The following is a 72,089-nucleotide window of genomic DNA, read 5'->3' as shown; positions in this document are numbered from 1 at the left end:
CCCTGTCTCCAGCAGGTGTACGAAGCTGGGCACAAGAAGCAGGGAACGGGACAAGGCCTGCATTGTCCACCTGCTTCCTGCAGTGGATACACAGCCCCAGCCTTGAAGGCCCCTCAACCCAGAAGTCTCGGCACTCAGCTTCATCCAGTGCAACCAGACCTTGAGACACAGGTGCCCAGATCCCAGCGTCCCCTCTGCAGGGGCCTCCATCCCATCTCCTAGAAACCTCTCCAGGTCTGCGAGGCCCGGCCGCCTGATGCTTTTCTCCAGAGGTCAGTGCAGCATGGGGGCGCTCTTCCAAGCTTCTGGGATCTGATAACCCCGATCTATTTCTTTTGCCTCTCCAACAAAGAGAAAAGCACCCCTTAATGTTCCTCCTTTGTCTTGTAAGCCCTTGGTGCCTCTTTAATCCCCTGTATTCAATTCTATCCAATAGCTAGCAGAGCTTGTGCTGTCCTGATAATGTATACATACCACGGCTTGTCTTGTTTCCCACACCATATAGTGAAAGTTATTCCATAGTAATACAGATTCTCCTTGTTCATTTCTTTAAAAAATGTGTTTTTTTGTTTTTGTCAGTCGTGGGGCTTGAACTCTGGGCCTAGGCGCTGTCCCTGAGCTCCTCACATCAAAGTGAGCGCTTTACCACTTGAGCCACAACACCACTTCCCATTTTCTGGTGGGTAATTGGACTCTCCTGCCTGGGCTGGCTTTGGACTGTGATCCTCAGATCTCAGCCTCCTTAGTAGCTAGGATGACAGGCCTGAGCCACCGGCTCCCGGCAAAAAAGTTTTCTTTTTAAATCAGCATATATTAGTTGCCCAAGATGGGGGACGTTCATCGTGACATTTCCTTTCTTAAAACAATTTCAACAGGCTTCTGTTTCATACACTCATTTATCCTCCCCATCTACCCTCTCCACTCCTTCTGGTACCTCTTCCCACCCCTGCACCAGCCTGCTTTGCTCTCCTGTCATTCATCTTTTCGGCATGTCTATGTCACTTGTACCCAGGGTTTTCACCTTGGCATTTTGCTCGTGCATACATTATATTCTCTCCACGATCCATGCTTAGTCTGGCTTCCTTTTCTAGGATGAGGGAGTGGAGGCCCTCTTCCTTCAGCGAGCATTCGAGATGCTTCAAGATGCTTCTCCTGTTCACTCCTACACTTGATACTGCTCTGAACAGCCCCGAACAGGATCCTCACCCCCTCTTAGACGCATTTCTGTGGGAGGGATTCCTGGGAGAATTGCTCCCCCAAACAACCAGGATTATTAAATTGTCATACCTAGCTACATCACTTTCTGAAGATCTACAGAATGGGATGAAGAATCCCTCATCTGTTCTCTGACTCTCTCCCCCCTTAGCAGAGAGCCCTGTCTGCCCGCCTGCTTCTTTAATGCAGACTCTCAGCCAGGTAATCACTGAGCATTCCACCAGCTTCTTGGGGATCCTTCCAACCAGGATTGTCTAAGTGCTTTGTCCTGGGGCCAAGGCCCCCACCACTAACAAGGGCAGATGGATTTGATCTGCTGTGGTCTTTTGTTGTGGCCATGGGTCTCAGTGTCTGGGGACAAGGCTATTGTTGGAGTTATACGAGACTGAACCTTGCCTCCCAGCCCCCAACCTGTGAATCTGACCTTACTTGGAAATGAGAGCGTTTCAGAGGTAATACAATTGTAATGAGATCATTCTAGAGTCTGGTAGGCCCCAGTCCATGATTGGGTTCCTCTCCAGACACAGAGGAAGATGATGACATGGACACAGAGACAGGGATGCTGCCGGAAGCCAAGAAATACCAGCAAGAGTGGCCAGTCACCCCCAGGGCCTCCCGGGGAGCACAGCCTTGCTGACACTTTGAGTTTAGATTTCAGGCTCCAGAAGTGTGTGAGAGCAGGCATCTTTTATTTCAAGTCACTCGGGACTTAACGATTTCTCGTGGTAGTCCTGAGAAGCGAATGCACAAGGTTGGGGACGAAGGAAGGGAAGTCCCTTTGAGGGCAACCTGACTCAGGTTATAGGACAGAGATGTGGTTGGGATGGAAGAGATGGAATTTATGATGGTCTTTTTCTTGGTCGGTCGTGGGGCTTGAACTCTGGGCTTGGGCGCTGTCCTTGCGCTCTTCAGCTCAAGGCGAGCACCACTTCTGGTTTTTTAGTGGTTTAGTGGAGATAAGAGTCTCAGGATTTTCCTGCCTGGGCTGGCTTTGAACCATGGTCCTCAGATCTCAGCCTCCTGAGTAGCTAGGATGACAGGTGTGAGCCACTGGTGCCCACTTATGAGGGTCTTTCTTCCTACCTCCTCACCACTCCCTAAAACATTTATTCTGATTTGCAGATTTCTCCCACCTTCCCTGTCAACCTCCACACCTAGACAAGACAGAGATGTGGTCTCCTGCAGCTTCATCCTGGGCCTCCTCCTGCAGAAATCCTCAGGCTCACCGCGGGGAAGAGGAGTCAAGGCAGGGATGTAGACTAGAATAGAGGTGGGCATGCTCCTGAAGGGATGCAGAGATTTCAGGAGCAAGAAGGGTTTTGGGGTGAGACTGAGGAAAGCCAAGGGGGACACTGCTGGACACTGGTGTGTCAGGAGCAAGGAGGAGAGATGTGGTGTGAGGATTGCTGTACCTCATGCATTGCTCGGAAGGCACCACTTGCTTCAGCTTACGTTGGTGAGGGGCTGGTACCTCCTTGCACACAGAACTGGACGTGGCCAGGCCCGTGCGCACTGGCTTGGGTGGAGGCCACAGAAAGAAAGGATGATGTCTTCTCTGATGAGGGGCAGTGGCCAGGTTTCTATAGGAGCTCCCGGAAAGTGATCAGGTGGTGACATCTGCAGTCATTGTCCATCTTCACTCAGCTGATCCTGGTCAGGGGTGTCGGGGGGAATGAGGAGCCTGAAGAGAGGAGGTGGGGGGTGTGAAAGGAGAGAATGAGAAGTCTGAAGAGAGGAGGTGACCAAAGGAGCCAGGGCAGAAAAGGCCGGACAAAGAAATGAACCTGACTGCGTGAATCCCGCCTCTGGAAGACACCAGGGACATGGGACATACGGGACACTGATATTAAAATCTTGCTTCTCCTGCTGCCCGGCACTCACGTCAGCCTACACCCGAGTCTCCCCCTGAAGGCACAGATGCGGGGGTGGGCGTGGGGGAAACGGAGTCTGGAGTCCGCAGACCAGCTCTCCAGCGTCCCACCAGCGGCCTGGTGGTGGTAAGGCTCCTCCCAGAGGTTTCAGCAAATCTCATTGATTCTAGGCTTGGTGGTGTCACTCCGTAGTTACTCATTTTCACACAACTGCATGGTTTGCCCCCCCCCCCGCCCCTCCCCAGCCTGCCAACCCCAGCTCCCCTCTCTGCACCTCCCCCCACCCCTCCCCAGCCTGCCTACCCCAGCTCCCCTCTCTGCCCCCTCCCCGATGTTGGACCATCTCACCCCCCACACCCACACCCACGAGTGAGATCACACACAGGATCGGCCTTCTGTGTCTGTGACTTCCTTGTGTGGTTACACACGAGATTTCCCTTCAGTGTTTGTTTTTTAATCGTAATTATAAAGGTGGTGTGCAGAGGGTGACAGTTACATGTGTCAGGTAATGAGCACCTTTGTTTTGGGACAATGCCACCCTTTCCCTTCCTCTCTCCCAGTTTTTCCCTCCTGTCCTCACCCACAGGTTGCACAGTTCATTTTCAACCGGTGAGTACCACTGCTGCATGAGATTTCCTCTGTTTTTTAAGGTTGAAGAAGATCTCCTTGTATGTGTCCAGCACATCTCCTTCATGCCTCCTTTTCTTCTTAACAGACATTTGTGTCGTTTCTGTCTTGACTGTTAATGTGACTTGAATGTTAATGTTGTCTATGAATGCAGACTATAGACACAAGCTTTGTCATAGTGTCCATATATACCCAGAAGTGTATGCTGCGATGAAATGACAAACTCCTAATTATTTTTTCCATCAGTACTGGGGTCTGAATTCAAGGCCTGGCCACTGACTCTTAGGTTTTTGTTTTTTGTTTTTTTGTTTTCCCAAGCCTGAGGCTCTACTGTTTGAGCCACAGCACAACTCTACTTCTGGACTCTACTTCTCATGAACTTTCCTGCCATGGCTGGCCTTGAACCACAATTCTCAGATCTCAGCTTCCAGAATAACTAAGATTACAGGCCTGAGCCACTGGTGCCCAGCTTCTACTCCTAATATTTGGGGTTCTACTCCTAATATTGGTTTTCTCAGTGGCTATAGCAGTATTCATTCCTGCCAGCAGCCTGCCTCTGTATCCTTTGCTCTCCATCTTGCCAGCACCTGCTCCTTGTTGCTCATTGGAGGAAGGCTACCCCAGTGGTCCTGGGGTTTGGTTCAGCGGGGTTTGATTTGCATCCACTTGATTGTAGCCCTGAGCACTTTCCCAAATGCTTCTTGTCCCTTCTGTATCTTCTGTGGAGAATGCCTATTCATTTTTAAAAATCAGAATATTTGTGTTTAAGTTGCTGAGCTTCTTAGGTCTTCATATAATCCCCCATTCTGTAGGATGTCTCTCCACTCTGTTGTTCTTTCCTTTGCTCTTTGGAAGCCTGGTAGGTTCACCGATGGCCAAGTAGTCCAGGAGGCCACATGAGGACAGAGGCCAGCTAGACAGAGGCCTGGAGGCCTGGAGGCCATTCCTTGGAAGGTCAAGAGAAGCGCATCCAAAGGGCTCACCTGGAGACCCGTGGTGGATGTGGGGCACAGGCCCATTGCGGGAGGGACCAGCATTAGGATGGTGCACCTGCTTGGGGTGTGCATGGTGGCTTTGTTGGCCCCAAACACCTAGCAGTGGGGTGTAATGGTGAGCTGATGGAATCCCAGGGGCCTTGGAGCAGGAAGGCCAGTGAAGGTCAGGGCCTCAGCTCAGGAGATGGGGAACTAACAGAACAGGGCGCAGCCCCCAGGACAAAGAAGCACACTGTCATGGATGCAGGAGACTCTGAGTGAAGCAGGCGGGAAGGGTCTGCTGACCCCCATCCCCTCGGCCAGGCCTGGGTCTGCTGACCCTCAACCCCTTGGCCAGGCCTGGGTCTGCTGGCCCCCAGACCTCCAGCCAGGCCCAAGTCTGTTGACCCCTAACCCCTCGGCCAGGCCTGGGTCTGCTGACCCCCAGCCCCTGGGCCAGGCCTGGGTCTGCTGACCCTCAGCCTCTTGGCCAGGCCTGGGTCTGCTGACCCCCAACCCCTTGGCCAAGCCTGGGTCTGCTGGCCCCCAGACCCCCAGCCAGGCCCAGGTCTGCTGACCCTCAACCCCTCGGCCAGGCCAGGATCTGCTGACCCCCAACCCCCAGCCAGGCCCGGGTCTGCTGACCTCTAACCCCTCAGCCAGGCCAGGGTCTGCTGGTCCCCAGACCCCCAGCCAGGCCGGGGTCCTGGGCCAGCAAGTGCCAGCTGGGCTTGTCCTCAGCGGTTCCGGAGAATGAGAGGTATGTGTGTGTGTGGTGGGGGGGGGGGGCGCTCCATTCCTCCCTCACCGCGGGCTGCCCTCATCTGATTCCCCAGGCCTTCTCGCCCGCAGTCTCCTCCACCACCTGTCTCTTCTTGGGTGATTTTTACAAGCACTGCATTGAGGCTCTTGTTTCTTGGTCATAAACGTCTTCATCCAAGAACAAGGCCCCGCTCCTGGTTCCCCCTTGGTATACGTACAGATAAAACTGTGGGTGATAGGATGAAGGAATGTGTGGGGAGAGGCAGAGTCTGTGTGGCCTGGGCTGGGACACAGGTGCCTAGGACCTCGCTCAGAGCGCCAGAGCTTGGCCATTGCATGTCCTGGGGACGGTCTATCCCCTTGGAAAGACCCCTGACCCCGACCCCTGACAGTTCCAGCCACTTCCCCCGAGGGAGACAGCAGAGATCCCACAAGGCCTGGGCCTACCCTGGTAGTGGGCACCCTGTGTTCTGCACCCTGAGGGTACCTTGAGGCTGAGTAAGAAACCCGGAAGACCTTATCAGTTATCTCAGCCCTGGCATTGTCTCTGGAGCCCCCTGGTGGCTAGCCCCACAAAGCAACCAAAGACTCCTAGTACCAGGGGTCTAGAAGCAGCCTGCAGAAGGCTCCACAGTGGAAGGCCAGCTCTGCGGGATTCTGTGCAAGAGTGAAGGAAACAGAAAGTGATGGAATCTGGACCTTGGGTCCCAGTATGACAGGCTGTGGTATCACTTAATCTGGATTTTGGTGTGACTTCCTCCCAGAAGTGCTGTCCCATATTGGATGGAAGCCAGCCCTGGCAAAATGCCTCATGCAACTTGTTTTATACCCTAACATTCTCTGTGACCTTCCAGTCAGAATAACTAAGATGCCCATTGGTCAGTCTCACTAAGATGCTCATTGGCCAGTCTCATTAGGGAAAATGCCCATTGGTCACTCTCATTAGGGAAAATGCCCATTGGTCAGTCTCATTCCCAACAGTGCCAGGCCTCCCAGCATGCAGCCACCATGTTTGAGGCTGACCAGTGAAGTCTATGGATAACTGACATGGAATGCAAATTAGGTGCCCATTCATTGTGTTTAGAGCATTTCCATTTAAATTGATAATCAAGCTGGATCTACTGGCAGATGTGGAAATCAACATGTACATAAATCACTTGGAACACTGCAAAGCTCTGTGGAAGACAGAGCAGTCTGCAGTCTGACTCAACAGAGAAATGCAATGTCTTCAAGGTGCAGAATGGATGAATGAGTCAAGAAAATATGGCATATACACGCACCACACACACACAAACATACACACATTGGAATTTTACTCCCCCATCAGAAAGAAAAATATCATATCATTTGCAAGGAAATGGAAGGACCTGGAAAAAAGCCAGTTAAGTGAAGTAAGTCAAGCAGAGAGACAAAGGATGAATGATTTCTCACATGTGGAAGCTAGAGTTAATCCATAAATATATAAATACAAACTTTGGGGTGGTAACCAGGTATATACCAAGTATATTAACTAAGATATGGTAGTTTCAAGGACAGAACTCCAACAGTACAATTCCTTAACTCACTGTTCAACAAAATAAATGCCAGGAATTTGGAACTCGAAGTGTGAGGGTATATAGTCAAGGGGAGGGAGTAGACAAATGAAAAGAGGAAGGGGGAGAAATCAAGTCATAAAGCTCAAGGCATATTCTACAAAATTAAGAAAATCAGGGAAGAGGTGGGGTTGGAAGGGACAGGGAGAATGATATAAGGGTGACGATCAAGGTGCATTGCATTCCTGTTCTGGTTGGCTGAATGGCAGCTCCTTTGTACAACTGCCTAAAGATAAAAACTAAAAGAAAAGATGCAGAAAATGCCCTTCCTCCTCCCTCCAAGCATCCTGTGGCTGAACTCCCAGAAAGCTCTGGGCCAGCTCTTTCAAATGCATCTCTCAGAACACAAAAGCAAAAATTCTTTAGGAGATGCTTATTAATAGTGTTATGCACATACACACACACACACACACACACACACACACACACACATGCACAGAGTGAGGTAAATCAGAGAAATATGCTCATCCCCCTTTGGGAGAATCCAATACCTACTGGAGCACTCAGTATTCTAGATAGTTCTTCAAGGCAAGCCAACTCACCTGGCTTGGTTTGATGTGACACTGCCAGGAAGCAACAAGTCAGGGAAGACTGAGTTTGGGCAAAACACCCTTTCTGTCTGGGTCCCTCACACAGCCACTCCATAGCCAAGTGCACGTGCCATTACCCATTGAATTGCTCATCCATTCACGGAAGGCAACGCCCACACAAGTCAGTAGGGAAACAAATCACAGTTTCTCCTCTTTAAGCTGACACCCCATTCCAAACAGCAACTGCCTGGCTGCTTCCCATCTGCTGTCTGTTAGAGACCGAAGCCTCGGCAGACGGAGAAGCCAACCGGCTCAGCCAAACCTCTACCTACCCTGCTGATTGACAGCTGACACCATCTCTCTCCCGTGGCCCCCATGACCTGGCCTGGCTCCAGTGCCTCCTCGCAGGTCACCTGTGTGCGGCACTTCCGGCCTTTCCATCATCCTTCCGTTTTGGAGGTTTGAGGGCCGTGTAGTCTCTGTTCCAACTCAGATCTGCCCTGGAAAGCAACCAGGGCACTACGCAAAAGAAGGAGCATGAATGAGTTCCAATAAAACTTTATCTACAAAAGCAGACAGGGCCCTGTGAGCGGAGGTTTGCCCACTGTAATCTGTGCCCTTGTCCATCGTGAAGAGCATTCAAATCTCTCCCATGACTCTTTCATGTGTAGCTCGAGAAAGCATCCTCTATTTCCCTTGTCCATCATGAAGGTCAGAGATCAAACAATGGGTATCAGCCCTTCAGACCACTGGCCCCAGCGCCCTGCAGAAAGGTTTATATGAAATGCTTTAGAGTGGCTGAGAAAGAAGCAACCAGGCTTTGGCTTCTGCGGTAGTAGCATCTTGAATTGTTGGGTTTGCCAGTGCCATGGTTTGTGGTCTTTCCTCCCACATCTGGGGTCAGAGCCTGAGTTCCTGGGGGCAGGGGCAGCCAGGTTGGTGGGGGGCGGGCCCCGTGGGAGGCTTTTCAGTGAACAGATGGGATTCTGATGGAAGGGCTAATGCCTGTCTTATGGAAACAGGTTGGCTAATACGAGGCTTGAGTCCCAGCCCCGGGCTCTCTCACATGCTCACTTGTCCTGGAGTTTTCCCACCTTGCGAGGATGAAATATAAGGTCCTCCGCACCAGGTGCAGTGACCCAGTCCTGGATGTGGGAGCCTCAAAACCGTGAGCGAAAGCTGAAGCTCTTAATTACCCTTAACCTAGCAAGAGACAGGTGCACAGCGAGCCACAGCGCACAGACCAGGACACCCAGTCACGTGGCTGCCCTCCGCAGTGGCCAGGCTCAAGGCCAGTGTGCATAAAGATGGATTCTCTCCATCAAAACCGTTAGCATTTAATGTACCCGTTGTTCAGTGACCGGAGAGAAGCATGGCTTTGTCACAAAGCTTGCTGGTGACATTCATCTTGTCATGGAGTCTTGCCACTGGACAGGATTCTTTCTCCTGGTCTCTGCTGGGTTAGTAGATATGCTCAACCACATGGTGTGTGTGTGTGTGTGTGTGTGTGTGTGTGTGTGTGTGTGTGTGTGTGTGTGTGTGTGTGTGTGTGTGTGTGTGTGTGTGTGTGTGTGTGTGTGTGTGTGTGTGTGTGTTAATAGGTGACTTAGGGACAGCCTCCGGCCCGCTCCGGCCATCCTTACATAAGGAGCAGGGGCTGCCCGTTGTGGCATTTATTTTCAAATCCCGCAGAGACTTCCCGGTGATTCCAAGAGCAGCAAAGATGACATGTTTGAAAACATTCAGGGATTTCCAGGCATGTTGGGGATGGCGGGAAATGGGTCTCAGTGGAACTGAAGGACTCATGCCTGGCCTTTCAGCTCAATGTGAGCATCTGAGACGTGGCTTTTGGGCCTGGAATTCTGATCCAGAAGCCAAAAGGCGCCAAAGACAGCTCAAGAAGCAGGATTCCCAACAAAGCCACGCAGCGTTGACAAGGGCTTTTTCATTTAGCCGGGTGCCCTGCCCCCTGGTGGAGAGGAGGGGAAGCGCGTGGAGAGAGCTGGGTTGGCTCGGAAGCTCTCTGGGGCTGCAAGGGGGTTGGGGGTGGTGGTGGGGGGCTGGCAGAGAGGGCTGGCAGATTGTAATGCATTTTAACACGTGGTTGGCAGGAAGCGATGGGAATGCAAATGAGCTCGCAACGCAAAGTGTTTTAAACACATAGTCTAAAGAATGCATAATGTTTCCACGGACTGATTTTGGACTAAATACTACTGTACTCAGGGTGTTAGCAATACAGTTTACACACGTGTACACACACATACATAAAGTGCTATGCAGTAATTATGACTAGAGCTGGAAATACTCTTGGAATATATTGGGATGGTGCCTTCTTTCCTTCCTTCCTTCAGAAGGAAAAGACTGACTTACCACCCCTGCCCCCAGAAAGAGACAGCGTTAACACCTGTGTTTCTACCTTTATGCAGGTAACCACAGATCAACGGTCTCCAAAGAACACAGGCATGTTAAGACTGTGTTGGTGTCTAGTCGTGAAGCTGCAGGTAAAGCTGGGACATAGGCCTGAGCTTCAATAAAACCTTCCCACGTGTCTCTGTTGGTGCATCCCAGGTCCAAAGCAGCAGGACTCAGGACTTGGGACCAGGCCGCAGGTGTGGGCATTGTCTATGTAGCAGTGTGAAGGGGAGGGGCAGGGGCCAGCCCCATTTCTGCAGGGAGCACCCAGAGCCCCTGGGCTGGAGCGATGCTGAGGCTGGTGTGTGCCGGCTGGAAGCTCAGTGCACTGAGCGGAGGTGGGCAGCTGCTCTCGTGGGGCAGAGGGAGGTGGCTTCTCGCTGCCCTTGCCCACCCTCCTTGGACTCCACTGTAGTCACAGAGACACGTAAGTGAATGCATCCTTGGAGCTGGTGTCAGACGGCTCTTGCACTAAAGCCTCCAAGGGGATTTGGTTGAGACCTGCCCATTCCTCACCCCCACAATATGGGGAGCTCTTGGGCCAGAGCTCTGAGGCCCCCACTTCGGCTCTAACTGACATGACATCTGGATCTTGGGGTCCATAGTGGGTCAGATCCAGGACCCCTTCAGATACAGCTATCAGATGGTCGAGTTGCTTCTAAAAGGAGTGTGGGATTTGCCTAGAGCTCACACCCATCCTCCTGCTATCTCTGTCATCTCTACCGCACCTCGTGCAATGTCCCGAAACTTCAAAAGTAGTTATATGTATTATTTAGGGAATCACGACAAGAGAAAGACTGGGTTTCGGCACAGATTCATTTTCCCCCCATATCCTTGATTCTCAGTTGGGTGGATCCACGGGTGTAGACACAGAGGCTGTGGTACTTCTACACTGCAATTCAAAGTCATCTATTTTTTCCTGATACAGGGAGGAATATCAGAAACACTGCCATCACTGTCTAAACCTCCAACATAATGAAAGCAAAAAGATACAGAGGGAATTTTCTATCTCTGAACAATGACATGAGTTTTATCTCTTTTTAACAGGATTATGAGGACCAGCTAAGTCGCATGAAGGCCCTAGAGGTCCTGGTGGGAAGGCCGGGAGAGACATGGGAGATAAACGTCATTAGTGGGGAAAAGGAGAGGGAGAGTTAATCTGGTGTTAAGGTCAAAGATAACAAAGGAGGAGGCTACAATGCTTGATAAGAAATGCACTCATTATCTTGCCCATGTAATTGTAACCCCTCTGTACAGTATTTTCACACACAAAAAAGAAAAAAAAAAGATAACACACAAGAGGGCAAAGTCCTCCTCTTTTCTTGTGAAACCAGTCGTAACAAATTCCTTGATCTGGACACACCCTCCAGAGTGGGGCCTTCACACTCCGCAGAATCTCCAGGAGGGGCTTCACACTGCCCCAGAGGGGCTTCACATTGCATCCCTGATCAGGGAAGAACAAATAAGATCCTTTGTCATAAGGCTAAGCTCTGGACTCTAGTATTTTTTATGGTGCAGTTGCTTAATTGTGACACTAGAGGGAGACCTGGCACACAACATAACCATAATGGAGACAGAAGGGGGGCTGGGGAGAGGGAGGTGATAAATAAATATGACAGTTCCCTGAAGGGAGAATTTCAATTGCGTACAGGTCAAATGACCCTGTGCAGCTCAGACCACGCGGGTTGAAAGGAAACAGGGCAGACACACGGCGCAGGGCTGCAGCTTCTCCTGGGCCTTTTCCGGTACATTTGGGGTTTCAAATCCCATCCACGAGCCAGGCCTGGGACTCACACACTTCCTACCCACCCACACCCGCGCTTCTAGGCCCGGACATGACGCAGCCCCCTGCGCACCTCCCGGGACCCCAGACTCACCGGGTGAAGCCCCACCCTGGTCACATTCCTGGAGCGTCTCTTCTCCAGCCTCTCCATCTGTTCCTTCAACACTGCGGCTTCCACCTGGGGTCCTCCCCCCCCCCGGGGGCTCATCGGTCAGCACCTACCTCCCCAAGCACCGCCTCCTGCCCCTCCCAAGTCCAGTACAGTACCAGGCAGCTCCCCTTGTAGGCTGGTCACGTGTGGCTACTCATGCAGAGCGCACACATGCATGTTCACACACGGGCATGCTCACACCTGACCCCTCGTCCACCTTCAGCATGCAAGCTGAATGGCACACTTGAGCGCTTCCCTTCACTCTCACCGTCCAGCTCTGTAAATCAGCCCAGCACAGGCACAGGCCGGGCCTGGAGTCCTGCACAGGAGAATCTGTCCTCGAGGTCTGTGTATTTGTGCGCATGCATGTGTGCAGTTTATAACACTGTGCACATGAGCGTGTGTGACCTATAACAGTGTGTATACTCGTGTGTGTGATTTACAACTTCTCATGCATGCATGTGAGTCACAACTGCATGCATGTGTTTTATACTTGTTCATGTGTGTGTTTTATACATGGATGTGTGTGATATCTAGCTGCGTATTTGTACTGTATAATGGTGTGTGTTTTTTAAGTATGCATGTGTGTGTGATTTATAGCTGTGCATTCACGTATAGGATTTACAACTGTGTGCATGTGTATAACACATAGTCATGTGTGTGTGTGTCTGTGTGATTGTGTAAGGCCCGTGTCTGTTGGCTCTGGAACAGGAGGCTTCGCTCACCAGCGGCTCCCTACGCAGAGCGAGGTGCTGCAGAGAATTGGTACGCAGCGTTCCTGGGATACACGTGAAAGAAGAGCTCCCCCCCCAGTGACCACTCTGCCAGGCAAGACTCCAGAGGGTGCCCGCAGGGGGAGGAGGTGCCATTTTATGTGAAATCGCTTCTAGCTGAGCAGGGATCTGTCCAAGCCTGAGAACCCCAGTTCCCCCGGCAATGGAAAACATGTCCTTACTATACTATGCTGGGTGGGGAAGTCTGTGGGTATCCTGTATCCAATTAACCAGCAAGAAGTCAGGGCTGGCTCAGTGGTAGAGCACTTGCCTTGCAAGCATGAGGCTCTGGGGTTGATTCCTCAGCACTACATAAGCAGAAAAAGCCAGAAGTGACGCTGTGGCTCAAGTGGTAGAGCGCTAGCCTTGAGCTGAAGAGCTGAAGGACAGCGCCCAGGCCCAGAGTTCAAGCCCCACAACTGGCAAAAAAAAAAAAAAAGAAGTTGGAAGTGGAGCTTACGTTGTAGAGCGCGAGCCTTGAGTGAAAAAGCTAAGTGATTGTGCCCAGGCCCTGAGTTCAAGCCCCAGTACCAGTCCAGAAAAAAAGGGGGGGCATCAGACTGTTCCCACTTTTGCTACATTTCCTAGTTTCAGCTTTAGACACAGGAATGGCAAAAGGGTTCAGAGGACAATGCTGGGTGCCCAGTAGTTTCAACCTTGTGCTAATGGGAGGGAGGGAAGGCACCTGCCCACCCAGTGCCCTTTGGCCAGCACCAAAGGACAGCGGCTGTCCTTCACCACACAGCCCTGGCAGCGACGCCCCCCGAACTCCACCCTCCTTCCCCCCACCCTGTCTAAGTCACAGATCCCTGGGGATCCCAGGGAGCTGTGCTGGTGTCACACGGTCACGGTTATTAATAGAGTCGTCGCTGTGACCAGGGGAGGGAGAAGAGAGCAGCCAAGCCACACGGTTTCACAATTCCTGCATCAGCCATGGGGAGATGAGAAGCATCTGGAATTGTTCTTGGACTCTCTGCATGTACGCACCCCACCTTGAGGTCTGCCAACAGCCCCCCGGAGAGGGAGCTGGCACAGAGACCCGGGTGGAGGCCTCCACGCGCTCAGCCCGGCCTGCGGGCAGACCGTGGCCTGGGTGGGGGGGGGGCTGGAGTCCTCTCAGCATTCTACCATCTTGTAATGCTTTGGCCCTTTCTCCCACCAAGGAGGATGACGTAAAACACTTTGGGCTTCCTGTTTGACAAAAGCTGCTCTGATACAGGAAGGCAAACCTTTATACGATGCCATGCCTGTGGGCTTCATCCTCTCCTCTCACATAAACATTTCCCGTGCTGCATCATCCACCTGGGACGTCTCCTGAGTGATGGAGGCTCTGTCCCCCCGCAATGCCCTTTGGGCAGTGGTGGAGTCTTTAAGAGGTGTAGCCTAACGGGAGGGGTTTAGGTAATTGGGGGCATGGCCTTGGGTCAGGGGGGTGAAGCCTTGGCTTGCTCCTCCCTCTCTCCCTTCCTGATAATGAGGTGAGCGGTTTTGCTCTACACACTGCCTTGCTCCTGTTCTTCTGGATGAGTTTGCGTCTTCTAGAGCTTGACCTGACTGGGATCATGTACTGTGGCCTTTGATGGCTTCCTCTGGTTTGACGTAAGTATTCTGAGAGGCACCAACATCCTGAGTGGCCGTCGTTGTGCTTGAGTTACTGAGGAGGATTGTGTCATGCAGCTGACCACAGTCGCTGCCAACCAAACCCAGCTGCTGTGGAGAGCAGGGCGGAAGCCCTCGTGGGAGCCTGCGCCTTCTCTCCTGGGGAATACCTATGCGTCGAATGGAGAGGCCGTGCTGGATGTTTTAGGCAATCGCCGAGCTGTGCCGGGAGGGCTTGCGGCTTCTCCCATTCCCTCCGGCAGCGTGTGTCCACAGCCCCACAGACGCCATCTCACCGCAGCCACCCTGACGGAGATGCGACTGGTACCCATCTGCAGCCCTCAGATGGGACTTGAACTCAGAGCCTGTGCCAACTTGTCAGGTCCTCTACCCCTTGGGTCAGGCCCCCAGTCCTTTCTACTTTCAACTGGGGTCTCCTTTATTGCCCAAGCTAACCTGGATTACAAGCCTCCCATTGACCCTTCACAAACAGCTCGGGGCAGGCGTGCACTACCATGCCTCGCTTTTTAACTGGTTGAGATGAGACTTCACCTCATCTTCTCCTCATGATCTCAGCCTCCTGAATGGTTAGAACAAGGTGTGACAGGCCTGAGCTACTGCGCCCCACTTCCCCAAATGCCTTCAGTGCACACTTGGTTGGCTCTGCAGATCTAGAATTGGCTGATACAGAGGGCTGACCGTATGCCAGAGCTGCGATTTGGACCGTGGAACTGGGTGGGGTGCAATGACCCAGAGGCTGGAGAGCATCCAGGCATGCTCTGTGAGGCGAAGGGCCGTAATCCTGTCCTCTCGTGCATGCAAGAGAGCCCAAGTGTTCGGTCCCCTTGTATGGCAGCTCTTTCTTCTCCAGGACGGAAGGGACATGCAGGCACAGTAGGCCTGCTCTGGGGGCTGGGGCTGCTTTCCAGTTGCAGGCTGGGAGCTGCCCTGAGCTCTGGAGGATACAAGCTCATCTCCTGAGTCGCGGCATCTAGCTGCGGCACCCCAAGCGGGGAGCCCAGGGAAGAGGAGGTGACGTGCTCTCTGTCACATGCACACACAACTGCAAAATACTCCAGAAACCACATGCTTCCAGAGAAAGCCACAGAGGTAGCAGATGGGTGGATGTGTCCCTAGAAAGATACAGAAACAGATTAAAAAATGGAGGATTTTAAAGGTGAGTTTAGGGTCCTCAGCCAGTTAAAGAAGCAGCAGCCGGTGTGAACAAGAGCTATGAGACAGCAACAGAAGGCAATGCGGAGAATGATTTCAACATGGATTAAAATGTCCATCTCAAGATTTGCAAGAGAATTCTGGTTATTAAAATAAAAGCCCGATTAAGCATGATAAGCAGTGAGCTGGAAAAATATTTGGTGAGGGAATTGAAGATTTGTCTGACCTAAGAAAACTCACGAAAACACAGCGAGAGACCCAGAGATAGAAAGAGAATTAATAAATAAATAAAAACAGACGTAAAGATGCAGAGAAGCAGAAGCAGTCGAGAAGATGGGTCAGTAGAACAAAGAAGTCATGGCTAAATGTGGTAAGGACCAATTCTTTCCAGAAGAGAAGGAAAAAATGAGTTGCTCGGACTAAAAGGGTAAATTGAGAGCCATATCAGATAAATATACTGAGGAAGCCCATACCTGTGTTTCCATGGAACCACAGATCAAGATGATAAATACAAACTGCCAGAAAGAAAAGACACACATACTCCAGTGGCTCATGACTGTAATCCCAACTACTCAGGAGCCTGAGATCTGAGGATCACAGTTCAAAGCCAGCCCAGGCAGAGAAGTCCATGAGACTCTTATCTCCAATTAACCACAAAAAGCCAGACATGGTGCTGTGGCTCAAGCACCCAGGCCCAGAGTACAAGCCCCAGGATTGGCAAAAAGCAGAATAAAGAACAAAACAAAATTAAACCTCAAAAACTAAGGAATGGAGCCTAGGCTCTAAGTTCAAGCCATAGTATCACCAGTATCAGCACACACACACACACACACACACACACACACACACACACACACGGAAAAGACATTTTCTGCTAAGAAATTGCTAGAGGACAGAGAGCAGAGTCTTTACCCCAACAAGAAGCCAGCCAGCCTGGGTCTCAGTGGGGAGAGAGAGGAAGATGGTTTTCTGCGCCACATGGCAACACCTCGCATGTGCTGTAGAAATGCCATAGCAGAATAAGAAGAGACCAGACCCTAGCCACGTGATAGACAAGAAGGCAGAATTTGGGCAGACACCACAAAAGTTCTTGATTTTGATCGGGGTGGTAAAGTCAATGTTATTCACACTGACCTATGCCCTGTGTGATCGTGACAAAGACGTGTGTTGAAGACTGTCTGCATCCAATGTAGGTTTTGGTTTTAGGAGAACAGGGCCTTGGAGTGCAGATTTCCCAGTGTGACTTCTGCTAGATAATGAGTCTTTCTATGCTGACTTCCTTATTGAAAAGCGTTGAATTGGATGTGCCTGCCCTTTCCTTTAGGCCATGCCAAGACTGAGTCTGTAATCACATTCATTTCACACAAAGCAATAAACATTCAATTAAAGCCCACAGCACATGAGATGCAAAATCCACCCGTGGGCAAACTCACAAAGCTGACATAAAAGCCCACCCTGGATTACTGGTTTACCAGAACAGCAAATGACAGTTGTTATCGATTCACAGGAGGGCTCTCTGGACATTCCAAATGCAAAAAGAGGAGCTGGCCTAGAAGTATAGAAATGGTTTTTTTTGGGGGGTGGGGGTGGGGAGGAGTAAAGAGTTTAAGCAACATTCAAATTAATGGCAAGATTCAGAGGAGTGCCACGGGTGATACAATGGACTTGTGTTCTGTGCCGCTGAACGTGTTTACAGCCCCGTGTGAACGATGGATGGGAACCACAGAACAAAAGTGCTTTTCTGAAAACGAATAGTCTAAAATGGAAGGCAATGCTTCAGATACAAAGACCAGGCCAGCAACCCTGTTCATCTGAATGCTTTGCTGTCTGTAATTCTGCTCTTACTTAAGATAAGCTAACACAGAGGAAAAAACCACCCAGCATTGGTGAGCGGCTGCTGTTTTCTCTTCCTCTGTCTCTTTCTTGTCTGAGTCTTTTGTCTCACAACACAGACAATTACAAGGGCGTTCAGGGAGTGGATCAATCACGGCCACCTCTAAAGGTGAGGTTTGCAGCTACAGAAATGAACAACGGAGTCAATTCTCCATATAGCGTCTATTTATTACAAGGGCAGTAGGGTTGGAGGATGCAATTCAAATTCAGTGTAAAATTAGGGTTTCCTTTCCCATTCAGTAATGCAGGCACCATTGCATGGGACATAGCCCAGGACCACTGCATGAGACACAGCCCAGGACTGCTGCATGGGACACAGCCCAGGACTGCTGCATGGGACACAGCCCAGGTCAATGCATGGGACACAGCCCGGGACCACTGCATGGGACACAGCCAAGGACCACTGCATGGAACACAGCCCAGACTGCTGCATGGGACACAGCCCAGGATCAATGCACAGGACATGGCCCAGGACCGCTGCATGGAACACAGCCCAGGTCAATCCACAGGATATGGCCCAGGACCACTGCACCGGACACAGCCCAGGGTACCTGCAAAAGGGAAAATCACACCGGATCTGCCACTCCCCACCCCCTTCCTGTCAATAAAGCTCAAAGCCTTCCACTGATCCTGCAAGCAAATTTGTGTTGAGGCTCCCACTAGCCTCCCTAGATGCTTCCGGTCTCTTCTCTGACCTTCAGCTCTGAGATTCTAGTGACTTGATGTAAGTTTGGAAGAACTGCGAGTTCGTATTGTGTCTCATTGTCTAGCTTGTTGGCCTCCTCTGCGTGTGTGTGTGTGTGTGTGTGCGTGTGTGTGTGCGTGTGTGCGTGCGTGTGCGCGTGTGTGCACGCGCGCGTGTGTGTGCGAGTGTGTGTGCGTGCGTGTGTGTGTAAACCTAGGTTCTAGTCTCACTGCCCCCAAGAGTAGCTGATTGAAAGGAAAAGTGGGGGTGAAGCTGGATCAGGGAGATCAGCTCGGCTGGCACCACCAGCATACGGGAAATTGACCCTGGGAATGGAGTGAGCGCTCGGGCGCGTGGTCCGGCTGGGGACGGACACCCAGGTGGCTGCTGCTGCTCCTCTCCCGCGTGACCTCAGCACACCGGCATGGTGCCCGCTGGGCCTCATGGGTGAACACGCTCCCTGCCCCCTGCCCGCAGACACACATTTCCTGTGTCACCCATGGAGGAGCTCTGAGAGTGGGGTGTCTGGGGAAGGGGATAGGTCTTCCTGACAGACCTGCGTCTCTCTGGTCAGGCTCCTCCAAGCCTGGCCCGCGCCATCTGTGCGTCTATGCAAGCGTCACCTCCGCTGGGCCTCCCAGACCCCGGCCCATCCTGCAGTGAGGATCTGGATGGACTCAAGATCCCAGAAGATGCCACATGCACTCCACATCCAGTTCCCACTGAGACCCAGAGCCCCCACCCTCCCTCCATCGCAAGACCTGCCTTGAGCTGCACTCTGGGGATCCTCATTTTCATGCCGCTCCATTCACACACAGCGAGGTGCTGTTCCCCGGGTCCATCGCTTCCCCAGGTCCCCAACCTCATCGTATGGACACTCTGCCTGAGGGACATTTTCAGGCAGCTGGCATCCACCATGTCCCCACCCCGGCCTGCCCAGCCACCTCTGTTGGCATATCAGAAGCAAACATCCGAGCTCAGCCACTCTTCCTGTCTTTTGTGTGAGGGTAAGTGTACTAAAATCTTCCCACCTCCCTTCTATACACGGAGGAACCTGCAGAAACAGAGACATGACCGATTTGCTGAGAGAGACAGAGACACAGAGAATGCTTGAGGACTTCCTGCGATGGTTTTCTCCTGTCCCCCCTGCTCAGCCTAATAGTACATTCTGGAAATGACAGTTAGCCTGCAGAACTCTGGCGGGTGACAGGAAGGAGGCAACTTGGACAGAAACCCAGGAAGGAAAGAAGCAGCCCAGGGCAGGGAGGCTCTGCACTGCCCTGGCAGAGGCGCAGAGGTGGTGGCCAGGCCCCAGGCCGGGCGCTTCCCCTCCCCCACCCCCCACGCCGGCCACCGCAGGTGCAGGTCACCTCGGCTGTGCCCCAAGAGGGGCCGGTGCTTCCTCACACCTCTGATAGCGAGACCCTAACTTAAAAACAACACACAAACACAAAGAGCTGGAGGTGTGGCTCAAGTGGGAGAGAGCTTGCTCAGCTAGCCTGAGGCCCTGCAATCCGTCTCCAGCACCACCAAGAAACCCATGCACCGTTGGAAGGACTTCAGAGCAAAGACAACACAGGACAGAACAGGTGAGCTTGAGAAGCCCGTGGAATTCACCCGCTCTGCGGCACTCATTCGGAAACTAGAGAGAGAACAAGGCATCAGGGAGCTGACGTTCCTATTACCAGAGTCCAGAAGGGGGGAGAGAGAGAGAGAGAGAGAGAGAGAGAGAGAGAGAGAGAGAGAGAGAGAGAGAGAGAGAGAGAGACAGAGAGAGAGAGACAGAGACAGAGACAGAGACAGAGACAGAGACAGAGACAGAGACAGAGACAGAGAGACAGAGAGACAGAGAGACAGAGAGAGACAGAGAGACAGAGAGACAGAGAGAGAGACAGAGAGAGGGACAGAGAGAGGGACAGAGAGAGGGACAGAGAGAGGGACAGAGAGAGGGGGGGAAGGAAGAAAGAAACCAAGAAGAATGAAAGGTAGAAGAAAGTGAAGGAAGGAAGGAAGGAAGGAAGGAAGGAAGGAAGGAAGGAAGGAAGGAAGGAAAGAAGGAAGAGAGGGAGGAAGGGAGGAAGGGAGGGAGGGAGGGAGGAAGGGAGGGGAAGGGAGGGAGGAAGGGGAAGGAAGGGAAAGCTAAATGGGCATTCAAATAAAAAAATGCTTGAAACGTCCCCAGACTGGCAAAATGCTCAACACTGCAGCCTCTGGAAGCTGAGGAATACCATCCCCCGTCCCCCCCTCCCCGGCTAGATCTGAAGAAAGTCATGACAACATATATCATAATTAGACTTCTGAAAAACTAAAGACAAAGAGAAAGTCTTGAAAGTAGCCAAAGGTAAACGGCACGCAGGCGGGGCACGGCATCCATCCAAACGCCGGGTTTCACGGCATCCAAACTCCGGGTTTCTCATGGGCACAGGCTCCAATTCCATTCCATTCCAACAGCAAGAAACCGTCAGCTATGCGTCCCACCTGACAGACCTATCATTCAGGAGTGTCGAGGAAAGAAAACCTCTTTCGGACAGAGGAAATTGAAAGAATTTGTCACCAGTAGACCTGCCTTTAGGCAGTAACGAAAGGAAGTTCATCAGGTGAGAAGAAAACAGTCAAGGAAAGGCTTGAAGACAGGAGGAGCCATAGAAAGAGCAAAAATATAGGTTCCTTCAGCGGACTGTCTCTTCCTCATGAGTATTCTATAAACCACTTGGACAATTAATCAAATACTGCTATACAATATTAATATGTAATATTACGGTTGTATCAGGTGATACAAATGTAAAATGGAGAAGGCCAAGGAAGGTCCTGGAAGTGAGCCTTCTACACTTAATCCAAAACGTTAAAATGCTGGTGTCAGGAAATCATGACATGCCCTGTACTGTCACTGTCATGACTAAATCAGCTGTCATGGAAACTGTCTACAGGAGCTGGGCATGTGGCTCACATCTATACCCTTAGCTACTCAGGAGACTGAGAGCCAAAGCATTACAGTTTAAAGCCAGCTCGAGCAGGAAAGTCTGCAAGATTTTTCTTTTGCTTTTTTTGTCGGTCATGGGGCTTGAGCTATGGGCCTGGGCGCTGTCCCTCAGCTCATCAGCTCAAGGCTAGCACTCTACCATTTGAGCTGCAGTGCCACTTCCAGTTTTCTGGTGGTTCGCTGGAGATAAGAATCTCATGGCCTTTCCTGCCTGGGCTGGCTTTGTACTGTGATCCTCAGATCTCAGTCTCCTTAGTAGCTAGGATGACAGGTGTGAGCCACCAGTGCCCAGCAAGACTTCATTTCTAATTAGCCAACACAAAGGAGGGCTGGAGTCATGGCTCAGGTGATAAAGTGCCAGCTGAGCAAGTTTGAGACCCTTAGTTCAAACCTAGTACCAGTAAAACAAACAAACAAGCAGCACAGGTGTATAAAAATATACACTTAAACATCATTATAAATAAGTCAAGATGAAATCCTAAGACATGTTAATATAATCCACAGAAAAGCAAGAAAAGAGAAATTAAATAGGGACAAGAGACATTAAATAATAAAATGATAGACTCAATCATGATCATATCAATAATTATGATCTCAAGATTTATCCTACATGAAAATGATCCAAATAACCATATCAATAATAATCCTATCAATAATTATTTTACACGAAAATGACTCAAAGTTTCAACCAACAAAGACTGGCCCAGTGAATTAATAAAAGAGATTACTGTAAAAATACACAAAAAGGCAGAGGCCATCGGAATCATTTAAACAAACAGAAATATAATTGGAGAGATGGCTCACCTCAATTTGAAGTGCTAGTCACACAGTCACAGAGGTCCTGTGTCCATAGAGGAAGAGGACAGAAGACTAAGCAGTGGACCGGCACAAGTACGCCGATCGCCTCGGATAAGTCACAAAAGAACTCAGTTGAGACTGACAGACATGTCAACAGGTGGTGTTGGAGCAGTTGTACATCTATACTCTGAGAAATGAACCCTGACCTAAATCTTATTTCATATATTAAAAGTTAACTCAAATGTACTTTAGACTTCAAGGCAAAATTTAAAATGTAAAACTCTAAGCAAAAAGTCAGCTAGTGGAAGGATAAAGGGTGAACAAATGCAGCTGTGCTACTCACTGGACACTATGTTGAAAATGAACTACAAAATTTGTGGGTAGTTCCTGGACCCGGTGGCTCACGCCTGTAATCCTAGCTACTAAGGAGGCTGAGATCTGAGGATCGAGGTTCAAAGCCAGCCTGGGCAGGAAAGTCTGTGAGACTCTTTTTTTCTTGCCGTTTATGGGGCCTGATCTCTGGGTCTGGGTGCTGTCTCTCAGCTCTTCAGCTCAAGGCTAGCGCTCTACCACTTGAGCCACAGTGCCACTTCTGGGTTTTTCTGCTTATGTGGTGCTGAGGAATCAAACGCAGGGCCTCCTCCATGCAAGGCAAGCACTCTACCACTGAGCCACCTTCCCAGCCCAAGTGAGACTCTTATCTACAATAAACCACCAGAAAACCAGAAGTTTTAATCTGTGGCTTAAGTGGTAGAATGCTCACTTTTGGCTAAAGAGTACTGGGACAGCTCCCAGGCCGAGTTCAAGCCCCATAACCGACCAAACAAAACAAAAACAAAATAAAACTTTTAGATGGGAATGGGAGGGAAAAACTGGGAAAGAGCAAAGAAAAGGGTGAAAATGATGAAAAAGAAACGTACTCTTTACTTGGTTTATGTAACTATAATTCCTTGTACATCACTCTTAAAATAAATTTTTTAGCAGGGTGCCAGTGGTTCACGCCTGTCATCTAGCTACTTAGGAGGCTGAGATCTGAGGATCAAGGTTCAAAGCCAGCCAGGGCAGGAAAGTCCATGAGACTCTTATCTACAATAAATCACTCAAAAACTGGAAGTGGAGCTATGGTTCAAGTGGTAGAGTGCTAGCCTTGAGCTGAAGAGCTGAAGGACAGCGCCCAGGCCCAGGGTTCAAGCCCCACAACCAAAAAAAAAATTTTTTTAAAGCCTGGGACAGTGCCCAGGCCCCAAATTCCAACTCTCGCACTGGCACTGGCACAAAACAAAAACCCCCCAAATTTAAATTTTTCTTGTAGATACCCTTCACAACATGCTGGAATTTGAGGGCTCCCAGGTCGCCTCCCCCCATCTCTAAACTAAAACAGTCAGATGATCTGGCTTGTGTCTGATTCCTTCTGTGCTACCGGGGGGGGGGGGGAACCTCAGTACCCAGTGGAAGGTGCCAGCCTTCCCGGGGAGAGGCGGGTACTGAATTGGGGCATGCAGATACAACTGAGCTTGTGCATCAAGCACAAGTACTGCTTGTGCCTAAGGAGGGACTTCTGAGGCTTTGTTTTTCTTTCTGTTATGTGGTCTTGTTTTTCACTCTCTCCTGATCTGTCCTGAGAGATGCTTGCTATTTTCATGCTCCCTTGAACCACCTGGCATAGAGTGAGGAATCTGAAAATGCCAGGGTCCGCTGCTGCTGCTGATAGGAGGCAGTCGGTAAGTTCCACTTATTAAGAGGTGTGCTGTGCTCCTCTGGCCTATTCAGAAGCTTTGGGAATCTTGCTTCACTGTCTGTTTTCATTACAAACCCCCTTCTTAGAGTCAGAGAAATTGCAGCTCATTATCTTGCCTAATTTGCATGCTCACCAATTACATACCTCCAGACAAAAACACATTTGCATGCTCACCAATTATATACCTCCACACGGAACACGAGATCCAAACATTTAGCAGCACACAACCACTTAAGTCTGGGATAAGGCATTTTCCCTTGCTCTCATCACCAAGGGGTTTCTCTCTTGTGCCCAGACCAGAGCAGAGAGCAAATGGGTGTTGGAAAACAGAGGTAGAGGATGTTTTATTTTTTGGGGGGGGGTGAGGAGGAGCTGTGTCACCCCTAAAGCTTCCAACCAGGGAGTAGGCATTTAGACAAAGGAATTAAAAACCTCCCCCCATTTGTGGGAAACCTTACCTAAGGTTTTTATTTATTTATTTATTTTTTTTTTTTTTTTCTTGTCGGTCGTGGGGCTTGAACTCTGGGCCTGGGAGCTGTCCCTCAGCTCTTCAGCTCAAGGCGAGCGCTCTACCACTTGAGCTACAGCACCACTTCCGGTTTTCTGGTGGTTTATTGGAGATAGGAGTCTCACAGTCTCTCCTGCCCGGGCTGGCTTTGAACCGCGATCCTCAGATCTCAGCCTCCTGAGTAGCTAGGATTACAGGCGTGAGCCACCAGCGCCCGGCAGGTTTTTATTTTTTAATCAGCATATATCAGTTGTACCAAGGAATCTCATTGTGATATTCCCATACAAGCACCTCAGTATGTCTTTCTCAGTTTCCTTTCCTGCTTTTTAATATATATTAACAGCTTTTCTGCTTCTATTTTCAGTCGGAAGCTGGACCCCTATCTCTCACCCTTGCAAAAAAAAGAATTAATTCAAAGACCTTAATCTAAGACAGGGAACTTTGACAAGGCTACAGGGAAATCAAATAAAGATGCAGGCACAGGTGATGTCTTTCTGATTAGGTCCTCAACAGCTCAGGAAATAACAAGAATTGACAAATGGGACTGAATCCAATTAAAAAGCTTCAGCATACCAAAGACACAATGACCAGAATCAAGAAGCAGTGAGGTGTTTTTTTCTTTCTCACTAGCAGTACCCTTGTTCCTATGCCTCTCATGTGGAAGATTCTAGGACTCCAAGAGGAAGGGATGCTTGGTTGCTTCAGCCCCAGGTATTACAGGGGAAAGAGGTTTGTACTCCTGGAAAGCCCAGGGTATTACCTCCTCCTCCCAGGCCTACACAGCTCCAGCCCCCCCACCTCACCCAAATCGACTGCTTTTGTGGGCCCCTTTTCCTTCTGCCCACCAGGGGTAGCCAGTCTCCAGTGCTGGTCATGCACACATCACCCCCTGCAGGCTGCTGCCGCCCTGGGACATGAACATGAAATTACCTATCATCACGGTCACTTGTGCCGGTGGTTTCCCATCCCCCCCTGGTGCCGCAGGATATCCTGGCAGCTCTTCATTCACCAGCACAGATGCCCCTGGGCATCCCATGAGGTTGCGTCCCATTAAACAAGTGGAAAATCAATATGCCTTGTCTAGCAAATGCCCAGATGCTCAGCACCCTGGCCTCTTGCTGTGGTCGGCCCCACGGCCAGACCACAGAAGGCCAGCCAGAAAAGGAGGCCTCTTAAAGGTCAAGGTGTGAATCGGTACCCCCGGCAAGGTGAAATTCTTCCTTCCCGTGTGCAGGAAGTGCTGAAAGGGGACACTGGATTCTGAGAGCTATGAACTGGCCGCCTAAAGCAATGGGGATTGGCTGGCACAGTTCAGGAGGCGGGAAGGATCAGCAGGATTGGTTCTTACCAGGTGCTCCTGCGGGGGGGGGAGGGGAAGGGGGGGTTGGGGGAGTTGGGGGGAGGGCTGTGCCATGCCTCTCTCCAGATGCCAGGGGTGATGGCCACCCTTGGCATTGGCTGGCATCGGTGGACATTATCATTCCAATCTGTGTCTCTATTGTCATGCAGCCTTCTAGCACCTTCTCTGTGTCCAATGTTCTTCCTTCTTCTCAGGACACCGGCCCTTGGGATAGGCTGTATCCTAATTCATTATGTCCTCATCCACGGAGAACTCATCTCCACACGATCTGACTGCAAATTCCCAATTTCCAGAAGAGGCTCCTAATTCGGGAACTGAACCTGGCTGTGCAGGGGACTGAATTCTATCTGCTACCACAGGTGTCAAAGCACTTCGTGGATTTTACTTTTCTCTTAAAGAAATCATTATCCAGCTCCTATTCTTATTTAGTTGGCTAGTGAGTTAGTTAGTTAGCTAGTAGTGACACAGGCTTGAATTCAAGGCCTGGGCACTGTCTCTTAGGATTTTTTTTGGTCGAGGCTGGCCCTCTACCATTTGAGCCATGCCTCCACTTCTGGCCTTTTGGTGGTTCATTGGAGATAAGAGTCATACAGATTTTCCTCCCTACACTAGCTTTGCACTGAGATCCTCAGATCTCAGTCTCCTGAGTGTCGAGGATGATATGGGTACTGCAAGCAGATGATTTGCCTTCTGCTTCTGTGGAGGGGAGACCTTTGCATGTATAAGTCCCCAACTTCTCCCCTGCGCCATCGCCGCACCCACTCGCATCTCACAGGGGCCTCCCCGAGTTCCCGTCACTGTCCTTCCTCGACTTTTCTTGCGACTGCTGCACAGCTCTCCTGAAAGCTGACGCAGTACCTGGGTTAAAATCCCCCGAGGCACCGGCTGCCTCCAGAAGCCCTCTTCCTCTAGAAACTGCAGACACAGCGCCCCTCTTCCCACAAAGGGACCCCTGTGTCAGCTTCCCAAGGCCGTCAGAAGTCACTCTGCCACTTGGCCATGAGATAGGTCACTTGAAGGTCAAAGCACGTTTCTAGTAGATGCTAGAACTGCTTGTTCTTGAAGAAGCCCGGCCACTCCCTGTTGGCCAGGCTTACCAACACCTCATGCACTTGGACTGTTTCTAAAGGAACCTCTCACACACACTCTTGGGGTTCGAGGTTCCCAAGCTGCTCATTTGTCTGTCCTCATTTCCTAAGCATTTGGGCTGCTGTGAAGGAAATCTGTGTGCGATTGCCAGCAGCCTCTCTGGATTCCAGGGTCTGTGGATCATCCTGGGAGCAGAAAGGACCCCTTCCGTCCCGACTGCCTGTGGGGTCAGAGGCCACACGGAAGGGGAGGTGTCGCAGGTGGGGAAGGGACCAGGGACAAAGGAGCCTGAACATGGGTCACTGTGGTTTTCATGTGAATCAGGTGCCCAGGGCCAGCTGCAGCTCACTGAGCTTGACACTTCCTCTAGAAATCATTCTAGAATGTATTACGAAGGAACAATGAATGAATCTGAAAAGAGAAACCTAGAAAAGAGCTAAACCCTGTTCATCGTCTTCTGAGATGAGGTTTCTGAGAAGGAGAAGAGGTGGCCATGGTTCAGTGAGTTTATCCTGGGGTGCTCTGTGGCACCACCATGCCCAGTGGGACACTTGAATGATGCCAAACGCAGGTCCCAGAGCACACTGCAGCAGAGAGGACGCTGAACCTGTAGAGCCAGGCCAGCTGAGTCTGCTCTGTCTCCCTCAACTTGATGCGCAACTGAAAAGGCAGACAGCAAGCCAGGCAGCAGTATCTGTAACAATCGCAATGGACAGAGAGCTCATGTTTGAATACAGAGTTTACAATGTCAGTAGGAACAGCACTCCTAGAAGTAAACGTGCTCATAATTATCCACCAAAAGAAAAATAGAAGCAATGAGCAAATACGGAAACAGGGTCACATCGTGCCCTGTAATGCAAGCATTCCAAATGAAGGTCCTATGAGATCGCTTTCAGAGTTACTTATTATTATTATCATCACCATCATTGTTATTATTATTTTGTCAGTTGTGGGCTTGACCTCGGGGCCTGGGTGCTGTCCCTGAGCTCTTTTGCTCAAGCTCAGCACTCTACTGCTCCACTTCTGGGTTCCTGGTGGTTTATCAGGAAGGGCTTAGCTTGGGAGGCCTCCAGGGGATTTGCTTCATTATTAATTTTCTACACTGACCCTGTCTGACACTCACAATGAGAAAAATAATGCAAGGAAGAGCAGTGTCTATGTGTCTGGGTGTTCACTGCGAAATACAATTCTGACTCAGAACACACCCCAGGGTCCTGTTGGCTGAAGTCTGAGAAGAATCTGTCCATGACCAGAGCCAGTGTCCCCACCTCAGCCACCAGGTCAGCTGTGCCCAGGGGACAAACGACGACCCGAGAAACTTGCCAGGAAGTCGGAAGTCTAGGACCAGCTACTTGAACGTCAGACGCGCAGACCATGACCAGCCCCAAGCCCTGCTGTGCATCGTCCCGGGAGTCACATGCCATCCTGGGCTGATCTTACGTGTACCGGAGAATGTGTGCCAGTCATACACAAATACTACATCACTCCCTGGGAGGGTCTTGAGCACCTCGTATTCTGACATCCATGGGGTTTGTGCCACCAGTCCTCGTGGATACTGGGGGCCAACAGTTTTCTACAGTTAATTCGGCTGCTTTTTTGTTGTTGTTGTTGGTTGTGAGGTCTGAACTCTGGGCCTGGGCGCTGTCCCTCAGCTCTTCAGCTCAAGGCTAGTGCTCTACCACTTGAGCCACAGCGCCGCTTCTGGCTTTTTCTGCTTATGTGGTGCTGAGGAATCGAACCCAGGGCCTCATGCATACAAGGCAAGTGCTCTACCCCTGAGCCACCTCCCGAGCCCTTCCTTGCTTTCATTTTCATCGTGTCTGCAGGCCAGGCCACAGCACCTGAGCCTCTGAATATCCATACGCGTCCAGGGAGGAGGCACGCATTTCTCAAGGGGCGTTCACCCAAAGGGTTTCCCAGGCATTGCAGTATGTTCTTACATCACAAACCACAGACCTGGATGGTTCAGAAGGCCAGGGAGAAGACATTTCCGGTCACGTGTTCAAGATGTCCGGTGCATGATCCCATCGGACTCTTCTCTGAGGCTATTTATCAGGGAGGCTGAGACCTGCCCTTGGAAGCGCACCACGCTTCGGAGGGGAGTTCATGTGGGCAGGATACAGCTGCACAGGCTCCAGGATGGCCAAGTGGTTATTGAACATGACATGAGCACTCCTGTTGGCATTTCATTGTAATTTGCCGTTAATTTCAAGCGGACGCCAATACCATAGGACACTGTGACAAGCTAATGGCTTCCGGCCCCATGCTGGTGGCAGCTGGAGTGTTTATCTTCCTAGCGGAGGGAGGCGTTGATCCCGTGGCCAGGGGTCAATTACAGAGACTACTGAGTGAATTATGACTCATTTCAAATATGTGTTTGCAGAAACATACTTGGCTTTTTACAGCAACAAGCAGAGTCTGTTGAATGGTGAACATTCTCAATTGTACAAAAAAAAAGAAAAATTACAGTTCAGTAGGGGCCAGTGGAGAGGTCAAGAGCAGTTTTCTGGGGCGTATGTAGGCCACATCAGCTTTGGAATAAGGACACATTCATGAGCCTTAAAAAACAAATGGTTTGATGGTACTGAGGATTGAATTCAGGACTTTGTGTTTGTAGGTAAGTGCTCTACCACTTGAAGCAAGGCCTTGGTTCTTTTTTTTTTTTTTTACACTTTTTTTTTGGTCAGTCATGGGGCTTGAACTCTGGGCCTGGGTGCTGTCCCTCAGCTCTTCAGCTCAAGGCTAGAGCTCTACCACTTGAGCCACAGCGCCACTTCTGGTTTTCTGGTGGTTCACTGGAGATAAGAGTCTTATGGACTTTCCTGCCCAGGCTGTGCTTTGAGCCGCGATCCTCAGCTCTCAGCCTCTTGAGTAGCTAGGATGGCAGGTGTGAGCCACGAGTGCTCAGCTATACTCGATATTTTTAAGATAGGACCTTGCCTTATGCCTGGACTTCCACCCTCCCATGATGCTTCCATGTGTTCCTAGGGATGACAGATGTGTGCTATGTACTGAGTCATTGAACAACCCTGGCAGCTGGGATAACAGGCAGGTGCCACCGCGCCCAGACATCGGTTGAGAAGGAGTGTCACCAAGTTTGATGCCCAGCTGCCCTCAAACAGGATTCTCTGGTCCTTACCTCTCACGACGCAAGGATTACAAGCTGAAGTGACCGCGCCTGCCTCCCATGGTCCTTTTGTCACTGTGAATAGTAAAGGACAGAAAAGAACCAAGGTTAGAGGCGGAATATTTAAAGATGCAGTTCTCGTGCCCCACGCCAGTGGCTCACACCTGTAATCCTAGCTGTGCAGGAGGCTGAGATCTGAGGATCCCAGCTGGAAGCCAGACTGGGCAGGAAAAGTCCATGAGACTTTCATCTTCAATGAGTCACCAAAAAAGCCAGAAGAAGAGCTATGGCTCGAATGGTAGCACGCTAGTCTTGAGGGAAAAAAGGAAAAGAAAAATCCCAGAAACAGTGCCCAGGCTCCAAGTTCAAACCCCAGGACAGGCACACGTGCACACACACACACACACACACACACACACACACACACACACACACACACACACACACACACACACACACACACACACACAGATACAATCCTCAAACATTCACATCTTTCCAAATGAGGCGCTTAACCAAGAGGAAATGTGAAAGACAAAACAAAAGAATAGACATGAACTCAAGATGCCTTAAATTTTAGTTACATGTCTTCTGTTCTAGTAGTATGTGTACAAGAAATTGAAGTATACCACAAAACTAAGGAAAGCAGGGAAGGGATGGGCGGAAGTCAGGTGGGAATGAGGAAGGGGATGATACTAATCACGAGGCTCTGTCCTCAGAGACTGCTTGTCCAATGGCACCTCCTGTGCACAACTACTTAAAGATAATAAAAATTAAAATACAAATGTGCTGGTAAAAAAATACCTTTCTCTTTCAGGGCAGGGCCATCATGTTCACACAACTCACAAACTGATGGCTGGACACTGTTTGTAACCCACAGAGACGCACTAGCACCTCTGGACCCAGCACCGGTCAGGCTTCTTGTGGCCGAGGCTGGACCCAGGCTCTCTGTGTGCTGCGCAAGCGCACTACCCCTGGGCTGTGCCCAGCCCCGGGCTCCCCAGACATGTCCCCATCGGTGGCATTTGCTAATGCTTCTTTGTTGTATTGGCATGTTTGTGATTTTTCTTTGTGTATTCCTTCGTTTCTTTGCATTATTTCCCTTTAGCATTTTGCTGAGGTATCACTGAGGGACACATTGTAGATATTCATGCTGCATAACATAACATTTTGGCTATAGACATACAGTGTGAAACAATTATAATTAGGCTAAATAAAGTATCAGCTGCTAGGGCTTTTTTCCCCCTCCTTTTTAATCGGAACATCTTAAAATCTACTCTCCTGGCAAATTTCAGTACAGCATTATGAACTAGTATCCCCCACTGCACACGAATCTGCAGAATTTATTCATTCACACAACTGAAACTTAGTCCCTTTAGACGGTATCCCTTTTCCCCGACCTGGCCACCGGCAGCCGCCATTCCACTCTCCGCTTCTCTGAACTTGCCTTTCTTTCCAAAGGCTGATGTTGCTTTTAATTTAACCTTTGCATGCCCCACGTGACAGAGAGAGATAGCTGAAATAAAACTACACGTGTGCATCTCCTCTTGTGTCCTTTTATTCACACTTTACACTCTTCTCTCTTCCCATCACCCTCCTTGTGCCAGCAAATCTGCAGCCTTGAGCTAAAGAGAAGGGCTGTGCCAGGATGACAATCACAAACACACAGAACAAATGAAAAGCCATGAGGCTCGCTCTGAGTCACACACCAGAGAAAGTCGAGGCCACGGAGAAGCAGGCGCGACACAGGACGGGTTGGGGTAGCTCTCCCGCCCCCTGCCTGCTGGGCCCCGCAGGAGAGGGCTGGGGAGCCTGGAGGGGTGAACACGGGCCCTGCCTCTGCATGGCCCCAGCAGCTCAGAGTATGTGTGAGGAAGTTAATTCCCAAATTCACATCGTGAAGGTTGCTACACAGATACACACCTGTGCACAGATACACCCACACATCAGCACATGGACACACACACATACACACACACACACACGTGTAACACGTACATCTTCCGTATAATTCTTTTAAGTCTCTGAATTGTCCACACCTCAATCCAATTTCCACTCCTTCTGGAGCCCCTCGTGGGGAAAGGTAGGAAGAAAACTAGGCAGTGGTCGTGCTGTGTCTCATAACTTGCTTCTCCCCTCCATCTCATCTGTGTCTTATGGTAAGAACTCATGGAATGGCGTCCTGCTGGAAATAACGGCACTGGTGTGGGATGAGGGATGAACTCCCAGATCCCTGCTGTCACCCGCAGACCTGAGGGTCACAGAGAGAAAGTGCCTCTGGTTTTTCTCTTCCCATCCATCAGCCAGGACGTGTTCCGTTTCTTAAGCAGGCCAGGCCCTCCTCCATCCATCTCTGAGGCTAGTCTCCGTTGTCCCTGGGCTGAGCACCGCTGGGGACTGGGCTCTTCTCAGGACTGAGTCCTCCCCCCCCCTCCCCCCGGCTGAGCAGACCATGGGTTCGGTTCCTTTCCCAGACTCATGGTGTTTGTCATTTTTGTGCATTAACTACTTGTCTGCTACATAAACTTGTGTGTGAAGATAGTTACAAGTCCCTTTTGACCCTCTTGTCCATACCCCCAATAAGGAAAAGAGATCCTTTGCAGGCCTTACTGTCAGCTGATGATTGAGCACAGAGCCTCAAGCCAGGCCATCATACCTCAGGCCAGATCTTCTCTCCACCACCAGGGGGCTCCCTCCCTCAGCCACTCACACCAGAGGGGTGTGTGTGTGTGTGTGTGTGTGTGTGTGTGTGTGTGTGTGTGTGTGTGTGTGTGTGTGTGTGTGTGTGTGTGTGTGTGTGTGTGTGTGTGTGTGTGTGTGTGTGTGTGTGTGTGTGTGTGTGTGTGTGTGTGTGTGTGTGTGTGCGGCCCAGAGGAAAGAGGGAGAGAGAGAATTTATCTTCCCAAAGACCAGGTATCTCTTAAAGGATTCTTTAAACACTTCAAAATCAGACTCTGTTAAAGTCAGACACTGAGTTCAGTTCAGTCGAGAGTCGGCCGCAGCTGAGGGCTCTGAGTCTGTGTGGAAGCCTGGACAAGGGTTTGATTGCAGGTTACAAGGGGCTGGGCCAGACCAGCTGTGACTGGACAAGACAGTGGCCACTCTGACTAGCCAGGACAGGGGTGTCTGTCATGATGTGGCGTGGACGACACACTACATTGTCTGCGTTGGGACTGTCAATGGAGTGGGTTTGGTCTTGCTTCTTGGCGGCCACAGATGGGCCCTGCCTGAGGCTGGGCTCTATGAAGCTCTTTGTGCTCAGTGGATCACCCAGGGCTGTGGGTGCTGGGTCCATTCCCAGCGTCAGAGCTGCCTTTCTCTTTTTAGTGAAAGCCTACACTGGAGGTACAGCTGTAAAACTGGCTGGGTATGGTCAAGCCCATGGACGCAGCCCATCAGCTCGCTCCCAGGTCCTCCACTGGAAGGAAGCGCAGTCCCTGGGAGAGAAGGCGCCCGAAGGAGAAATGACACCTTTAGTGACACCTTTAGCGCTGGTCTAGGGCTAAGCGTGTGTCAACACAGCAGCTCAGATGCAACCACAGGCTGGGCAGAGAACTCAGGTAGAAGAGAGAAAAGCATGCTTGAAAAAAATGAAACTAAATACAAGCTGCTTAGAAAGACACATAGCATGTATTTCTCAAATTGAGGCATGTCATTGGATTTTCCAAGTGTTTACACTTGCATTTATTTCAGCCATTGGTGAATCTATCAGAATTCATTATAGTATACGTCAGCCAGGCAAAGGTGGCTCACACTTGTAACCCTAGCTACTCAGGAGGCTGAGATCTGAGGATCCTAGAGCTAAGCCAGCTGACAAATCCTGGATACTCTTATTTCCAATTAATCAGCAACAAGGTGGAAATGGAGGTATGGCTCAAGTATATCAGTGCCAGCCCTGAGTGAAAAAGCCCAACCAAAAGCATGAAGCCCTAAGTTCAAGCTCCAATGCCAGCATTAAAAATGAGATAAAATAATAAAAAATAAAATAGCACTTGTCAAAGCATGCATACTATAGTTAGAGCTAAAAGTCAGACATTTAATTTTTTACAAGAGTTTTGAACAAATATGGAAAATGAAACTATTAGTACTGTTTTTGTGTGTCGGTCCTGGGGCTTGAACTGAGGGCATGGGTGCTGTCTTTGAGCTTCTTGTTTATTCAAGGCTGGGGCTCTACCACTTGAGCCACAGCTCTGCTTCTGGCTTTTGGTGTAATTTAGTGGAGATGAGAGTCTTAAAGACTGTTTTGCCCTGCTGACATCGAGCCATGATCCTCATATCTCAGCCTCCTGAGTAGCTAGGATTACAGGCATTTGAGACACTGGCAACCAGCTCATCAGTGATTTTTAAATAGTTCATGTATGCCCATAGAAAAGCACCAAATGTCAGAAAAATGGATGAACACATGATGAAATATGTATAAATTAGGATGTACAGATGACTAGTAAATATTTGGACGAGTGCTTTACTTCTCAACTAACCAAAGAAAATGGAACAATAATAATGCCAAAATTGCCAACAAACAAAATACTGTTCTAAGTACTAATCATGCATGATGTTTATACCCCATGCATGATGTTTATACCCCGAAATTGCCCCATCACTGGGAGAGTAGGAGAGTGTGTTCAGATGAGCTTCCTTTTCTCCTGTCAGTTGAATAATTTGGTAGCAGGCAAGCCCAAGCCTTGCAGATTTTGAGATCTCCTTTGTGAAATCTGCATCAAGAATGTATTTTGAAATGCGAAGTTTTCTGTACAAAGTGGTCTTGGCCGGGGCTGGGAAGGTGGCTCAGTGGTAGAGCGCTTGCCTTGCACGCCTGAGGCCCTGGGTTTGATTCCTCAGCACCACATAAGCAAAAAGAAAAAAGCCGGAAGTGGTGCTGAGGCTCAAGTGGTAGAGCGCTAGCCTTGAGCTGAAGAGTTGAGGGACGGCGCCCAGGCCCAGAGTTCAGGCCCTTTGACTGGACCCCCCCCCAAAGTGGCCTTGGCCAGAATATGTAATAACAGAAGAAAAGTCTGAAATAACTAGATAACAGGAAGAGGTAAAGGGATTCTGAATTTCTGTAAAAATATAATGATACAGATTATATTTCATAGTTTGTCTTGGCTTGGTGGAATCTTTCTCTTTAATAGGTATTTGCTTCACCACAAAGAAAAAAAAAACCAGATTGTATGACTATACTTGACACTGAAGACATTAAGGGCTTTTAATTCACTGTTACTATTTTCTATCTTGAGAGTGATAAAAGTAATATTGTAGGTGTTATATAACACAATAAAAGTAGGCTGATTTAAAGCCTAATGTTTCCTCCCTCCTTCCTTCTCTCCCACTGTGCCTCCCTCCTTTCCACCCTTCTTCCCTTCTCTTTCATTGTTTTTGATGTCCAAAAGGAACAACTGGGGCTTGAACTCAGGGCCCAGATGCTGTCCCTTGGCTTTTATAAGCAAGGCTGGCACTCTCTCGCTGGAGTTATACCTCCACTTGCAGTTTTTTTGCTGTTTAATAGGAAATAAAGAGTCTCCTGGATTTGTCTTTCCCAGACTGGTTTTGAACTGGGATCCTCACAGCTCAGCCTCCTGAATCAGGATTACAGGTATGAGCCACTGGCTGCTGCGAAAGCTTTGCTTTCAAAGGTATTTTTTTTCCTTCAGATTTGAGGCCAGTTTTTGAGCCCTTCCTGTATCAAGCAACTCTGTCTGAATTGCTCTACTCATTCAGAACCATTTAAAAAATAATTACAAGTTAGTCATGGTGGAAAGCAGCTTGCGGGGTTTTTTTTCATTTTCATTCTGACATATGTGTAAATCATTTTTTTTTGAGGAAAAATAATTTGTATTATTGCAGTGCAGAGTGGGTGTCTGTCATGAATGAAAGTCATCATGCCTAACCGAATCTATCTTTTGGTGTTGGCAAAGCACTTAATTTTTCCTCTTCCTCCGCCTCACCAGGCAGCCCGGCCTGGGTGCACTGGGGCTTCAAGTCCCATTATTAATGTCTGCTGTTTACTGATGCCTGCACCTGGCAGTTTTCACAAAATCTCCAAGTGTTCTGCCTTGTTCATTTGGAAGGACTTGGAAAACTGTCATCTAGCCCCATTATTATGGTAATGTTACAGACTGATGTGGCATTTTAGCAACGGCAGGCGAAAGATGGCGACTTGGTGAATCACATAGCATGTGTTTTAAAAAATCATCACCAGCTCTCCTGAGCCGATGGTTGGAGCTGAGTTCCAGGAGCCGCAGGAGGGCCCGGAAGGCTCTGTGGGGACAAACACCTGCTGCTTCCTCTTCCTGTGGTTCCCACGAACCCGCCCCCAGCCCCACAGCAGCCTGGGTACAGGTGCCAGCTCGTAAGACCAGTGCTCACTTCCTGCCTGAAGAATGGAGGGTGACACTGGAAGGCAGGAAGCAGGGCTGGGGCTGCTTTCTTCTCCAAGCAGGCCACCTTTGTAGAAATCAAGTCGGGACAAGTTGGCAGCGACCTGGTAGCGTGGAGACCCTGCAGAGCGTGGTGGCCCCACATTTCAGTGCATTTGCAATCAGGCCAATGAGCCCATTGAGGGAGACAAAACAGTTGTAATTATTAGTTTTCTTATGTGGGGCAGTGTTGGGGTTTGAACTCAGGACCGTGTGCTGCCAAGCTGTATCTCCAGCCTTGTTTTCTTTAAGATAGGGTCCCACTTTGTGCCCAGGCACAGACCCAGATTGTGCTTGTTAGGCTTCCTGTGGTAAATGCACCTGACCACTCTTCTATCCAGAGTGGCCTTAAAACACAATCCTCCCATCTCAGCCTCCCAGACAGCTAGGATGTGTGTGAGGCCCAGCACCAATATTTTTGAAAGGATCTTTTTTTTTTTTAAACAAAAGTTTAGCTAACCGTGGCTTTGGCTTTGGCTGGAATTTCAAGACTGTGTCACATCCTCTTCCTGTTTCTCCTCATTGGACTCAGTGATGTGAGGAAACAGGTAGAGAAATGTGCCAACATGGTGTCTCGTATCAGATGCAGAAAATTAGTCCTCAAAAAAAAGAGAAGAAAAAGACCAAAAAATACAGTTTAAAAAAATAAAATTAATCCTCTTTCAGAGAAGGACGTTGGAGCATCTTTTTTTTTTTTTTTTACAAGTTTGCAAACGCAGATTGGACACCGTGCGTCAGCTTCTCCCATCCTTGGAGTCGAAGCCCAGGAGTCAGAATCGAAGCCCTCTCTCCCTGGAACTGCGGAGGGCCTGGGCCCGGCCTGCACCCGGCGAATCCTGGCTTACTGCTTCTGTGTGCGGCTGACCTGGGAGGTCCTGCAGCCACAGGCCCCTCGCTCCGCTCCTGGGCGGGCTCCATGCTGCCTGCTCTCCACTGGGGCGGCTCAGGTGCCCAGGTCAGGGCTGTCTCTGTGAGGTCACTCATTCCTGGTGTGTCTCCGGAGTCCTGACGGCAGCGTCTCCGTCATCCTGTCCTCCACAGCGGGACAACAGCCCCTGCTCGGTGGGTGAATGACGATCAGGTTGAACTTCAGAGAGGCTCCTCCTGCCCCACTCCTAATGCAAATGGTGGCCGTTCCTGCACCCCCTAAATCTAAGGTTGTAGCCCGAGGTTCTCCGAGCCAGAAGCCCCAGCCTTGGGTTGGTGGTAAGCCTAGGCTGCCAGGTCTGGGAGGGCCCATGGGCTCAGTCAGCCACAGTTGTGAGGCTGTTCCTACAGTCAGATCAGGTCTGGGCTACAGCCATACTCTATGGTGGAAGGGGTTGGGGGGGGGGGAGCAGGGGGTCAGGGAACTCCCGAGGGACCTTCTGGGCTCTGGCCAGAGTGGGCACGGGGAGATAGCTTAGAGAGGAGGAGCCTCCCCTCTTCTGCCTCTCCCGGAGTTCATCTCCCCAATCCCTGCTCTTCTCCCCCGTCCCTCCCTGCCTCCCACAGGAATCCAGGGATGAGTCAGCGAGGGTGACAGTCCAGACAGGGAGGAGTCTGTCCCGGAGACTCTGCCCCGTGCAGCAGTCTCCGAGGCCCCGCGTCCCCTTCCCCCCCCCCTTGCCCCCCATCACCCCAGTCCGCTTCAGGAGCTCCTGCACCCCCTTCTCACTCCAGCAGGCCTCTCGGGCTCTGGCCTTAATTAACATCCTGTCTGTGGTGGTAATTAAATGTCGCCCTGTCCTGAAGACAATCTGAGCTCAAGCCCGGGAAACTGAGCTGCGCCGGCTTCCGCACTGCGCCGGCTTCCGCACGCACACCCAGGCACCCAGGCGGCTCCGTCCACGCACCTGTACCCTCATCCATCCCAGGCCGGCTCCTCCGCCCCCGCCTCTGCCTGTGCTCCAGTGAGAGATCCGGAGGCTGTGTCTCAGCCCCACACCTCAGCTCGCAGCCTGGATTCACCCATCTCCTCCACCATCTCCTCCATCTCTTCCATGCCCTCCATCTCTGTCATCCCCTGTATCGCTTCTATTATCTCTTCCATCTCCTCCATCATCTCCTCCATCCTTGTGGCTCCAACCTCAGCTGAAGATCCCCTCAGTTTCTATTCAACACTGGCCAAAGGGAGCAACACTTTTTTGGTGCTGCTCCTGGAGTTTGAACTCAGGGCCTGGGTGCTGTTCTTTGCCCCCGCCTTTTGTTTGTTGTGGGGCTTGAACTCTGGGCCTGGGCGCTGTCCCTCAGCTCTTCAGCTCAAGGCGAGTGCTCTACCACTTGAGCCACAGCACCACTTCTGGTTTTCTAGTGGTTTATTGGAGATCAGAGTCTCATAGACTTTCCTGCCTGGGCTGGCTTTGAACCATGATCCTCAGATCTCAGCCTGCTGAGTAGCTAGGATTACTGGTGTGAGCCACCAGTACCCAGCTGGGAGTATCATGTTAAAAATAAATTTAAAGCTCTGCCATTCACATGAATCTACAAAAATTACCATCTACTAATTACAAGTCCTTGGAAAATGTGACCGTACCCCTGCTACTGGCTTTGACCTTCTTCCTGGGGTTTCCTAGGGAGAGGTGTCATCTCAGCCCAAACTTTGGGATGGTTGGTACAGCCTGCACTCCTTGGATGTACCTTGGGTACCCCTGGGCCTTTGCTCATGCTGCTGTCTGAATCCAGAACATCTGAACACCTGCCCTGACCAGCTGAGACACCTACTCCTGTCTCCAGTAGGTGAAGGGCCACACTTCGGTGCGGCCCCATCCAGATTTGTGACGACACTCCCTCTCTCCAGACATGGTGATGCTTAAAGCTATGCTTATTAATAACTGAGGGGGGGAGGGAGGAATTCGTAGTCGAAATTACAGAGTATCCAAAACTGAGCAGTGTGAAATCACAGTGAACTCCAGACACTTTCATAGTTAAATTAGTCCTTGGGCTTACATTAGAGCCTTAATGGTTTTTAAGATTCTGAAAACAGAATCTTAAAATAAATGAGTTAATTTAACTTATGAAAAGGAAAAGTACTCAAACTCTAAAAGAAAAAGCAACAAGAATAAAACGACAAATGTAGGAGCAGATGAATATGATGGAAAAAAACCCACAGAAAGAAGCCACAAAACTGAAATCCAATTCACTCAAACGTCTGCAATAACATGGGCCATGAGACCAGGAGAAAGGGGGATGCACAGGGTCCTCCTGAAGGGGACCTGGGGTGGAGCCGACCCTGCCTGACCCTGTGCTCCCAGCAAGACACCCAAGGAGTGAAGCATTCCCTCCCCGCTGGCCTCGGCGTAAACATTACACACGCTTACACTATGAGTTTAGGCCAGTCCTGAATGCTGTTCCTCTGTCCTACATCATATGTTCTCAATGGTGCTCCTATGTCCACATGTGTTCTGTATGGTGTTCCCGTGTCCCACGTCGAATGTTCTGAATGGAGCCCCGTGGGCCACATCATTTAGATTCTATTTAGTCAGAAGGTTACCATACCCATCATCACAGCCCTGGTTCAACCCTGTGAACGCCAGTTCTTGTCCAATCTAAGCGTTCGATATTTATGTTCCTCTACTGCTAATACAGAAAAGTTCTTGAGACCTCCTCTCACCGAAGAAGCCAGGCTTGCTGGAACAATCTGGAACTTCAACAGGAAGCCTAAAGTAAGTGGATCTTGAATCCAGGTCTGTGCCTAGAGAGAAAGCCAAAACTCTATCTAAAAAATACTGGCTCAGCAGTAGAGAGCCAACCTCGCAAGCACAAGGCCCTGAGTTCAAACCTAGGACTGAGCACCACCAAAAGTAATTTTTAAAAAAGGAAGGGAAAGGGGATTTTAAGGACCTATCAGTCAATATTCTCCAAGGGACTCAAGAATTCACCTCTTTTGCTTAGTGGCCAGGGAGAATATTACCCCAGAAGTGGGTTACTGACATAAAGAATGGAGGTAGATATTAAATCCACACTGAGGAGAGAAAACTCAGGCTCATAATGGAAGGAAATCAGATCAGTGAGACTGAAGATGAACTTGAGCCAACCTTACAAGAGCCTGGAGGAAATGAATAAAGGGATTAAAAAGATGAGAAAAATGAGATAATGGAAGGGGCAGACTAAGTGAGAGATCCAACCCAGGAATAGAAGCCGTTTCTGACGGTGAACGCCCTCATGTTAGTGGGGTGCAAGAACCAGCTATGGAGACCCCTTCACCCTGTGTGTGGGCGTGGTCACGGGAGAAAGGGACCACAGCCCGACAGCATCAATGAACAGATGGACTGCAGATCAAGCTGCCGAGCATTCATACTTCCACAAAACAACCAACGAATGCCTTTGAGCTCACCCTTAAAGAAACGGATGTCAGGTCAGCTCTGCTACAGTAAATGCCAAGAGGCAACAAGATGCCGTGGGCCGGGTGGAGGCATGGAGCAGGTCAGGAGCCCCTGGACGTGCTTAGATGCAGTCGGCAGCTCATTTCTCAGCCTCTGGGGCTCTGCAGGGGGGAGCGGAGACCCCAGCCTGCTGCCGAGGCTTGGGACCCACACTGGTACATCTCCTGATGTCCGGTGTCCAGGATGCAATTCCTAAAGTGAGACTCAGAGCCTGACTGGTGCGGCTCCCTGTCCTAGCGTCTGGCCATCCCTGCCCTGATGCTCCTAGCTGATGGCAGCCCCCCCCCATCCACCCCATTTAACATCGTCCTAGGTGCAGAAATCTATTCCCCACTGAGAGAACAGAAGTGAGCCGGTGTGTCACAGGGACCAGGCACACTCACAGTCAGGCTGCCTCTATGTCCTGCAGAGACAAGGCACAAAAATCCCCATCTCCAGTGATTCCCAACGCCTTCCAGAGAGTCCCCCACGGTCGGAGCTCCTCTTTTTAAAGAAATCCTCAGCCCCATCATGGCCTCCAAATCTCGAGTCTGTGGCCTAGAAGGTATGAGTGGTCTGCAAGGAGCCCCAGCTCACTGGATTTCCATCCCGGGCTCCATCCTATCATGAGAATCTCTGTCCTTTCTCTGACTCTGCCAGACTCAAGTCATCTGTCTGGGTTGCTTTGCCCTTCTGGGTTCATCTATGAGGGCAAACCTGGATGACCAGCAACCCGGGGGTGGGGTTTGGGTGTGCCTGCCCAGCCCTCCCCCTCCCCCCACAAGTCCTTCTGATGGACCATGGCGGCTCATCTTCACCATGCTCCATCCCCACAGCGTGGCAAACCTCTTTTTCTCCATTTACAGACGACACCTTTTCACACTGTCATCCTGCATTGCTGTCTTCCTAATTTGAATGTTTCACTTGAAAGGTTTATTTCAGCTATAGAAAAAGCAATTCAGCGTTGGATATAATTAAGCAATGGCCCATTGATTTACGCCACACTGTAAATATGCCTTTCGCTCTCATTTACTCTGTTAGGTCCTAATGAGTTTATCCTTAAATAGATATTTATTGATGTCTTGACAGCACCATTCCAAAGTGCCCCGGGGCTCATCTATATTTAGTCAAATTCAGAGTTGTTATTCATAATTTGGATGCGACCCGAGCGCTGTGTTTCCTGTGTATAAAACAGGATTGATACTGGAGAACAGCACCAGGTTCTGGTTTCCTGAATATTTTAAGTGAAATAGCATTTTTCACGAAGCCAGTCCTTCTCTGAAGTAACACTCATAGTCCCCACGCTCTCCCTTAAGGAATGAACTGCAGCTGCTTTGAATGAAGCCAGAATGCTGGCGAGAAGTGCATTTTCTCCCGTGGAAGAGAGAAAGAAATGTTCATTACCAAGCAGTTCGCACAGCACTGACTTGACAAATGAAGCTAGGGAAAATGACCCTCTCACCAACCTTCCTCCGTCTCTGTTAGAAAAGATGGAAGGGCAAACGGATGTCTCATTTCCGGCTGTCCTATTAGAGTTTCTCTTTATGAGACCCATTCACACTGGGGGCTGCGACTGTCAGGAAGAACAGATGAGGGGAGGGTAAGGAGTGGACAGTCCCCTGCCGCCCGCCTCCCCGCAGCTGCCTTCCGGGGTCCTCTCCTCCTGGTGCGCACTCACCTGTAAGGCTATCAGGTGTGGCAGCCCTACCTGGCCCAGGCTGCCTGTCCAGATGCAGGTGAGGCAGCCCCTGCCCCAGACTCGGGAACTGGAACAAGGTTCCCAGGCCAAGCCAAACCCTTCCCACACCCTGGCCTTTGTGACTGGCTCAAAGGTGGACATGTGACCCAGAAGAGGTGCAGCTGGACCAATCAGATTCAATCCTTGGGTTAGAGTGAGTGGGAAGACTTTTTCTCCATTGGGTAGGTAGATAGCCTGAAGTTGGAACCGTCATTTTTTAGTTTCTTTAAAAAAAAACCCAAAAACTCCTAATGGTAATAATTTATCTCCCTTTCTCTCCTCCCTTTCTCCCTCCCTCCCTCCCTCTCTTCTTTCCTTCCTTCCTTCCTTCCTTCCTTCCTTCCTTCCTTCCTTCCTTCCTTCGTTCCTTCCTTCCTTCCTTCCTTCCTTCCTTCCTTCCTTCCTTCCTTCCTTCCTTCTTCCCTTCCTTCTCTTTTTTGTTCCTGTTCAGTCTGACAGATGTACCAACCATTTTAATGATAGTTTGACTTCATAATGTTCTCATTTTTTATTGGTTTTTGACATTAATGATTTGCCCCCCCCCCTTTTCTTTTCTATTGGCTTTGGGTTTAATTGCTCTTCTTTTTCCTAGTGCTTTTAGTAGAGGTCTAAGTCATTGATAAAGACCCTTGACTTTCAGTACAGGCATTCAGTGCTCCAGAGTTCTCCGCTAAATGTCCTTCATGTTTGGACATGGTTTTCATTTTCATTCACCTCAAAGTATCCTCTCATTTTTTTTCTCTCAACTGTGACAGCAACAAACAGTAGCATCATTTTGTATCCCAATTTCATTTGATGTCATCTATGATTGTTTTACCCAGAAAATTTCCCGAATACCAGAATGAGATCCAGACACGCAGTCAATCAAGCTAGGATGTTTTATTTCTCTGCTCAGAGGCTACTCTCCATCATTCAGGGGACAAAGAGCAGCCCCGAACTCAAATAGCTCAGAAATATAAAGGCAAAAACCACAGAAGCCACTCACAGGTGATCAGTGGTAATTTCACAATCAGCAAGGAAGCAAGTTACAACAACAGAACCAGCAGTCTAGCAGTTGGCAACCATAAGTGACGATTATCATTTCAATAATAAATCAATCAATGTCAAGGTCTCATCCTAAATCTTCCCTGTGTTCCTGGTTTTGGGTTTAACGGATATTGATCAGAACACACTCTAAGCTCTCTCTAGTTTTTATCTATTATCGAACCCCAGTAACCTGGTGGTTAGCCCCTGATTTACTCAAGCCTTTTTCTCCAGGTTTTTGACTAACCTGGAGGTTTTCTTCTAAAGGGAGGTCCTACCTTTCAAGTTTGGCCTTATTCTTATTAATCAATAAAAGCTAACTGCAAAGGGTCAAGTTCCATATTTTAGTATATTTGCTGAGCAAGCATTGGGGCTTTCAGCCTTGCAGACAGTCAGCCCTATTCTTACTCACTTTGCAATTCTCGGCAAATGTCAAGTCACAGTTTTGTTTCCCTTTCTGAACTTGGCACTTATTATTTTTAGGTCCTGGGACTTCAGTATCCCAGTGAAGTTTCCTTTTTCCTTAGTGTAATTAGTATCTTATCTGCTTAATTTGACCTGGTCCTAACAATGATATCTAGACCAGTTTTTTCCTTGGAAACTAAAGAAATCTTTGCTTTCTTGCTTGCTGCTCTGGTTCTTGGTGACTTCTTTTGAGGCAAGTAGATAGAGTCAAAGTGTGTATCCGGCAGCCACCATCGGACTAGCTCACCAGTCTACCCTGCCTGAGGGCCTCCTCAACCTCCTCCTAACTCCCTGCCTCATGAGCCTCACGGAGTACCCACTAATGTCCCTAGGACCAGAAAAATGGGCGTCACGTCCTTATAGCAAGTTCCCTCACTCAGCAGAAGAAAAATCTCCCTTAACGGCACATGCGCAATGCTGCATTTGGCTCTCCTTAAGTGAACTTTCAGAAAGACCTCTAATTAAAGCCTTATTTTTATGCAGAGAGTATCATTAATATCATTATAACAGAATGCTGTGTGGGGAAGACATGCACAGTTAGAAAACCGGAGGGTATATTCTCACTTCGTTTATTTATTTCTTCATTTATTTTTCCTTTTCTTCACTTCAGTATACCGGGGCTGCTCCTTGTGCACATGTCACTCAGTTCTTTCTTCCAACACCTGAGACAGCACCTCAGACCACTATCCACTAACACTTCACAACCAGGCAACGCCCACAGACCTCATAGTGACTTCCTCATAGTGACTTCCTCTTTGATAAATACATTATGTATAAGCATGCTATCTGATAGCCAAGCATCTGGTAGCTGTGTCCGTGTAAGGAGCTGGGAGGAAGTCCCGGGTGCATGGATGAATGGCTTTGTCCCCCAGGCTGCGCCATCCGGTAGTTTCCTGCTACATCTTGCTGGTGAACATCATGAATCCTAACAAGAAGAGCTGGCCTGTGAGTGTGAAAGCCTCTGACTGTGGCTCTCAGGAGTTCTCTGCCCAGACTCTGATGCTTCTTCATTATTTCTTTTTAGTATTTTAAAGCAGTCTATATTAATTGCACATTGTGATAGTACCAGAAACTAATAAATGTTCTCTGATGAAATTCATCCTCGCTTACACTTTCCCCTCTTCTCCCTCCTCCTTGGCAACAATTCCATTTTTATCTGTTTTCACTATTCGATTCATATGCTTTTTATTTGTTTTTAGCACTTCTTCAGACATGTTACCTCTTATTAGACCCCCAACTGCATTTGCATCCAGGAAGTGAGAATCTGTATCTTGTCTGTCTTTGCAGGGTCTATTCCTTCCTTGCTGCTTAATCTTTTTTAAATTGAGATAAAGTTCACACAACATAAAACAAAGCACTTTGAAATGCACAGGTGGGTGACATTTAGTGCATGTACAGTGAGTGCAAATCTGACCTCTATCTAGTTCCAGATTTCTCCAACTTCCCAAAGGAGAGTCCATGTCATCTTTTGAATGATGATAATTTGCTTTCTGTCTCCATGGACTTGCCTACTCTGGAAAGTTCATATAGATAAATGAAATCATGTAATTCATAGATAAATGAAATCACATAATTCTGAGTTATTACAAGATTTGAGGTTGGTTTGACCATCTTGCAACCTAACCTTGTTGGTATGATAAAGTAAAATTGTAAGGCTAAAGTCATGGCTCAGGAGGTAGAGCACCTGCCTAGCAAGGGCAGGGCTCTGAGTTCAAACGAAGCATTGCCAAAAACAAAAAAGAAGAGAAAGCAAAGGGAAGGAAAAGAAAGGAAGGAAAGCAAAAGAAAGGAAAATTAAAGAAAAAAGAAAAAGGAAAGTTAAAATCTCATAGATCTCCTGTGCATTGTGATGCATTTTAGGGTGGCCTTTCCACCTATTTCCTTCTGCATTCTTCCCCAGCTCCACATCTTCCTCTTGAGTCACAGAGTTGCTATTGTTACCTACAACAACTTCTTCATTAAGTCTTGCACATTTTCAGTGTATTGTTTTGATGGGGAGAAGGGAGAAAATTCACAAGACCGTATCTAGACTATGTCTTCCTTTTGGTGAAGTCCGAGGGAAAGAAAGTATCTGAGAACATTTTATACAATGGAAAGTGCAGATTGCACATGGACTGCGGTGTCAGGAAAAATGTGTGCCTTCAAAAACTACATTGGCTTTGCCTCATCACAGACTTAGAGATAGGCAAGTGTCCCAGGCCCCTCATGTCTTTGAATTGGATTGACTATGTTTCTGGAATATTGATTTTATTTTCCCCATCTTTTTACAAGATTCCTGGTTTTCAAGTTTTAATTTTATTTTCTTTAAAAAAGGAAAGTATGAAATAAAATGCATTTATCATGCATAATGTCCTTTAGGGCTTGGGTATGAAAGGTCTCTTTAAAATGCTTCTGTATTGAAGATTGGATCTCTAGTTGGTATGTACAATTGGGAAGCTCTGGGAACTTGAGGATGTGGGCTTAGCTGAAGGCTGTCCATCATTGGTGGAGGAGGGTCCTTGGGGGTCTGTCAATCACTGGGATGGAGGAGGGTCCTTGGGGGTCTGTCAATCACTGGGATGGAGGAGGGCCCTTGAGGGCTGTCCATCACTGGGAAGGGGGAGGGTCCTTAGGGTCTGTCCATCACTAGGATGGGGGGGGGGTTCTTTGGGGGTTGTCCATCAGGGGGTGAGGGGGGTTTCCTTGGAGGCCATCCATCACTGGAATAGGGAAGGGTCTTTGAAGGCTATGACTTGACCTTGTTCCCTCCCCCTTTCTTTCTCTCTGATTCCTGGTTCTGATTCCACTCTGTTCCAGCGTACCCTTCCACGGCAGTGGACTAAAACCTCTGAAACGTGAGCCCAAAGAAGCAATTCCTCCCTTTAAGGTCTTTGCAGGCATTCCTCTGGCATTCACAGAGGTGGCAAAGGTGACTAGCACAATATCAGATGTCTATGCTTAAATACAATCACTTGGGATTGGACACTGTGATATGTGATCTTAGGCAGGAAAAGTTTTGTGTTTATTCTAGCTACACAGTGAATCATAGGCCCGACTGGGTAATATAGCGGGACCCTATCTCAAGAAAACAAGGGCCTGAGGTGTTGGTAGAGCACTTGTCTACCATGCACAAAGCCCATCATCAACACTGTAATCAAACAAACAAAAAGAGAAAGAAATCCACAGATACGAATATTTTTTTACTTTTAAATATTGAAAAATAAAATTATATAAAGCCTCCATGGCTACCTCACTGCATCTAGAACTTTCATAAATTTCCTCAGGAAATGTAGACAGTAAGAAAAGATGTGTGTGTCCAATAGATGTACAGCAGACAATTAAAAATATCAAGTATTTATGATAATGGATGGGACAGTAAAGGGACACTCCCTTTGTACTATTTGACCTGTAAGAACAATTTACTTACTTAAAAAAAAACAAACCTTATCAGAGGGTAAGCGTTGTGCACTGTGGTCCAGCAGACTCCAGAGGCTGTGGGGGAGATCACTTCAGTCCAAGAGTTTAAGAACTATATTGGGTCCTTCAGCCTAGGAAATACAGGGAGGGCTTTCCTGCAGTGCCTTGAGGAACTCTGTTCACTAAGAGCTACCTTCATTATCCAAGGACACCTGAGACATCCCAGTCCCTTGTTTGTGGATGTCCAGGAGATGCTCTCTGTGGATTCCAGGGTGGGAGGCTATGGACTGAGCCTAAGATACTTTCCAAGTTTGCAATTCTTGGGCTTGATTCCTACTCTGCTGATGAGTTCAGAATTCTCTCAGGTCTCCAAACACAGCAGATCAACGTGAAGACTAACTAACTAAACAAATGAGGACGTGTGTAAACAATGTCTGCACCAGAGGAGCCTCTGTTTCACTCTGATTCATTGATTCTACTGACAAATCCCCTAAAGAAGTAATGGTGAAGATGATCAAAACCAAACAATATTTTTCAAAGGTAGGCCAAAGAGATCTAAACTCCTCTTTAAATTAAAATCATGGCCATCTTAATGAAGCCTGTATTTATGAACGTTCTTCATAAATCTTCCCTTGAAAGGCTTCTCATAGCTCCTATTTAGTTTTTTTTTTCATTAAAAAAATAGTGTTTCCACCAACCCAGATGCCCCTCAGTAGATGAATGGATCAAGAAAATGTGGTATATATACACAATGGAATTCTATGCCTCCATCAGAAAGAATGACATTGCCCCATTTGTTAGGAAATGGAAAGGCTTGGAAAAAATTATATTAAGTGAAGTAAGCCAGGCCCAAAGAAACATAGGTCCCATGGTTTCCCTTATTTGTAATATCTAGTATATGTATGAGTCAAGCGGAAAAGGTCAGATAAGTTGATATTAGGGAAATGAACCCTTAGATATGTATTTTAATGGTTTTTTTTCTTTCATGCATGTGTTTCTAACGCATTTATAAGATTATCTCTTTGTTGCTTTGTATGTCCCTCCCCCACAGTATAACCCCTGCTTTCACTATATTTGATGTCAGTATAACTTGTGGAGGAGATGGGGAAAAACCAGTTGTTTAAGGATACAGGTGGACCTGTTGCAACAATGAGAAGTACAAGTTGTCATGTCCAAAACGAGCTTTACAACGTCGGTGGGGGGGAGGAAGGGGGGGAAGGAGAAGGATTGGGATTGGGGGGGAGGGGGGAGGCTGGGAAGGGATGTGAAGGGTAAACAAAGGAGGAGGCTGCAATGCTTGGTAAGAAATGTACGCATTATCCTGCCCATGCAATTGTAATTCTCCTCTGTACAGTATGTTCACAAATAAAATTAAATTAAAAAAAATAGTGTTTCCACTCTCACTATATATACTGTGATGCTCCAAAGGTGAGGTTTGAACTATGTTTTTATTCATGCATAATTCAAGGTTGTGCAACTGCCTTGTTTTTGAATTGAGAGGCTGTGTAGGATTTGAAAGTCGGCCTAAAAATTTGCATATGAAATTGCATTGTGGGGAGAAGAGGGATCAAGAAAAGGACTTTCCCAGGGCTGGCGTGGTACAAGCTTCAGTAATGTGAGAGGAGGCCTGTGGTGTGTGGATGAGGAGAAGCCCAACAGCACCTACCGTGAGGGTAATGAAGTCAAGGTGACTCCAAGGTCATAGTGACCTGGCCAACAATGATTGCTTTCAAGTTATCTAAGCATTTAAGAGACCTATAATGCCCTGCTTTGTAAATTTGTATAACGTAGCTTGCCTCAGGCAATAGATGTACTTTATAATTTTGGAAAAAAAATACATCATCTTATGAATAAACAATGGGTGTAATGCAAAGCACCTCAAGCTAGAGATCCAACTCAGAGACAGCCCTGTCTCAGTCCCCTCCTGGCAACAGAACAGGAAGAAGTCGATCCAGTCTTACAATTGATGTCTTTTCACTGGTGCTGGAAAGGCATCTTTGCTCAGCTTTAGAGCAAAGTTTGTTGTGAAATCCCATGAAGAGAAGCAAAACAGTGAGTTGGTGGGGTAAAGTAATAAGTGAGGTAAATTAATAATAAAAGTGGCTCTTCTGGCTTTGCTTTCTTCGTGTTGCTAGTTTGCAATTACAAAACTCACAGCCCGCTGGCTCCTGTTTTCTGGGTAGAGAGGGCTCACAGTTGGATGCCTAGGTCATCTTCCACTTAAGGGAGTCCGTGGAAGGTACTAGACTCCTTCTCATCCCTGGTGTGAGGAGTGGAACATTGGCCCTGGCTGCCTTTGGGCTTGTTGGGAAGAATTCTAGAATGTGAAGAGCCTGGGGTCTTACCAGGAGATCAGCTTTCTCCAGGAGCAATTAGTTTCTTCTTCGACCTTCTTTGGGATACTCAGAAGGTGCTAGAAATCCTCAGTGGCTCCTCTGCCTTCTACATTTAGACTCGTGATGCTTAGGTTATAACATTTATTTACTTCTTCAAGGCTAAAATGAAAGTTGTTCATTTGGCAATCTGAAATAAAGTTTATGCCACAACTTTCTGAAGACATGCTAAACAGGCTAATTTGAATTTATCTTCATGCTAGTTAGTATGTATCCTTATGTCTCTAGACAATCACAGCATAAGGGTTATAGTTCTAGAGATAAAGCTGTGTTCTGGGACTTGATTATCACTGGAGGCTCAAAAGGATTTGGATAGAAAAACAAGGCAAAATCCTCCTCTTAGTTCTCTGTGGCTCTTGAATGCATTATAGAAAAAGAATTTTAAGTCAACTCAGAAGGCCAGCAAAGCTTTTCTAAGGCAAGGAGAAGCAAGAAAGGAGAGAAACCTCAGGCTGAGTGTAGGCTCAGGTAGGAGTAGGTTAGGTAATTCCGTCTAAGCCTTTCCCTGTATAAGTGGTTTCTTTGCTTTAGACATTTTTACTCATTCGGCTCTTGTGATGTTTTCAATGTTTTGGCATCATCGCCCATGGCTGAAGACACAGATACTTGGGTGACTTGTCAATCAAAGGCCTTATGACACAGGTGATACTGGTGTCTGTTTCTTGTAATCTTTTATGGTCATCTTCTGATGAAAAGAACTATCAGGTGTGTCTTCCTTCCTGGCCTCATCTGGGGTGAGGTTGGAGATATTGTTCTTGCACTGTATATTTTAACAATAGGAATATGTTGCTGGAAGGAGAAATACAAGTATGTGCTGAAATCTATCTATATTTATATGTATATATGTGTGTGGTATGAGTGAGTGAGTGTGTGTGTGTGTGTGTGTGTGTGTGTGTGTGTGTGGTCAGTCCTGACTTGTTCCTGACTCTGGTCAGTCTTGTGTCCTTTGCCATTTGTCCCTGTTCTAGCCTGCTTCTGATCTCTAGGCTCACACCCCAACTTCCTGCCAGATTAAATTCCTGTTTGTAGACTCTTACTTCCTGGTAGTTGACAACCAGACAACAGGAAAACAGGCAACTTTGCATCTGATTTCTTTCCCATCAAGTGTCAAAGCAAGAAGAGGTAGAATGTCCAGGAGCTTAAACCAAACGTCTAGTCAGTGTCTGAGAAAAGCCTTGGTCTTGCTCATTGTTGTTCATCCAAGTCCAGATTGGCAAGCTTCTTTTCAGCAAAGGCTGCAGCAGATGAGTGGTGGCCAAAGTGGGAAAAGGCAGAGCAGCTCTGTGAGGAAGAAGAAACGCAACCTAGTTCTTCCATGGTCAACATGAAGAAGCCCTCATCCAGCCTCCTCCATGGCAAGTGGGTGTTAGAAATAAAGTCAGGGGTGGTCCACTTCAAGACAAGGCATTTGATCCTGAGTGGAAAATTACCAGTAGCTTGCATGCATAGTGATTTGCAAATGTGATACAGTGCATGCACTGGGAAGCTCATAGATAAATAGGATCCATTAGAAGTGGGCTGGTTAGCCAGAGGAAGAAAGGGCCAGTGAAAATGAGAAGACAGCCGAAACTTTGTGCACATCCCAAAGCACATAGCTGGAAAAGGCTTCCTACAACAAAAGAACAAAGCAGGGCCGGGTGGAGACAGCCAAATCCCTCTTCTAAAATTCAACCAACCTCAAGAAGTACACATATTCAAATTACTCAGTAGAAAGTAACATATCTTAGGTGACTTCAGGGAAAGAATGTAAACGCCATAGTATTCAGACCAACAGGGACCTGGGGGAGGGACCTCTAATGCAAGGGATACAATTTCTGGTTGCAATCTCTGCCTCCAATCTTGCAAGACCACCTTTGCCGGCTCCCTTTGGCTGAACTTCTTGTCCTTGAGCCCCTCCTTTGAGCTTGGATGTTTCTCGCATCGGGCAAGTATCCTAAGAAGCCAGGAGAGACTGAGGGTTTATGTCAAAATCTTTTCATGTCCAAATGTGTAACCAGCAGTTTAGGAGAAACATCCTGGCCTGGTTAATAATCCCCATACACGTGTTGAGATCACCAAGGGGCCTTTTCTTTAGGCTTCTTGAAAATCACCCAGGATTCTCACATGGGCCAGCAGCTTCACAAGCAGAGAGACACCAGCCCCAGCTCTGTCTGTAGAGGAGAGAACCACAAAAATGTGGAGAATTCCTGCAAATTCTGGAATGTCTGCGCTTTGGCGAGTCGTCTTGCAAGCCATATTTGTGGTTAATTTGTGGGCTTTCTGGTTTTCTTTCAAAGCTGTAATAGTCTCTAAACCAGCACTGTTGAAGCTATAGGAAGAGCTACAGCCTGCATTGCTTTCCCGATTGCCTGTGTGCTCATAATTCACGGGTTGCGTTTTTTTCCACCAGTTCTGAAGCACTCCAGTATACAGCGTTAACCTCGTTTGAATGTTTTTCATATGTGTTTTTTTCAATCTCCCTAGCTCTGGGCACTAAGTGTACACGTTTCTCCCGCATGTCAGCACGTCTCCCCTCTCCCACCAGCCACCCGAGGCCTCAAACTCCCCTCTCCTGTCCCCTCTCCCTGCTGTTGGCACCATTCTTGGTGGAAGGATGAACGAGACTGGCAGGGGTAGGAAGAGGCAGGGAGGTTAGCCTCGCCTTTATAAATTCAGGCAGAAGCACTTTGGTTCTGTACATCAGTTTTTCATGCTTTGGGATAGAATGAATCATTTTACCCGATCTGTTCCTTTGGAATAAAGCACATTCTTTCCAGGATAACTAAGTTCAGGGCTCCTGTGTAAAAGAACACTCTTTGCTTCCCCTCACTTTGTTACTCAGAATACTTTGCCTTAAAGTTTGGACTTTGGGAAGAATGAAAATGCCTCTAAAGCCCACAGTTCTAGGATAAATCCTACATTTGAGTCAAATAAAAGACGACTGAACTGAGCAACTGAACCAAGTGTTGGCCAGGCCATTAACAAGGATTACCTTTTAGATCCGGTTGGCTTCTCTCCCTGGTGATACAGGCTTCTGAGGCTTAAATAATGCAGGGGAGTGTTAGAAATTAAACCCTGAGATCCCTACCTCATCCCACAGACAAGCACATCCAATTCCAACTTAAACAGAATCTGAACTAAGAAAAACATTTTACCCAGAGGATGGGAACATGCAAACAAGGGGAATCAAAACAAAGAAAACCAGTTTGCCTTGTCTTGGGCATCCTGGACTGTTTACCCTTTCATCATTAGTGAAATCTCTGTATAAATACTTCCCCAGGAGGCTGCCTGAGTGACTCACAAACCTTTCCCCATTAATAAAATAAGAGAAGTCATCTTCTTTTATCTATTACAGTTGTCTTTCGGTGGGAAGTCTGCTCTGTGTGTCCCCAACAGGTAAATTCAGAATAGAGACCCCTGTCCCATTTCTCCTTGACAATACCAACTAATTTCATGAAAATGCAGTGAAATGAGGAGAACAACAATGATCCTAGTGCTGTTGTCCAGATTTTCAGAGCCAGAGTTCCTGCAAATCTCATTCCTGTCATGTCATTGTTGCAAAATATTATTGCTCTGTTTGTACCTCGTTGGATAACAAATGTGCTGAAAATGAAACAAACCAACTGAATGCATTAAAGTTAATTCTAGACAATAACTCACTGATAATATAGAAATACTAAGTCTGACAATGTGGTCATTCACAGGGTAATAAGAACGGAGCTGAGACAATATGTGAGGATGGAATTACTGATTTGCAAGAAATGAAACAGGTGGAAAGTTGGATGGGAAGTTTAACAATCGTCACCATACCTCTGTAAGCCTTCTACTAACTAATGAAGTGGGGTTTCAAACCCCAGGCTCAAAGTCTAAGAGCCCCATATCAGGTCCGCCATGTACCCCATATGCCAAAGCAAAAGATGTGGTAAAAGGCTAAGAAAGGAAATTTATTATGTGACAGCCAGGAGAAAACAGCACTTCAGTATGTCGCTCGTGGTCTTCTGGAGACCAGAAATTGTTTTCAGACTCACTAGGAAGAATTGGGGGCAATGGATGAGAAAGTTGTGAATAGTTAAAACAGTCCCAAGACACAGGCGTGACCTGTTCGATCTGTGACTACAAAGGCCCAGTGGTGGGTGGTCTGTAGCTTTTGGCTCTTCTTTAAGATGATAAGAAGAAGGCATTTTTTGCCTGAGAGGCAGTTTGCTTTTTATTATAAGATTCTGATCAGTGAATCCTGACTTCCCAAAACTCAAGGTGATTGTAAAGTGACTGCAGGAGAGAGAGGCTCAGATCAAATGTGGAGGGAGGGCAGAGCACCCATCTTTTAGTTAGTTTACAGGCCCAGCAAAACCATCGTCCAAGGTGTATATTATACTAGGACTCTTAGCAGTGAAAATACCATACTCCTTGATGTTCTATTGGTTCTCTATTTCCATTGCTGTTGCAAAAGCTATTTTACTTCCAAGTCTCAATGTATTCACCAACACCTAATAAGAACAAAAGACCATAAGATCTAACACTTACTGAGTAGATGGGCAACTTCACCTCTGATCTCACTCCACAAGACAGCTACCATGAAAGAAGAGAACCAGGACAAAGAGGTGACCCAGTTTTAACCATCAGTGACCAGTCTTAGAGCTGGTGATGGCTCTGCTGGAGGACGTATATGCCCACCAAGCAGAGCTGGCATCAGTGGCCTTAGTCTTGCCAGCACCAGGGCCACTGTGTGCTCTCTGATGGGTGTCTACAACCTGCCAGGCCATGTGCTCCTTGCAGCAGCCACCTCTTCAGCGAGAGGCCTGAATCTCAGCCTTGGTGTTGGGTGGGTGGGGCTCTCCTAGCCTTTTGCTCTTTCACTGCTATTCCTTCTTTGTCCTGGAGGTAAGAAGTGTTTGTTTGCACCTGTTTTTTTTTTATTTTTTCTGGACTCCTTAGAATCTTCTTTTTTTGTTGTTTTTCTTTCCCCCAAACATATTTAGTAATTGACCACCTTTTCTTAATTATCAATTCATTATATTGCAATCTTTACGGTTCAAATGAATGTTGTTTTCTGTCTGTAACTAATTCACATACATATGAAAGTTAGACTAGACTTTTTCTAATTCATGGCCTTATTATATAAACCACAACCTATGAGCAGAAAATATAGAATTAAAGAGTTTTCAAAGTCATCTCTACAATGGTGACAACAGATGGTTTTGAATTACAATGGTTTTCTCACTGATGGCACAAGCTATCAAAGGACTCAAGCCTCTAATCAGGGGTGGGGCTGGTTGGCAATGCAGGTCAGGGCCAGCCCAGGAGCCAATGAGTTTACAGTGCATTCTGGTTCTGACTCTTACCACCATGAATGATTAATACTCTTAGTCTCCATCAGCCTCTCCAGGAGTAAACTGATGGCTTGGATTTATAAAGCCATGAACTCAATGTGAGGAAGATATAAACAATTACTGTTGAAGAATTTTCCCAGGGGTCTTTTAAATGATCTTGTGACATTCTTCATCAATATTATTGCCCAGCTCCTATAATGCTCCATTTCATAAACACCTATATTTGGAATTTCTAAAAGTATGTGCACACTCACAGCTTAATATTGTGATAGCTAAGTGGCCATTGTATCAGCTTGGAATTCCATTGCAAGATGAGTCACTCACTTATATCCAGTCCATAGAATTCATCTGTGCAGGACAGGATCCAGAAGACAAGCTGAATTTGATAAAATTATCTATGGTCGTGCTGGCCATTCCCTTAATGTCCAATATTCAAGAGTTCCTTAGGATGGTGTTACATCATTATTATTAGTTGAAAATATCCCAGGTCACAGATGGCATTGAACCACATGACCTGAACAGCACCACAGCTTAGCAACATAGCACACTGGAGATCCTGGCTGTTTCCGAGGGTGGAGTGGGAGCTGAGAAAGAGGCTCACTGCTGCTGCCAAGAGAGGACACAGTTGCCTATCACCAAAGAATCCAAACTCGAAGTTAAAGCTCAGTTTTCTGCTTGTATGCGTATCATTTTCATGATATGCACACCTCATAAAGTCAAAAAGGTATAGATGGAAGGAATCATAAGTAACACATGTCACACATGCCACACATGTCTTGATTCATCCCTTCTGTCGCTGAAATGCTAAAAGCAACCATCTTTCTGTACACATTAGCTCCAATACATGGGCCAGGAATGATGGCTTCCTAATGAGAAAGAAAGGAGAACTATGTGGTAGATAGGGATTTAAAAAAAGTAGCCGACATAACACACGGCAGATGATATGTGTCCATCATGTTCTCTGTCATTCCCATAGTGCTTTGGGCTTCTGGCTGAAATGCTTCTTCCTGCTCAAACACTTCTTCCCATAATGTCCCGGGTACCTGCTTAACAACAATACATGCATTGAATGATGAACTGTATTCATGTATGCAATCATGCATGCATGAACCATCAAGCAATCAATGCAAAACCTCAGGGAGGAGATAAGGAGAGCCCCATGCTGTAAGCCCTGGAGAGTCTCCGTTAGACTCCTCCTTAGACCCCTCTCTGCTGGAGAGCCTGGCTTCTGCCTTTCACTTTCAAATAAACTTACTCTAACCACCTTAAACACTTCTCTGTCTTTTAATTCTTTGATAGATCAAATGAACCTACTCTAGACTGTATTACTAATCTTTTTTTGCAGTTGTTTATCATTGTGGATCATATTCTTTAGTAATTGACAATGCTCCTTTGGTCCCATTACTCTTTTCCTACATTTATTTTCATGTAATTTTTCTTACTTGCTCTTTGAATCAAATTATTTCTTTAATTTATAATTTTTTTAGTTATTTAATTTTACCTTAATCATTTTAGATACCCTACTTTGTTAAGCTTCATGTGAAAATGGGTTTTGTCTTCCCATCAGTTGAAGAATTTTTTTAAACAAGATTTTGAACAAATCTGTGTTCAATTTCTTTGGGCATTGTGTTATTTTTTAATTATTTCCTTACCATTCTCCTGTTTCTTACCTTCCCACAATCTCATTTCTTTTTATTCAGTTTTTTGAATGTACATTGTGTATTAAATGAGCTTGGCAATGAAAACAATGGATCTATCACCTTTAAATCATATGTACAGAGGTAGAGTTGAAGTTATGGGAAGATTTGGTTGTCCAAGAAAGTGCAAAAGAGTAAAGGAACAAAAGACATAGGGCCAATTCTTAGGAATGTATACATTACACAAAGCAATTGGCCACCAAGAAGTTACTAAAAAGCCTGAGTACCAAAACACATGGATGCAAACAGAAGGAAGAGAGAGTTTTAGGAAAGAAAGTCTGGTCATCTGCCTTCATGACTTCAGGAACCCAAGCAAGATGTTAACTTGAGTTTGGCAACTAGATATCACTAGGAAGACTTGGTAGTCAACATGAGTCAAGAGTAAGTGAATGCTGAAAAACCTAACTGTTTATAAACTGGCCTATGCTAACAAGACTTTGAGCTGGGAATGGGAGAAAAAAAACTTATGGCACTAAGAAATGGCAGGTCAAAGACATGGAGAAGACCTAGGTGAACAAGAATAGCAATACAACACAGAGAAGGCAAAGTGGGGAAAAGATCTTTGGTGGAGGCTCATCTCCAAAGAGAAGTGTTAATAGCTTTGAGATGCATGTGAAAAACAAGCATCACTCTCCTCTCACTCCTCACTTGAGGGTAAGCATTAAGCATGGAAAGTCTAATAGGCCAGACTCCATTAACCTTCTCCTGCTGAGGTTCAGCTCATAGCCAGGGCTGCCAAAGCAATCCCAGAGAGAGTCAATTACCAGCACAGCAGGGAGCCAGGGTCATCAGCAAGTCAATGGCTGCCATTTTCAAGTCTATTAATTCAGAGAGTATGTACTGTAAGGCACAAGGGGTGAACATGGTATTTGGAGGTGACATTCTTTATGTTTCTACCTTATTTGTGCCTCACAATTACCTGGTGAGAATTTTAATTTAGCCAGCTTTAAATTGCAGACTTAAAAGTTAAGTGACTGACCCAAAGAGGCTGTGTTGTTAAGGGGTGGGAGTATGAGTCTAGCCCAGATCTTTCAATTCTATGTTGAACGTTTTTCTCAGAATGACTCTCCTTTCCAGTGCTCATCCCACAAACATCCAAGCCACACAATGGAGACAGAACAAGAACATCCACACAACAGAGCATGAAGGTGATCCACTGAAAGAGTTCTAACCTTTGTGCTGCATTCCTCACTCCAAAGGGATTCACTCTTTATTCTTGCAGGAAAAACCCTTATCTAAATTGTGAGACAAAACTCTAATGTTTCTCTGACCCTTTCCTGGAGACAGCCCTTGGATCCTGCACTCAGTTGTCATCTTCTCACCTTGCATTCTCATGGGCTTTCAAGCAGAAGCCAGCTAACATCCACAGGAAGGAGGACAGGCAGGAGAATGGGTGCCAGAATTACCTAATGTCATGTGGGATAGCCAGAGCTAACCAGATAACTTTTACAATAGTCATACGGATAACATTATTTTAAGGAATTATTTACATGTGAGACTGGGTTAAACTCAAATTTATTGAAATTCAAATGGAAAGCATACATGTATAATTTAGAGTCCATTGGAGTTCAAAGGCTATTATGAAGATATCATGTTTTAGATGTCATAAAAATGAAAAGGAAGAGCTGTGCTTAGCTCAGTGGTAGAGTGCTTTCTTAGCATGTATGGGGCCATGGGTTTCATTCTTAGCACTGGGAAAGAAGATAGAGAAGGAAGCAGAAAGAGGGGAGAAGAAGAGGAGGAGAAGGAAGAGAGGAAGAGAGAAGAGAAGGAGAAAAAAGAAGAGGAAGAGAGAAAAAAGAAAAAAATGGAAGAAAAGAAAAAGGAAGGAAGGAAAGAAGGAAGAAGGGAGAGAAGGAAGGAAGGGAAATAAAAACAATTTCCTATCCTGGGTGTGAGTTGTTGTTACCTGACATTTGAATGATAAAAATGTAATAAACAAATTTTGTCTTCTGAAACAAGGGCTTCATGAGCTTCAACACTAACTCCTGTATGTGAGCATTCCTCAGGATCTGATGACTATAAAAGCTACTCTTTGGGCTCAATGAGTGTAAAAGCAACCTGTTTGCACCACTAAATCTTGGATTCTAAATTATCTCACCTAACTGGAATGTTTCAGTACAACAAGTTTCTATTGTCAAGTCCAGACATATTTACAAGTCAGTAACTTCAGCCCATAGGATTTTAATGTATTATTTTAGCTCCAGGGAGTTTTAGAATTAAATATAAAATTGTTTAAGGAAATCAAAACTAAATCTGTACATAATGGATAATAAGATATACCTATAATGATCAAAAGAATGAGTGTGGACACCTTTTTAACTGTCTTTTACTCTCTATGATTGTTGAATTACTTTAAACCTTCCATTTTTAACTTAAAATCTTAACTTATGTACCCAGAGGTTTAGAACATGTAATAATACAGTGATAGAATTGACAGCTAATCTTTTGGTTGAAATAGTGGGAGTCAAAAAGCAATGGAATAACATCTTTCAACCATGGAAGAAAACGAAACACCAATGTAGTAGTTACAAATCAAGTCTTCAAAACTGAAGACAAAGTAAGAATATCTTCCTATAAACAAATATGATTCTGAATAGATAGGTAGTGAAATGAGAAGGAATAGCGAGCATTAGAAGCAAATATGTGGCTGAATTTTAAACCATCACCAACTGTATTAAACAAAAATAGAACAAAAATAGCACAAAAGTATCACAAAAGGTACATGAGATAAATGGATTTAAAGTGTTGTTAATTCTTAATGTTATCCTAGAAGTGACAAAGGTCGTGATATAGTCATTATATTCTAACAAGGGAAGGATGGATATGATAATATCTAATAACTACAAAAAGAATAATAAAGGAATATAAATCAAGAAAGCTTCTAAAGGAGAACAAGAGAATAATAAAAACAATTTACTAATCCCAGCAAGGTACAAAGAAGAAAACAACAAAATCAATTTCCCTATGTAGACATTTAGCAAATCTTTTATTTCTACTGGTTTTCCCTTTGTTTCCATTGTAATAATTTACTACCTGTGATTTGATCTGAATCATAGCTAGGAATATCATGCTTTTTTGGACTTAATCCTCATAAAAACGGTGGAAGGCAGGACAGTTGTGTATATTTTGCTAAGGAACAGACAGTGTGTGTGACTTTCCCAAGGAATCACAACGGAACCCAGAGCTTTTATCTTTTTCTTTCACCTCTGGAAACACAATTCCCTCTGAGGGCAGTATGAGTAGGACCTGAGGGTCAATGGACAGCCCTCCTACCTGTTCTGACACATGGTTCCTGTCACACTAGGTTTTGAATATGTTCATTGTATTAAATGGGTTCCACACCAGGATCTAGGCATATCAAAACTGTTTAACCCAGCTGACCCCCCCAGTTAAGCAGAAGAGGGGTATGCTATCATCATCATCAAACTTTTGAAATACTTAGAGCTTCACATTCACTTGTAAGAAATGATGTGGGCAGATTCTGTGTGCCCCTTACCAATTGTCCCCCAATGGTAAGTACTTGCACCACAAAAGTATAGACTCACAATTAGACATTGACATTACTATGCATAACTTTTCTGTCCCTCTGGGATCCCTCAGGGAGCCTAAGTCAGTGCCTTCCCACTCCCTCTGACACCTAATCCTTGTCATGCTGATTTGTTGCCTGTTTCAATCATGTTGCCACTTCAGTAGATCACACAGAAGCTGACATTTGAGACTGGCTCCTTTCACTCGGCACAGTTGTCCAGAGATTCATCTAGGCTGTTGTGTATATCAGTCGTCTTTTTCTCTCTATCCTGGTAGCGTATTCCATGGTGTGAACGTATCCTACTTTGTTTAATTCAAGTCCTGCTAAAGGACATCTGTGCCGTTTCTAGTTAGAGGCTGTTACAGATCGAGCTGCTACACGCACTTGTGTAGGGCTTTCTGTGTGAACAAAAACGTTCATGTCACAGATGCCTGAGAGTACCCAGCAGGGTCGTATAGTGGTGGCAGGTTGCATTTCTTAGGAAAACACCAAACTGTATCCCAGAATGACATTCACACACCCACCAGAGCTGTGCACGGGATGGGCAGCTCTGCACCCACACTAGCATTTGGTGTTGTCACTACTCTGGCATCGGATAACTACATGTCTGCCATCTCCACCGTGGCATCTATCGATGGTCTATTTTTATCCTCTTGGCCATCTTCCTGGGTCTTGATGAGACAAGGGACTTTCAACACGGAGTCTTTTAAGCCTGGTTTTAGCCAAGACAGGGGTTACGCCTGCCACTGATGCTGGAATGGGAAGGGCTCTGGCTGCTGACAGGCAAGATCAGGGTTCCAGTCCCCCAGATCCCCTACCCTTGCTGGCTAAGCAGATGGTGCTCCCCCATGACTTCTCCCAGGATTCTCCACAGACGGGGGAGATGGCCTTTTGCCATGGGAGTAGAACAGTTATTGTCTAAGTTCTCTGTCTCGTAACCATCTGTCCTGGTGGTCAGCTACAGAGGACAGTCTTCTCTCTGGATGTCTGTTTGTGTCTTTCTGGTTTCTGGCATTTGTCCACCTCAAATCTGATATAGATGAGGCAAAAGAAGCTGGGGAACTTCCGGTCCAGCACTAAGGTCCCTGTCTGACTGCCCTCTGGACTCCTCAGTCTCCTTGTGATTCTTTTTTGTACAATGTCCAGAGCTTTCAGTTGTTCTCAACAGAAGTGGAAAAGATGCATCCTATATGTGAGTGTGTCAAGAACTAAAGTGGAATCGGGCGCTGGTGGCTCACACCTATAATTCTTGCTACTAACGAGGCTGAGATCTGAGGATCGCAGTTCAAAGCCAGCCTAAGCAGAAAAGTCCTTGAGATTCTTATCTCCAATAAACTACCAAGAAAAAGCCAGAAGTGGTGCTGTGGCTCAAGTGGTAGAGTGATAGCCTTGAGCACAAAGAGGCTCAGGGACAGCACCTAGGCCCTGGGTTCAAGTCCCAGGACAGGCAAAAAAAAAAAAAAAAACTACAGTGGAATGTTTAGGCAAGAGTTCTACCACTTGAACCACAGCCCAAAGCTTTTGGCTTTTAGTTTGTTTTGTAGATGATGTCTTGACTGTCCTTAGACAGTGATCTTCCTATTGTGATCACAGGTAAATAATACCACCATGCCTTGCTTGTTGATTGAGAAAGGAACCCCATAATCTTTTTCCCAGGCTGGCCTTGAACTATCATCCTCCTGTCTCTGTCTTCTGAACATCTGGGATTATAGACATGTACTATCATGCACAGCCCAAGAGCTTAGTTTTTAAAGTTAAATTGAACCCTAAAGCACACACCAGACCTCCGGCTAGTAGGTAAGTATAGCCCTCCTTAGACGAGGTGGTCAGAAGGAAATGCTTATGTTGTTTTCCTGGGCACCAAGCAAGCACTGTCTATTCTCACTCTTCAGTGTTCGGTTCCTCACCTCTCAATATCCTCCAGAATAAAATGCAGAGTGCCAACTAAACGAATTGCTTGGGCATCTTGAAATTAGCATTTCTAATTTAATCCAAATTTGACTCATGCCTCTCAAGCTGTCAGTGTGGCAGGCTTAAGTACAACCTGATACTGCTCTAGCAGGAAGTAAGGAAGTTAGTCCTCAAGGCGAGGAAGGATCTGGTGGTCCTAGAATGAAGCCAGCTGTCTTTCCATCAGGATCCACACAGCCCCCCCCAGCAGACATGCCATCTGGGCCTCCCATGGCCTTCGAATGCTTTAGTTTTTATTAAAGTAGGGAATCAATCTTTCTCTGTCTCAAATATGTACTCATATACCCTCCCTCAAATGTTGTATTCTATGATAAGAGATGGGGGTCTCCCCAATGTGACCTATTAGCCACAAACATTATTTGGAAGGTAATCTTGAACTCAGTGACTGTGTGATACTTTCTGAGGATTCAGGCAATTTCGAGTGGGATCAATGGGTTGCGTTTGTCTGCTTGGAAACAGGAAATAATGAGAGGCTTGTACTCAGGAGAAGCTGGCTAGTCATAAACTTTCGTATTTCTTAGTGTTAGCACAAACAAATGTCTTCCTTCATCATCTCTTAGTGAAAGAAGCCCACATGTGGTTAGCACACTCCATATGTGATATGAGAATAATCTCATTCTTCTTGCTGGCAGATGTGATAGGACCCAGGTCTGGTGTATTTTCCTGGCCACTATGCTAGGTTGCAAAAGTGAGAAGGGAGGAGCCACCACAAGGAGATAAAAGGTGAATTCACTATGGATGCTTAACCTGATACCCATCTATTATGGGTCACATATGAAGACATCCCCCCAACCCCTGCCCTACAATACACAAACTCACAGGTTGAAGGCTAAGACCCCCAGCTGGCAGATTTAATCATTGAGAGGTGATTGGGTCTCGAGAGCTCTGACCTAATCAATCCAGTAACCCATTGATAGAATCGTAAATGGAGTAGACTATTGGGCAGTGGTAGAGAATGTGGACGGTGGGGTGGGTCACTGAGGATGGTAGACTTTGTCTTCAGCCTCTTCTTCCCTCTGTCTTTCTGCTTCCTGACCACCTCGCAGTGAGCAGCTTTCCTTCCCTGTGTGCTTCTACTATGACACTTCTGCATTGCCACAGGCCCTGGAGCAATGGAGCCAGCCAGCAGCCGAGTGAAACCTCTAAAATCAGGCGCCAGAATAAATGCTTCCACCCTTCAGTAATCTCCCATCTCTATTTTTTAGTGGAAAGGGACAAACACTCCATTCCAAGAATGATTCATTTCCTTTTGAGTCTGTCCTAAAGCTCTTAACAAGTTGTCACAAAATACCATGCTTATACACAGCCCAAAATGTTTACACAGTAGAAACCATTACCACCAGTGCAAGATAAAATGGATGGAAGTTTTGATGTTTACACAAATGACAAAAAAAAGACAAGGGGGAATAACTTCAACCCTTAAAATGTCCTCAGTAAGTTCTTTGAGTCAACTCAGATGTCAGACAATCTGTCAGAGCAGAATTGGAGCCCTTTCATAAGAGGTTTCCTCCCCTTTGTGTTACCAGACAGAACTTAAGAAAGCCTTTTAGCCTCACTTGTTTGTAGTTAAACATAACATAAACATAAACACCACTCAAAAAAACAACGCCCTACTTCATTAGCTCCCCACTAGCTTTGCTGTAAGATACAGATGTGTTATGGTACAGTTGCCTAGGTGGTCATGCAGACACTTGAAGGCCATGATTGCTGAAAAGTGGGACTTTTTCCTTGGGCCTTCAATTATCTAATGCATGAGTAAAATGGGGTACAAAGCCTGGCATGTCTGCTTTCATGTTATGTCTATCCCCTGTGTAGTTTTAACTGTTGGATCAGACTCTATATCCAGACCTACTGGAGCTGGTATGCGTTTCTCCACACTGCTCTTTTGATCTTTAAAGCAGCTACGGCAGCTCAAGTCCTTCAAGCTTACCAGCATGCCCAACCCAACCACAAGTCAGAACGCTGATGTGAGATGCTATCCTGGACAGCAGGATTCAGTCACTACCACCTCTGCAGTCTTGAGGCCAGAAGGCTTGCACACAACAAGGAAGACAGCTTTTGAAACAATGTCTGTGACAAGTGCAAAACTGCCAAACTTTAACAAAACCTGGAACATTGTAAGAAGCCTTCTGCTCCCTTTGTTCAGGGAGCAGCAGGCCTGAGCGCCACCTGTCACTGCTCTCTCCATGGCTCAGGCTGCGGTGGCCCCGCCGGGCCTGAAAACCCAATAGAGAAAGCTTGTAGGTCTTGTTCACAAAATGGACACAGTCTCCTTTCTATCATTCCCTTGCCATAAGATTCTGTCTCTGTCTTTCCAGTACTGAAAGATTCCAGGGAAGTTAATCAAAGCCTTTTAGACATGCTGTACAAACTCAGAAGAGAGATGGAAAGGCCAGAGCCACAAGCACCTGTTCTCTGCCACCCAAAGATGAGGCCAATTCAAGAGAAAGGCCTGAGAGGGCCTGATCCTGTCCTTAGCTTGGTGATTTACTAAGAAGAATTTTCTCAAGTTTGGTCTATTATAAGGAATCCAATTTCATCCTGAGATTCATTACTTGAGAAACTTGGTGTAATAATGATCAGCTTGCTGGAAACAACCAACAGAAGTCTTTGTGTTCTTAATTTCAAAGCCATGCTACACAAGGATCAAGACCTGTGTTTTGAGAGAAAAGTTTAGCAGAACATTCAAAGCCTTGGTTCTCTAAAAGCAATTTGTTTTCTGTTTCTAGAAGACCTAATGCAACCAGTGGCATTGTCCATTTCATGAGGCAAGTTCTTTCAAGAAAGGTGACACAAAGGTCACCTCTCATACAGAACAGTTTTCATAAGTGAAAGAATATGATTTCTTGCCTTGGAGATGAACTGGTCATTCCCAAATGTTAATACAGTTGATCTTGTACATGTCTGAGAAAGCTGATTAAATTGCTCACAGGTCTCCAAACTAACCTGAAAATGAGCTGACTCTATACTGCATCCAGATAGCAAAGACATTCAAATCTCTGCATCAGCTCTGGGCAGTTGTGGAAGGGATGGCGAAGCTGTCTGGTGAAGAAAATGTAGAAAGCTGTATGCAACCTCAGTGGGACAGGGCACTGGTCTGGAATGCTTTCTACCACAGAAGTAGATAGCAAGAGACACACCATGAGTTCAGTTACCCCATCAGGCACTTCTATCCCATCAGACAAGATGAAAATGTCTGCATTCTCTTCATGCACATCCTGATACTTGCATTGCAGAGGTGCCAGTTTCCTCCCAAGCACAGGACATCACCAGTTGAATTAGATGCAGAGTTCTTCAAGAATCTACCATGTCTGTAGCCCAGGCTCGATGCTATTAATGCTCTTCTGCAAAAACTACTCAAATCAGCATTCTACTTACTCCTTATCCAGGCTCATTCTTTGGAATCTTGATGCTGTAGAAACAATTGGGAGGTTTTTAGGCCTTCTTGCTTTACCCTCTTCTTTGAAAGTATATGCCAACTGACCACGGATGCTAAGACCCAGGCGGGAATCAGAATGCAGCTCTGCACCTGCTGAGCAGGTCCAACAGCAGCTGAATGCAAGCTCTTCCTTGAGTCCAGCCAGGTCCTGAGCTGAAGGCAACAGGGATGCTGAAACCAGGCCCTGCTGGTCCACCCTGGATGCAAACACCTGGCTAGGCTCGAGGGGACAGAGACTGGGATCCGCTCAGAGCCGACGGGCTGTCTGCTCACCACCTGCTGAGAAGAAATGCCATACACATACGCCCTGGCCTGGTCTCAGCCAGGTCGAGGTCAGAAGATCTGGGATAAATTCTCGATACATTCCAGAGTAAAATAAACAAACCAGATTCACCCATTCCCCTCCTCCTCCTGTGGGATGAGGTACGATTGATTTTCCACTTCTGAGCTGATGCGAGCTGTAGGGATGCAAGGGAATTCCTTACTTTGGGGCAGAAGAAAGAACACAACAAAGAGAGCAAAATGTTCACCTAACAGGGATCCATGGAAGTTCAAGTCCAAGCTCTTGAACGCACATGGATGGCCAAGCAGAAGGAGAGGTGAGGCGTGAGAAATCTGTGGCCCCTGTGTGGATGCAAAGGGCCTTTCCAGGCTCACTCTCTTCCCAGGGGGGCTCTAGTGTACCCCACACAGCTCTTCAGCTGGGACCTCTTTGAGTATGAACAAGAATCTGAACCTGGGGCTGGGGGTTTAGCCCAACGGAAGGGCGCCTGCCTGGCGCGCAAGGCCCTGGGTTCGGTCCTCAGCCCTGAAAAAAAAAAAAAAAAAAGCATCCAAATCCTCTTTTCCCAAAACAGGAAGGGGAGCTACACCAGGTTACAGATTGTCTAAGACCCACCAGAGACCACTCACTGGGAAAGTAATCTTGTATGTCACTCTGTTGGGATAATTCTCCCCCTGTGCAGACTTATAAAGGTCATTGAGGTCATTAAAGCTACAGCCAGATAAAAAGAGTTTCCAAAACTGGGGAGTAAGTCATTAGAAGGTCTGTAAGTATTAAATTAAAGGACTTTCTAATGAGCCTGTCTGAAGGTCATCTGACTCTCAGGAAATGTACGGGCTTGACTGATCATGGATTAGGGGTGGGATTGCCTGAAGAAAACTGATGAGGCATGGTAACTGATCCATTAGACAAGAGCGGCCTGAACTCGTGGCTTAACTGCCCGGCAAAAAGAAGAATCTGTTCTGTATCTAACTCACAAGTACTTCTCAGCATTCTTTCCTTCAGAGTCTCTTTGAAAAAGTTCTGTTCTTCTAAAGTGTTTATTTACTCATGAGTTAAAAACATCTCTTCCACGTGACTGGTACTGAAAGTATGCGTTTAACAACTTGAGATTGAAGAGAAAAACAAATGAGAATGTATATGTGAAGCATTTTTCATATAGTCAATGACTAGAAAATAATTACTAAAGCAGTAGATATTAATCCAAATACCTTTCAATGATGACTTTATTTATTTATTTAGTCAATCATGGGGCTTGAATTCAGGGCCTGAGAATTGTCCCTGAGCTCTTTTGCTCAAGGTTAGTGCTCTACCCCTTTGAGCCACAGAGCCATTTCCATTTTTTAAATTGGAGATAAAAGTCTCACAGGGACTTTCTGCCCACACTGGCTTTGAACCATGATCCTCAGATATCAGCCTCCTGACTAGTTAGGATTACAGGCATGAGCTACTGGCACCTGGCTTCAATAATGACTTTAAATGTGATGACCTACATATGCAAATTAAAAGACAGCTTTTCCAAAGGGGCACTAAAAATGGAACCCAACTCTATGTGGTCTACAGGAGCCCACTTAATTTAATATTTAATTTGATGCAGTATTGGGCTTGAACTTGGGACCTTGAGATCTCTTTTGGCTTTCTCTTTCATGACTGGTGCTGTACCACTTGGGTCAAACCTTCACTTCCGGCTTTTTCCTGGTTAATTCGAGATAAGAGCCTAAAGGCTCTGTCTGCTGGGCTGGCTTCAAACTGCAACTCTCTGATCTCAGCCTCCTCGGTAGCTAGGGTTATGAGCATGAGCCACTGGTACTTGGCTAGGGAGCATACTTTAAACATGAAAACTAAAGTTAGAATGAAAGGCAACAATGTTCAACAAGTAAGGTGCTCATTACCTTACTCATGTAACTGTAACCCCTTTGTACAACATCCTTACAACAAAATAAGAAATTTAAAAATGTTATATCATTTTCATATGAAAAAAGAATGAAGGGATTGGAGCTGCTCTACAGCCCTGGGTTGTATGAAGCCCTGGTTCCCAGCCCTGCAGGGGGAAAAAGTAAAGTTAGGACAGCTACACTATCCTTACACTAATCAAGAGAGCTGGTGCAGAGCCATGGTAAGTTCAGATAAAGCTGACTTCAATACCAGGAAGATGATCAGAGACAGACAGACAGATTACACAAGGAAAAGGGGGTGGTTCCCAAAGGACAGTCCTCAAAAGGCATGAACTAACCCCGTAGTACCAGGAGATGTGACGTGTCTCTGCTCAAATTGATTATAGCTCATTTCAGTTTTATCTTCCAGCAAGTCATAAGAAAACTTTCATTAGTTAAAAAAAAGAAAAGCAGGGGCTGGGAAGGTGGCTTAGTAGTAGAGCACTTGCCTTGCATGCCTGAGGCCCTGGGTTCGATTCCCCAGCACCACATAAGCCAAAAGAAAAAAGCCAGAAGTGGTGCTATGGCTCAAGTGGTAGAGCGCTAGCCTTGAGCTGAAGAGCTGAGGGACAGCGCCCAGGCCCAGAGTTCAGGGCCCACGACTGGACCCCCCCCCCAAAAAAAAAAGAAAGAAAAAGAAAGAAAAAAAAAGAAAAGCAAACTTCACCTACTCCTTCCAATGATATGTGGAGGAGGGCCAGAATAGAAAAGGAGCCAAAACCTAGGAGATTGACTGTCCATTCAAGGTATCTTGAAAGCTAGTCTGTGCACTTGCAAGTTCACCTTGTCTAGAAGAAAAACCACAGGAGCTCAGCCTGAACAGATGGCCTCTCAGAGGTACACAATGCTGCAGAAAGCCCAGGTCAGCCTAAAACCCAACTCTGCATCACACATTGTCAATGTTTGACCCAGGGCCCTAAGCGCTGCTTTTAGGGAGGTATTTGGGCTCACTGGCCACTGAAGGTGATTTGAGGTAGCGAAGAACATCCACCTGCACATGTTTGACCTTCCTAGGCATTTTCTGAACTAAGGAGAGGATGCACTCAGCCTTTGGGGAGGGGAGGGGAGTACTAGGTGTAGTCTTCATCTTTGAGTTCTGATGCAAAACCTTGGCTTTGGTGGAAAATTAAACTTTTCTCTTTAGACAGTGTTCTGTCTTACTGAACTTTCTAAAAAATAATCTGGATTTTTAAAAATTGGAGACATATATCTCATACATTAAATATGTGGCGTAGATGTATTTCTGCTCAACCAAAGGTTAATGTAAAAGGCATTTTGTTTACATTGATTGAAAACAACACGCCTTTCCCTTTAGCCCTCCATAGCTTAGCATTGTTGAGAAGTGAAGTTCTTGCAGTGATGTGTGACTTCAGTAAACTAAATACACTTTTGAAAATCATATGGCTTTGGTCAATGAGAATGAAGGAAAGGTATATAAATATATCCGACCCTTGAATTTCCTCTGATGGCTTATAAATTCTCTTATTTCAATGTACTCAATTGTAATGCTATTTCCAAATTGGAAAGAGCATTGCTCTTCCATTGACAATGGAAACTTCATCAAGATGCCCAAGAGTCTCGGGCCTGGAGCTAAATGAAGTCATCCATGTATTAGCTTTAGTAGAGCTGAGCCCAGGCCCCATAGGACTGGAACGAGCCTCCTCTCTTCTCGTCCAACCACACACACAGGTCCTCTCTTGTCCATACTTGCCTGCCAGAAAATCGTTGTAACACTTGGTGCTGACTCTGATCCTGAGTTCAAAACCTTTCTTTTATCATTTAGCAATGGCTCCCCAGGCTGTTACTGTGAGCCGGGGACCTTCCATTCCAGCCAAGGATGGTGGCCAAGAATCAATTCAATGAACAAGAAAAGGTTCTGAAATGATGGACAAAGGAAAGATACAGGGATGGGACAGAGGCACAGGCGATGCTGCCTCAGGTGGGAGACTCGGCAGGAACGCTCGGGGAGGCCCGAATGCCCAGAAGAAGGCAGTCGCCGGGGGACTGGAAGAAAAGGAAAACTGTGTGTGGTGAGACGGAGCTCAGCCCAGATGTGGAATGAGCCTAGCGAGTTCCTGCAAAGGTGCGTGCACAGAGCCTGTACATCTGTGCTCCTTGATGTACCGTCCATCAGGCATTGGATTGTGTTGACCCTGAGACACCTGTGGGACAGGGAGTCTGCCAGGACCAGGGCAGTTGACTGTCCACACAAAGGTGCTTCTGTCCGCTTGAGCACAGCGGGGGGAGTTGGTCTTTTGCTCTTCTCTGCCTGTGGAGCTCGCAGCTCCAGTCACAGGCCCAACCCGGCAGTGTGTGTGCAAGCAGGGAATGGAGAAGCCTCAGCCCATAACACGGGGTAAGGGCCTCATGTGTAGGGTAAGACCCTCTTGTCCATCTTCCACAGTCTCTTGAAAGCTCCCGGCAGGACTGACCACTGCTTCTCACAACCATCCAATCTATTGGTGTTTCTTTTGCCTGTCTTATTGCTCATTTCCTCACCTTTGGTTCCTGGAATAATACCCCCGATTCACAAAGACTGGGCAAGATGATTTAGTTCAGGTTTCTGGAACAGAAAATAAGATTTCCCTATAAATATCCAGATAGTAAATATTTTAGGCTTTTTTGTGTTAAAGACCTCTACTGCAGCTATCCCACAGGAAAACATCTGTGCACAGCAAGTGAATGCATGGGCACAGCTCGTTTCCAATAAAACTTTATTTGAAGATAGGCTCAGAAGTTGGGACATGATCCACAAGCCACAGTCTGCCGAGTTTAATGCCATGGAGCTCTGGCAGATGGTGTGGTTTTCCCATTTCAGGGAGTCACGTGCCACAGGGATATGGCAGGCCACAACCACGGGGCACGGAACTCCTGGTGAGTGCAAGAGCTATGGCCAACATTTATTCCTATTCTGAGAGGACATGAGGACCAAAGAGGAGCCTTTCTGTGTCTTCAAGGTGTCCTGCCTTCCACTTGCAGGAGTTAATACATGAGAGGTACTAGGGCCTGGCCCCTGAGAATAGCAGAGCCAGTGTTGATCTCTGTCGATCACAGCAGGCTCCTCTCAGTCTGTCCAGTTCAGAACACAGAGGGAGAGTGAACCGTCCTTGAATACTAGTGGGCCATCCTTCAGCTCCTCTCCTCCTTGTTGTCCCTGGGTGGTGGTCAGGACAGTCAGTGCCACCTGCATGTGGCACCCAAGGGCAAGGACACAGGACTCTTGCTCATCACCCTTCCCGGGTGCTGCCAGTAGGCAGGGGAGTCGGACGAGGGAAGTGCTTGCTAGACGTGAGACTCCATGTTTGATGGCAGGTGTGAATCCTGAGGGAAAAGGCAACTCTCTGAGGTGGAAGTCTCCCTGCCAGAGGGTGGGGCTGGCTGGGAAGGGGTTGAAGGCATTGGTATCTTTAGATCTCTCAGAGAACACCAGAGATGTTCCTAGAAACTTCCATGGCTTCTGTGGGGATCTGGAGAAAGGGGATGGGGTGAGAGGTTCTGCCATGCTCGGTCAGTGCATGGGAATCCACCTGCCTCTTAGCCAAGACCTCAGCTCTAGGCCTCACAGCCTGAGACGATGCACAAAGAGCAGTGTCAGGCAAGGCTGAGGGGCGACTGGGAGTCAGAGAGGGCTGAGCACAAGGAGAAGAGCTTGGAGACTGAGAGCAGACTAGGAGCCCGTGTGGGGAGGGGAAGTAAGCAACAGCTCTCAAACCCTCCAGTAAGCCGTCTCCAAAAGGAAGTTAGTAATGGCCGGGAAAGAACAACCATCTGTGTCTACCAGAGGGACGAGGTTTCCCAGAGCACACACTTCCGGACTCAGCCAAGCACCCTCAGATAGCCTCACGCTTCCACACCCAGCTTTGATTTTAGTCTGGCACACTCCGGCCTGCCTTTGCTTGTCATCTCTGGAAATACCATTTTATGTGGACATGATAGCTTTCAAGGGTTGCTGTAGTCTGTGTGGCTAGTGTGGCAAATGTTGCCATTTGTAACAAGAATATGGTTTAAAAAAAACCAGACCACCCAAGTGTTGTCTATTTGCACTGCTTAGGAGTGGGGGATCATGCTGCTCAGGCACAGAAGGAATATCCCCACCCACTGCAGAGCTCAGCCCCAGCCGGCGGCAGACCAGTGAGAGGCCCCAGAAGAAGAGGGTCAGGAACCATTTGCTTTTATCTATCTTTTTTTTTGCAAAAGTCTGCTTCATTTTTTTAAAAATCATGCTTACTCTGCTCCTTAGATTTCTGGTTTTGTCAATTTATTTTGTTGATATTCATTGATTTGGGGATACTTTTTCCCAATAACTGCATGACTGCTTCATTTTTTTCTTCTGTCTTGATAGTTCACATATATCCCTCTCACAGATTTGTTTTATCCTTGGTATTTAGTTTCAATTTTATTGTCCTTATTCTTCTTCCCAGAGTTTTTCTTGCTTCCATCGTAACTTTCTGTCCTTTACTCATTGCTTATTGACCATTTATTTCATCCTGTTATTGTTTATTACATAGAGATG

Source organism: Dipodomys merriami, unplaced genomic scaffold, assembly GCF_024711535.1.
Source record: "Dipodomys merriami isolate MVZ:Mamm:240054 unplaced genomic scaffold, mDipMer1.0.p SCAF_1, whole genome shotgun sequence".
Taxonomy (NCBI): Eukaryota; Metazoa; Chordata; class Mammalia; order Rodentia; family Heteromyidae; genus Dipodomys; species Dipodomys merriami.
Note: the sequence above shows the minus strand (reverse complement) of the source record.